Source organism: Quercus lobata, chromosome 8 (genome assembly GCF_001633185.2).
Source record: "Quercus lobata isolate SW786 chromosome 8, ValleyOak3.0 Primary Assembly, whole genome shotgun sequence".
Taxonomy (NCBI): Eukaryota; Viridiplantae; Streptophyta; class Magnoliopsida; order Fagales; family Fagaceae; genus Quercus; species Quercus lobata.
In genome coordinates this window covers 42,770,413-42,831,360 of record NC_044911.1, presented here as the reverse complement: position 1 = coordinate 42,831,360, position 60,948 = coordinate 42,770,413, and the positions used below count along the sequence as shown (strand labels likewise).

Genomic DNA, 60,948 nt, shown 5'->3' with positions numbered 1-60,948 from the left:
TGCATTATGCCCGTAATTAATAAAAATAATGTTCATTGTTTAGTGTTCTATTATCTTTTTATAATTTTTAGATGAAAGCTAAATTTTAATTCTTTTATCAGTTACAGAGTAAATTGCATCCTATCTTAAATGATGCTAAAGCCCTACTTGATGTAATTTATTTTGCTGCAAAAGAAGGCATTAAGAATCCCAGAGCCTGTAGTAGAATAATGTATAGAGACCACAATCAGTTTCTCTCTGTTGTTAAAAAAAAAAAAAAAAAAAAAAAAAAAAAAAAAAAACCCAAAAGCAAGGAAAAGTAGGAAAAAGGTTCAAATTTTTAACAGTACCTTATATATTAGTGCTTGCCTTAAAGAATTTGGTAAATGTTCCTCTGTCCTGAAAATACAATTTTTGAAAGAATATGATGCCTTAACATAACATGAACCACGACCAGGGTAAAGAAAAATTAAAAATTAGAGATGGTAAACTTGCTACGTTTACAGACAGGTAAATAGCAAATTTCCCTTAATTTTAAGGAGGTTGGACGTAATACCTTATAACATGTGATATAGCCATGGTAGCATCATCAACTGTGACGCAAAAATTGTAAACAAGTTGCCCATTGCTCCTCATAATTACAAAATCTCCAAGTGTGTCCAAGTTCCAACTAACCTTCATTTCACTATCAAACAAAGTTAACATCCTACACAACTTGATTTAACATTATGTTATTAGATACATCCACTAGATTATTTACTTAAAGTTGATGGATGGCAGGGCAAAAGCCACCTGATAATTTGAAAAGCCCCAAAGAAAATGGAAAATTAAAAAAATAAAATATGCCAAAAAAAAAAAAAAACCGAATGAACACTAAACAGTCAAACATAATTTACAGGATTTAAGATTTATAGAGAAGGGTATATGAAAGGCTTCTATTCAAAAAAAAAAAAAAAAACCCAAAAAAAATAATTAAAAATAATTGCAAATAAATTCAACAATCACTCATCCATACAACAATCAAAACACTATAACTTACATAACAAAACAACAAAACAATACACCAAAAATAGCATAAAAATACACTCTCCACAATCACAAAAATGAGCATGCAACATGAATTACCGACAGATTTTTTGCTCGAAATAATTTCCAATGTTGGAAGACAATCACCAAAATTTTTAGGCAACATCAAAATCAGGTACACAACTTTAAATTCAAATCTCATGTTCGTTACTTTCACATGAACTCGCCACTTTTTCCCTACTAATCACAATCAACCACATCCAAAATTGTGACACAAAATATTGAAATCTTATTTTTTCTCTTTTTATTAACTTTTTACTATGACATAGTGTGCAATTCTATAGTCATCGTTATATTTCTAAAACAAAAAATATTTATAGTTTCATCAATCAAATATTGCAATTAAAAAAAAAAAAAAAAACAATTTATACACTCCCTAGGGGCCGAACAGATGCAGAGTTTTTCTTTATAGCTATGGCCCTTCACATTAAAGTTTCCTGGGTTAGACAGATGGTGTATTCCAAAGTCATGACATGAATGATGTTACATAGTCAACATGATGCAGAGATATATATATATATATATATATTTTTTTTTTTTTTCTTTCTCATTACAATGTTGATCCATATATCCCAAGTTTCAATTTTATCTTTTTATTAACTTTTTACTATGAAGTAGTGCGCAATTCTATAGTTATCATTATATTTCTAAATATATATATATATATATTTATATCTTCATCAATTAAATATTGCAATTAAAAAAAAAAAATTTACACTCCCTAGGGGCTGAATAGATGCAGAGTTTTTCTTTATGGCTATGGCCCTTCACATTAAAGTTTTCTACGTTACACAAATGGTGTATTCCAAAGTCATGACATGAATGATGTTACATAATCAGCGTGATGCGGATATCTATATATATATATATATATATATATAGATATTTTCTTTCTCATTACAATGTTGATCCATATATCCCAACTTTCAATTTTCTCTTTTTATTAACTTTTTATTGTGAAGTAGTGTGCAATTCTATAGTCATTGTTATATTTCTAAAAGAAAAAAATATTTATAACTTCATCAATCAAATATTGCAATTGTGATGATAATAATGTTCATGTATAATTCTTAGTATATGATTATTGTCATGTTTTGTCACCAATTCATTTTTTCTAACGCATTAGTTTCTTAATATGTCTTTTCGTTTTTTAAAAACAGCTGCAAGCATTTCAATCGGCTAACCAAAAGGAAAAAAGTTCTTCACCACATCAGTCTAACTAGACTACTCCAAAATCCATTATTCCTTTGAAACGATGAAGAAAAATTCATTCATCAATGCTTTAGGGTTGCAAACAAACAAGCACTATTTTGGGTCGAAGCTCACAAATATTTTGTACAAGATCAAACTAAAGTGGGAAAACAAATCCTTCTTCTAGCAAACATAGAAGGAGACAAAAATGCAAAGTACGGACTGGCAATTGCGTTGTTATGCGAATCAAATGATGAAGGAATACAATTACTATTGTCAATTCTAAACCAACCAGATGGAAAACAATTGCTGCAAAACTATCGACAAATCCTTCGACATACAGTTTTTGGAACAAACACATTTCGCATCCCAAAAATCAAGCATGCAAGAAAAATGAAGTGGCTCATTGGGATCATGAATGCCCTTACCCATATGGAAATGAAGAATTACATGTAACATGCTAAATGTGCTCAATTGACTTGGAAATGTACAAATTAGCCAACTGAGTTTGGTAGAAATTATGTTTCCAAAAAGCATAATACAATAAAATTTCCTCATCCTATTTATAATACTAATCTCTATCTTTAAAGGAATAGATCTTTTTATTATTATTAATATTTATTTAAAAACACTTGCAACAACTTAATTACAGTCCTCTAAAGTTTTCGCCTAGCATGACGCTAACTTCGAATTTATAAAATCCTTTCTATCTAATTTTAAGTTAATTAAATTTTACTAACTTAGGAAGACGGACGATCAGCTCTGGACTGACTACAAGGCCAACTATAGTTGTATCCTTTCCACATCTAATTCCAAGACAATACCTTCTATCATCATGAATCCTAAAATATATTGTTTATACATATATAATGCAGCTTAAGTAGTAATACATTCAAAAATATTTCAAATAATAACACGATCATAAAAAAAAATAACCACGCGCTACTCGCAGATCCGCGACTAGTTTATTATAATTTGGGATTACTATATTTTCAAATCACAAAAAAATTTAGGAGTGTGATGAAAAAATGATTTCATCACACATAATACTCATCACACCCCTAGTTTTTTTTTTTTTTATATTTAGTTTTGTTTTTGGATAAACATGGGGTATTTTTTTTAAGGAAAAAACTAGCAGCAACATGGGTTGTTTAACTTATTTTCCTATTTAAAAAAAAAAAAAAATAAATGTATAATTACTTTGAAGAAGTGGGTTAGTGGAAGAGTGTTCGTATTTTGTAGGCAATGTTATAGTGCAAGTTAGACATGTATTTTTACCAGACTATCTTTTAGTTTTGTCTTTACTTAAACCTAGGGATGTAGGTGTATTTTGGAATATAAAAAATTTGGTCCAAATAGAAAAATCCCCTTAAATAGTAGTACAAATATTTTATAACTACCCCCAATTCCCATAGATTTTTGCCACATTTATTATTTCCATTCCCCTCTCTTTTCTGTCACTAACTGAAAAATGACACAGCCAAAAAAAAAAAAAAAAAAACAAAGCCTTTCACTGTCATCTAGGGATGGCAATTTAGATCCGACCCGCGGATACCCGGCCCGATAAAGAATAGGGTCGGGTATGGGTTTAAAAAAAAAACCCGAAGCGGGTCCAGGTTTTATCAAAAAAATCCGAAACCTGACCCGGATAAGACCCGATTATATATATATATATATAATTACTAAATTACCCTCACATATATATAGTTAAAACCCTAAACTTTTCTATTCCTCTCCTCATTTTAGGCTTTCAACTCACACCTCCGCCTCTCCCTCTTCATCTCTCAACTCTCTCACACACACGGCCACAAGCCCACAACACACACGGCCACAAGCAGACTAAGTCCTCTGCCCCTCTCATCTTCCTCACGCCGCCGCGCATAGGCTCTCTACTCTCTTAACTCCGTTTCCTCCTCGCTGTCGCCGATCTCGAACTGTTGCACAGTCCTCTGCCTCTCTCATCTTCCTCGCCCATGGCCACAAGCGTGACACAGCCTCACTCCACCTCATTCTCCATTTTTTTTTTTTTGGGTTCAGTTCGCCTCAATCATGTGAGTTTATGTTTGTGTTTATGATTTCTGAAAGGGAAAAATGAAAATCATAGATCTGAAATTTGTGTTTGGTTTGTGATTTTGAAAGGGAAAATCGTAGATCTGAAATCTGTGTTTGTGATTTCTGTGTTTATGTTTGTGATTGTGTTTGTGTTCGTGATTTTGGGCCGAAAAATCATAAATCAAAATTTTTGTTTCTGATTTTAGGCTGGGCTGGTCATGAGGGACGGGGCCCACGGGGCCCGTGGGGGCGGGTCTGAGTCCCGGAAAAAAAATCCGTTTAGTAAACGGGCCAAGTCCGGGCCACGGGTCTTGGCCCGCGGGTCGGGTCCGGTATGAAAAAACCCGGCCCGAACCCGACCCGTTGCCATTCCTACTGTCATCTCTCCAACTTACTTGTCCAATTCAAACTCTTTTAACTAATCCGACCAACTCCAAGATCAGACATGTAATCAATATTGTCATTTCCCGTTGTCTTTGGAGTAAATGTACAATGACTAACTTGTGAGTTATTATAGAATTCCAACTTGTGTTCAGACTTAATTGTCTTCTTCAAGTTAACAAATCAAATTAGATATCTAGCACTAGCTAGCTAAGAGAACCACCACTAATTTGTGGACAAGCAAAACTCGTACCCCACTAGACAATGGCACCAACCTTATTTATCAAACTAGTCTAGATATCTATTATTTTGTGCAATTGATTGACTACATTAAAAATTCAGCCAAAAAAAAAAAGTATTGACTATATGAATAAAAATTTGAAACAGCAATTTTGAAAAAATATATATTGAAAAGAATAATCTGAGCGTACTTCAACAAAATTCGGCTTTTTTACAACAAAAATCAACAATGGCACTAACAAGAATCTAGAAGCAAGAAGTGAGTAGCACAAGCAAGAAGCCATGGCTGTTTCATATTGTTCTACTTTTCTTTATGTCAGTCACCAGTGGCAATCTTTCCACTGGCTCTGATACCATCTTCCCAGGCGAGTCTCTCTCTGGGAACCAAACCATAATATCCAAAGGTGGAGTTTTTGAACTGGGTTTCCTCACACCAGGTAACTCTCACAACTATTACATAGGCATATGGTACAAAGGATTACCAATACCAAATAAAACAGTGGTTTGGGTGGCCAACAGGAATCAACCTGTCTCTGACCCATCATCTTCAACATTACAGTGGTTTCAGGATGTTAACTTAGTCCTACTCACATCAAACAAGATTAGAGTTTGGTCTACAAATTCAACCTCTAGCTTGCCTAATTCTATTGTAGGTGTGCTTCTTGACAATGGAAATTTCATCTTAAGAAAAATTTTAGATTCCTCTAGCATAATGTGGTAGAGTTTTGATCACCCAACTAATACATGGCTGCCTGGTGCCAAGTTTGGATATAATAAAGTTACTAATGATAGTCAAATTCTAACTTCGTGGAGAAGTTATGAAAATCCAGCACGTGGGCTCTTCTCTGCTGAACTAGAACCAAAAGGTACAAGTTACTCGTTAAAATGGAATAGGTCTAATTTGTACTGGACTAGTGGGGAATGGTCAGGGAAGATTTTCAGCCTTCCGCCTGAAATAGACCTGAACCGTTATGTTAAAAATCTTACCTTTGTTTCAAATGAAAATGAGAGCTATTTTATATATTCTGCTGCATCCGATTTTGCACTTACTAGATCTGTGCTGGATGTAATTGTGCAGCTCACGTTATCTGTATGGTGGAAGGAACTCTAGCAATGGAATTTGGTTTGGATAAAACCAAAGAACCAGTGTGAGGTTTATGCTACCTCTGGTGCTTTTAGTAGCTGCAATGAGCAAAAATCCACTGTTTGTGCTTGTATACAAGGATTTGAACCAAGAAAATTAGATGAATGGAATTTGAAAGATCAATCAGGTGGCTGTGTGAGGAGAGCCCCATTACAATGCGATCACGGTGGAAATGATGCATTTTTGTTAATTCCCAACATGCTGTTTCCAGTGAATTCAATGGCATTAAGAGTCAACAACATCGAAGAATGCAAATCAGCATGCTTGAGAAACTGTTCATGCACTGCTTATGCTTATGATAATGGATGTTTTATTTGGATAGGAGAACTGGTCAATCTACAACAACTTTCATCTGAAAATAAGATTGGAAGAGAAATCCATGTCCGTGTTGCAGCACTTGAACTTTTGGGAAGTAAAGTGAAGACAGATAGAAAAACTATTTGGATTGTTGTTGGAGCAATTGCAGCAATTTTTCTCCTCTTTGGTATGGTATTAACAATAATATGGAGGAGACAATCTGCTCGCACATTTGAGGCAATGGATGATTCCTTGATGCTGTTCAACTACCATGAATTAAAAAAAGCTACAGAACTCTTGAAAAAACTTGGGAAGGGTGGTTTTGGTTCTGTTTTCAAGGGGACTTTACCCAATTCAACTGCCATAGCAGTGAAAAAACTAAGAAGTGTAAAGCAAGGTAAGAAGCAGTTTTGTGCAGAAGTGAGCATAGTTGGAACAATTCAGCAAACTATTCTTATTTGCCTTTGAGGTTTTTGCACAGAAGCTTCAAAATGGTTTATAGTCTATGATTACATGCCAAAAGGTTCTCTAGAGTCACATTTGTTTCAAAAGGGTTCCCAAATTTTGGATTGGAAGATAAGATATAATATTGCATTTGGAACTGCTAGAGGATTGGCTTACCTTCATGACGAGTGCAGAGACTGTATCATACATTGTGACATCAAGCCTGAAAACATTTTGTTGGATGCTGATTATAATCCAAAAGTGGTATATTTTGGCCTTGCAAAGCTTGTTGGTCGGGACTTCAGTCAGGTTCTTATCACTCATATTTTCCCAAAATTAGAAAGTTAACAAAAGGGTGTGGGGACTTTTCTGTGTGCGTGCAAGCGTTTAGTAAATGTATTTAAGAGCAACTTCTGATCATTTCATTTATAAGGCTAGCATTTTCTCCTATCAATTATAAGCTCAATGAACTATTTTATTGATGTAAGAAACAAGTCCTTTTGATAGAGAGTGGGTGAAGAGGGAAACGGGAAATTCGAAGTTCCTTGGTGCATTAATTGGATATATTAATTTATTGTTCTCCATAAACTTTTTGAGTGATTCTGTATATTGAGATGCTGTCTCCATTGACTCCTACTTAAAAAATAAAAAAAAATAAAAACTGTTGTTTCCAAACATATGTAATTGCTAATTCTCGACTATTTACATTATGAAGCACTACTGTCATGTGGTCCTGTGAATGGCAATTAATGTTTTCCACTGGTGTTAATCTCTATTTATTGACCCACTAACCTTGGATTTGAATTGAAAACATTTCATTAAATTCATTGTTAATTTGCTTGATATTGATGAATTTCCTCCGCTGGTTTGGAAGCTGCTTTTGTGTACTATTTGTTTGACATTATTTTCTGATCTTGTGCAATTCAGGTTGTAGTCTTCTACTTCCATGATGAATTTACCTGGTTGAAAGGTGCTGGCCTTTTCACAATCATGATTGGTGTTAGTTTATTCAATTGGTACAAGTAAGTCTTCAGTTTCAAGCAAAATATCATAATATTTCAAGTTTTTTTAAATCCCTTTTCATATCGCAAAATGAAACTAATAATCTACAAAAGACTGTCAAGATTTTTATCTTGGTTCATTTTGTCATTGTTGTTCTTTATTCATTCTTGGAATTTAGGATTTTCAACATTAAATTGTTGTTAATTTGCCCAATCAATATATATATAAAAGCAGAGACCTCATGTAAGAGTGCAAGAGGTCTTGTCATGTGGCACTCTAATATTTCATTTAGCCTTTTTTACCTCTTTTCATCAAGTTTTTTTTTTACCGTTACCTAATAGATCATAGTAACTTATTTTTACTATCATATAAATTTAACATTTTTTACCTTTTTTTATTAAGTATTTTTTATTGTTACTCAATAGATCATAGTAACTTCTTTTTACTATTATATCTAATATGAGCTGTTCTTGACAATTAGACCAATTAGACCAAAAGCTATTCACTACAAAATGGATTACCTTTTAAAAGTAGACCAAACTTTATGAAAAACTCAAGCTCAATTATTACCTTATATGTTATGACCAAAGTTTGACCATTTCCATGTGCAAATCAAAGCAAAAACTCTTACCCTCTTACCCTATTACCTTATATGTTATGACCAAAGTTTGACTATTTACTCTCTACTTCTAGAAAATCTCATTCTCATGAAATTATGTCTCCATTTTTCCCCAATTTCAATTCAATTTACTTTTGTCTATCAATAATGTTCTATGCAATTTATGCAAACAAATTCTTTATTATTGACCAGTGTAACAAAAATATATATAAATCTTGAGATCTCTGATATTGTTGAAATAATTGATAAGTGCATATTTCTAAAATTTATAATAACAATAAGTCTAATAAATAGCATATACTATCTCACAAAATGCCATTAACTTAATATTTTCTTAAAAAAATTCAATGATAGGAATGGTAAAAAACATGATCCTATACAAGAAATACCAAAAATACATGCAAACAATTTTCATAAGAGGATTAATCTTTAAATAATATGAAGACAATAGTAAAGATAAAATGCTTTGAATAAGATCCTATGAAACAGATTTGTTAATTATTTCAAATTATACTCATCATTTACGTAAAAATAATAATAATACATCTTATTATTTATATTAAAAAAATAATATATATTAATTTCAAAATTCATTGCAAGATGTGAACTGTTAGAATATTGCAACAATAAGTAACACTGATACAACAATGGGTTGGTATTACATTTTGTGCGTACTTTGTGAAAGGAATGTCAAACCATAAGCAGGATCATTTTGGTGTGCAAAATGTGAAACAAAAACAAATCTTTCTATCCTAAAGTTAAAGGCATTTACATTAACTACATACTCTCCAAATATTTATAATATATTTATCTCACTGTAACTACTATATATATATACACACACATAATTGCAAATTACTTCAGATACAAGATTCAAATTGAAGTTTTTGATGCAATTGACAAAACAAATTTTGTGATATTTGATTGAGATGCAGAGAAAATTCTAAATAAATCTACAAGAAATCTTGCTGAAAATAAATTGAGGTACAACTTATTTAAATTATTGTAAAACTATTGATATTGGAGAAGGAATCCCACGTGATTTGACAACAAAAATTAGGAAAAAAATGGATTTTCCTACTTCATTTGAATGAATTCAATCTAAAACAAAAACAAAACAAAAAAAAAAAAAATTTAATGAAGCTTTTTATTACATCACATAATAAAAATCAATAATATAGAATGAATTAATATGCTTTTATCAACTTTTATTATACAATATTACTTCAAAGTTGTTTTAATTATTGCTCATTACTTGAACAAAATAATTATAATAGATATATGTGTGCAATTTATAATTGTTACTTTTTATGATGAACTTATTACTAACAAAGTTTTATAATAAATATGCTATAATATATGTATAATATTTTCTAAAATCAAATTTACATAAAACATTACAACATTATCCGTGCATCACACGGTCAATTTACTAGTTTGTTGGGTAATAGTAACAAAATCCTTTGAGTTTTTCACTCAAAAAAAAAAAAATCCTTTGAGTTTCCAATGGAGTTTTCTAGGGTTCAATCCCCCTTCTCCAACTATGGAATTATATAAAAAAAAAAAAAAAAAAAAATTCTTGGAATTTCCATTTTCTGACATGCCTAGTGGCATTGGGAAATTTAGAAATGGGATTGTGTTTTTATATGCATTTATTTCTAAAGTGTCTTGCTTGTACTTTACCATATTGCTGTGCTTAAATTTCATGTTTGCATTTCAATATGTGTGTGTGTGTGTGTGTGTGTGTGTGTGTGTGTGTGTGTGTGTGTGTGTGTGTGTGTGTGTGTGTGTGTGTGTATATATATATAGAGAGAGAGAGAGAGAGAGAGAGAGAGAGAGAGAGAGAGAGAGAGAGAGAGAGAGCGCTAAATTATAGTCACTTGAAATATTCTGGGTAGGTTGCAAGGTTTAGGACCACCTTGTCTATCTATTCAACCTCTCCCCTGACTTTGCTATATACACAACTGTAGGAACCAAGTATAAGACTTCTGGGCCTTAGATCACTTGGGCTCACAATTTATTTGTAGTGGGCTTAAGGATTTCCTACAATGGGTCGTTCTCGGCAGAGAGACTCAAAGCAACACTCAGTTGATACTCTCTCCTTGACTGTTTTCTCTCAATTTTTCTGAACCCTTTCTTCTCCCAACTTTCTTCTATTTATAGCCAAGGTTAGTGGGGAGATTATGATTACAGCCACCGTTAGTGTTACTGAAGGTCCAATATTATTTGATTAAAGTGGATGTTTAGGTGAGAGGGCGGTGCTGCATTTATGATCTTGGAACTTGGTTTCATCTTGACTGATTATGTTCGGCAACTCAGTTTCCTGTGCATATCACATTTTCCCAGGAACGGTTCATATACTTGACCGGGAACGTTTGACCGATCACCTCTTGGAACTCAATGCCCTACACTTATCTGTACATTAAGGAAGCTTCAAGAAGGGCGCAGGATAACTGGACCTTTCTGCTGGGCCTGCGCCCAAGGCCGGTATGGGACTGGGCCCAGGGCCTGTATGGGCCTGGGATCTCGGTGCCGTACAATTGGGACTGGACCCAGGGCCTGTATGGGCCTGGGATCTCGGTGCCGTACAATAGCCCCCACTTGATTCATACTCGGTCGCCGAGAAGAATCAAGGAGCTGCCTGGGCCTTTTGACCTCGGGAATCTTCTAGCCTGGGACTTATGACTGTTACTTCTTATTAATATTCATCTCAAAAGACGTGCCGTTTCGCAGCGCCAGGCGCAGTCGTCATTATTGCCTGACGGTTTGTGAACCGAAGCGGCGCGCGAATCGGTTACGCTTGGCATTCGTTGGGTCGCTCGTAAACTGTGCCCATTTATTGCTTGATTAAGCGTTTCTTCTTCCCCCATTTCTTTTTGGCTCTATAAATAGTCCCCCTCTGAACACCATTCCATTTTTCCTTCGCCTCTGATCTTTAGTGCTTACTCTCTACCGACCACATTTCTGTGCGCTTGCTTGCCCAGTGTTCTTTTCCTCCTTAGAACCCAAAGTAAGTTTTTCTTCCCCTTCCTGTTCCTTCAGCTTTATTTCTTTGAGTTCACTTTTGTAGTTTTAGGCGTTATAGATGGGTTACTCTTACCTTCTAGAATCCCCGGCTGCTTTGGCCACCTTTAGGAATAAATTTAATATTCCCGATGACGTGGATGTGGCTTACTGCCATGAGAGTGATATTGAACTCCACCGAGGGTAGGGTACAGCCTTCTTTCCTTTGATGTCCATTTTAGAAGGTGGGGCCAGGTTCCCCGTAGATCCCCCCTTGATAAACACACTCACTTACTATGGGCTGTGCCCTGACCAGCTTCCCCCCAATTTTTACCGGGTAGTTAGTTGTGTCAGTAAGTTGAACCACACCTTTAACTTACAGTTAGACCACCATGACATTAACCAAATGTATAGCCTCTGTGGGAGTAAAGCCACCAATTATTACCTAAAGACAAGAGATGCTCGGGTACGCCTGATATCATGCCTACCTGATTCGAACAGGAACTCCGCCGGGGAGTTCGTTAGGGTGCGCGGCAATTGGTTTGCCGGGGATATCCCTTGCCCCCTTACACAGCGTGAAGTGGGTTCGTACCATCCCCTTCATATAATTGCTTTCCTCCACCTCTTCTTTTCTTCTTATTAGAGTAAAAAAATTTTATTGTTAGAGACTAATGCGTCACCTGTTCTTTTGCAGACGGCAAAGTGTTTGTTCAGGAACTCAGAGCCGTCCACGCCAAGGATTTAAACTTCGTCCTCCGTTCCGAGATATACGTGCATTGGGACGGACAACTCCGGGCCTCGCACTTGATCCTCGGAGTGGAGCCGGTTTATTCTACTTGGCAGCCTTTCAAGCAGGCACTGATAGTTGACAGCCCCCTGCTATCATATATAGACGTCCGGTACGTAAACTTTTTGCCGCCGAAGCTTACAACCGGGGAAGCGAGGGAATTTGGTCGGCGGTTTACTTGCTCGGACGAGCTAGCCCCTTTGCGAGACGAATCCGCAGAACAAGCATCCCGGCGCCTCAGGGAGATAGCCCACGAAGCCATACAGCAAGAAGACCAAGCGCAAGAGCAGCCCATTCCCGAGAATCCAGCCGCCGTGCCTCAACAATAAGTGATAGAAGCGGCTGTCTTGCTAGTTGAAGCTATCCAACCTAGTGGAAGGATGGTATCAAGGAAGGTGATGACAATAGAACGGTTCGTGCCCGGTGCCCGGCAACCCAATCAGCCCCCGCCTTCCCAGGGCCGGGGTCAAGTGCCTCAGCCCCCACCCTCCTCGCAGGCCGGACGTGCCCGAAAGAAACAAAAAGTTACCGATCAACCTTCCACGGGCTCGGGAGATGCCGCTGTCCAGACTCCTCCCCGACCAACAGGTGGAATCGTTATCCGCGAGCCGCCAATCGAAGCTGGCACGGGGGGCGCGTCCTCCTCCCAAGTGGCTCCAGCGTGGAAGCCAAAGTTCCTTTTGGACGGCAAGCCATTGCCCTCAACCGCCTGTGTTCGGATGTGGGAGAAGGGCGAGGGCGGCCGTATTGCCCAAACTTTGGCTGAAGCTCTCCTACTTCCCGAGGACATGCATGCTTTTGAGGAGGGATCCGAGGAGTCTGTGGGGCGCCGGTTAGAGTGGCACGCCATTGCGGTAATTCTTTTGTCTATCTACTCCTTCATATAGATTTCCTTTTGCTTCTTTTCTAACCTTTGTGCTTGCTAGGCCGCTCAAATGGCTCACATTGTGGCTGCCCGGGCACGTGAGTTTGCCGAGGAAAACGAGCGCGAGAAGGGGGCGCGGGAGTCAGCAGTTAAAACGGCTAAGGAAAAGCTGAAAGCTGCTGAGTCTGCTGAGAAGAAGGCTGCTGCTGCGGAGAAGAACTGGGCATTGGCCGAAAGAGGTATGCGGAGCTCCTGACCAAGCAGAATGAGACGGAGGTCAAATTAGCCGAAGCCATCAGCCTTAACACTTCCAACGCCGAGGAGATAGCCGACCTCAGGGCAGGCTTGGCGGCCGCGGAGCAAAAGTGGTACGACGTAGGTTTTGCTGATGCCGAAAATTCCGCAGAGCCGGTGGTGGCTCGGGCTCGGAATATGGGTTTTGAGGCCGGGTGGTTTGCCGCTCTCCAAGCAATGGGAGTTCCTGAAGATTCACAGCTGAGAGACCCCGGCCAAATTCTATTTTCGAACCCTGTACCTGCCGTCCAGGACGCCCCGGTTGCTATTGACGAGGAGGAGACGGCCAGTATGAGGGAGCTGGTTGAGCAAATTGATGCTCACGCCGAGCCCGAGGAAATGGAGGCCACCAGCATCCCGACTGTGCAGGAGCTTCTCGGTGAGGACCCGCCTTTCCCCCTGACCGTTCAGCAGGAAATGACACCGCCGACCCAACCTCCCAGCTGATTTTACTTTTATTTACTAGCTTATTTTTAATTTGTTGGTTTTATTTGCCTATGTCACCGGGATGTGGTGACTGAACAATTGCCTTAATTGGTTGGTTTTATTTGCCTACGTCACCGGGATGTGGTGACTGAACAATTGCCTTAATTTGTTGGTTTTATTTGCCTACGTCACCGAGATGTGGTGACTGAACAATTGCCTTTATTTGTTTAATTAGTAGACCGTTTTCTTTTCCCGTTTCAATTTGTTGAATGAATTTATATCTATTTGTGTGTTTTGCTTGAATCATACCAGTGCTATGGCCGCTTAATAGAATGGTACCCCCGAAAACCTGTTGTGCGGCGCTTTGGGTAATTTGAGAGCGCTAATGGACTTAGTATTTATAAAAGGGTTAGGTTTTCATCAGGCTTTAGTTTAACCGAGAATCGTGTTTTCGTCCTTAGAGTATTCGCTTGTAAGGTTTCTACCTGTTCGGAGATTTGAGTTTAACCGAGAATCAGGTTTCTGTCCTTAGAGATTTGTTTGTAAGGTTTTCACCTGCTCGGCGATTTTGATCGAGCCAAGGGTCAGGTTTCTGTCCTTAGAGATTTATTTGTAAGGTTTCCACCTGCTCGGCGATTTTGATCGAGCCGAGGGTCAGGTTTCTGTCCTTAGAGATTTATTTGCAAGGTTTCCACCTGCTCGGCGATTTTGATCGAGCCGAGGGTCAGGTTTCTATCCTTAGAGATTTATTTGTAAGGTTTCCACCTGCTCGGCGATTTTGATCGAGCCGAGGGTCAGGTTTCTGTCCTTAGAGATTTATTTGCAAGGTTTCCACCTGCTCAGCGATTTTGATCGAGTCGAGGGTCAGGTTTCTGTCCTTAGAGATTTGTTTGTAAGGTTTCTACCTGCTCGGCGATTTTGATCGAGCCGAGGGTCAGGTTTCTGTCCTTAGAGATTTATTTGCAAGGTTTCCACCTGCTCGGCGATTTTGATCAAGCCGAGGGTCAGGTTTCTGTCCTTAGAGATTTATTTGCAATTCTCTTGGTGTGCAGTTACGGAGTCAAAAACAGCATATACAAAAAAAGTTCATCATGCTCTTAATTTCAATGGAATACAAGTTCTGGCTTACACCGATGATTATGCGTAGAATTTCTTCAAGTTGTTGGCGTTCCATGGCCGGGGAGCGGCCTCTCGTCAAGGTCTTCCAAGTAGTAGGCCCATGCACCCGCGATGGCTGTGACTCTGTATGGTCCCTTCCAACTCTGAGCAAGCTTCCCTGCAACCATGTCCCACATGTTCCCCACTACCATTCTTAACACTAGTTCCCCGGCACTGAATTCCCTCCCCTTTACATTTCGGTTGTATCTTTGGGCCAGCTTCTGCTGATACTCGGCGAGTCGTACGGTCGCGGCCTCCCTGCATTCTTTTAGCCAATCCAAATGTTCCATCATCAGGTCGGCGTTTTGGACGGGGTCAAACCCGGCGACCCGTGCACTGCATAAGCTCACCTCGGTTGGTATCACTGCTTCTGCTCCGTATGTCAGAGAAAACGGGGTTTCCCCCGTGGATCTCCTAGGGGTCGTGCGGTAAGCCCACAATACGCTGGGTAGCTCCTCTGCCCATCTTCCTTTCGCCCCATCCAACCTTCTCTTGAGCCCGTTCAGTATAGTCTTGTTTACTGCTTCAGCTTGGCCGTTGCTTTGTGGGTATGCCGGGGTTGAATACTTGTTCTTGATGCCGAGCTTGCTGCAGAAGGTCCGAAAAGCATTACTGTCGAACTGTAGCCCATTGTCTGTTACTAACGAATTCGGCACCCCAAACCTTGTAACTATGTTTTTCCATACAAACTTTTTCACGTCAGTATCCCGTATATTAGCCAAGGCTTCAGCTTCAGCCCACTTTGTGAAGTAATCTACAGCCACCAATACAAAACGGCGGTTCCCCGTTGCTCGGGGGAATGGCCCGAGGATGTCAAGCCCCCATTGTGCGAACGGCCACGGGCTGCTGACAGGATTTAGACGTCCTGCAGGCTGATGGATCATTGGGGCGTGCTTTTGACACTGTTCGCAGCTCCGAACGTATTCAGCGGCATCCTTCTGCATCTGTGGCCACCAAAAACCCTATGTCATCGCTTTGTGTGCTAAAGATCGTCCCCCTGCATGCCCGCCATACACTCCCTTATGCAGCTCGGTCAGGAGCTCTCTTACTTTTTCGGGATGTAGGCACAAGAGGTAAGGGCCTGCGAAGGACCTTCGGTACAATTTTCGGTCCGAAGACAACCAGTATCGGGGAGCCATCCCGCGAATCTTGTTGGCCTCGGCCTCATCCTCTGGAACTTTATCTTCTGCAAGGAAGTCTATGATTGGGTTCATCCAACATGGACCGGCCACTGCTACCTGCGCTACCTCTACTCCGGCTTGGTTGGGGACACTCTTCACACAAATGCTTGGCTCCCTTATAAGTTCTATCGTGATAAGCCGCGGCGCGTCCTCGGTGGTCGATGAGGCTAACGTGGCAAGGGAGTCAGCGTGCTTGTTTTGGGATCGCGCTACCTGGGATATCTTTACCGATGTAAACTGACCGATAATCTGTTTTGCCGCACTCAGATAAGCTTTCATTCGAGGGTCCCGAGCCTCGAAGTCTCTAGTGATTTGATAAACAACCAGCCGAGAGTCCGAGTGAATCTCTACATCACTTGCGCCCAGATGCAATACGGTCCTCAACCCGGCCAGTAGGGCCTCATACTCAGCTTCATTGTTCGAGGCTTTGAACCCCAATCTGAAGGAGTGTTCCAGTCGTATACCCTCAGGGGTGATTATGACAATACCAGCCCTGGCCCCCATAGCATTTGATGCGCTGTCCATAAATACCCTCCACGGGCGAACCTCTACACTACAGATTACCTTGCCTTCGTTCTTGGGTGTGAACTCTGCGATGAAATCAGCGAGAACCTGTCCCTTCACCGAGCTTCTAGGTCGGTATCTTATGTCAAACGATCCCAATCGAGTCCCCCATTTGACAATCCGACCCGTGAAGTCAGATCTCTTTAATAGTGACTGCAATGGATACTCGGTGAGGACGAACACCGTGTGTGCCTGGAAGTAATGTGGCAGCTTCCTCGTGGCGTGCACCAGGGCTAAAACTAACTTTTCAAGGGGCAGGTACCTTGCCTCGGCATCTACTAAGGTTTTGCTCATGTAATACACTGGCATTTGTACTCCCCGGTCACTCAGCAACACAGCACTTACGGCATGTTCGGTGACTGCAAGGTACATAAACAGATCCTCCCCGGGCTTCGGGGCTGTCAACCTCGGCGCCTTTGCCAAGTATTCCTTTAGCTCTCGAAAAGCCTCATCACAGCTCTCGTCCCATCGAAACCCCTTCCACTTTTTCAGAAGTTGATAAAACGGCCGGCAGCGATCAGCAAACTTGGAGATAAATCGATTCAGGGCGGCTAACATTCCAGTGAGCACTTGCACTTCTTTAGGATTGCTTGGTGGTTTGAGGCGGTTCACGGCCTCTATTTGATCGGGGTTAGCTTCTATTCCCCGAGTAGAGATCAAATATCCCAGGAACTTACCAGCCCCCACTCCGAAAGTGCACTTCTCGGCATTCAGGCGCAATTTGTGCTGACGTAGTATCTCGAATACTCCCCGGAGGTCTTCGGTGTGCTATAATTCGATTCTGCTTTTTACCACTATGTTGTTGATATAAACTTCAACCGTACATCCAATTTTTTCTCGGAACATTCTCGTCATCATTCGCTGATACGTGGCTCCGGCATTCTTCAATCCAAACGGCATGACCTCGTAGTGATAGTTTGCATTCGGGGAGATAAACGCTGTCTTTTCTCGGTCCTCGGGTGCCAAGGCAATCTGGTGGTAGCCCTGGAAGGCGTCTAGGAAGCTCATCCTCGAGTGCCCGTATGTTGCATCTACCAACTGATCAATCTTGGGCATCGGGAACGGGTCCTTGGGACATGCCTTGTTCAAGTCTGTGAAGTCCACACAAACTCTCCATTTGCCGTTCTTCTTCTTCACTACGACAGTGTTTGCCAACCACTTCGGGAAGAATATCTCCTTTATGACTCCGGCCTCCTTCAGCCGCTGGACCTCCAGGTTTACTGCATCGACGTGCTCTTTTGACGCTCTTCTCGGTTTCTGCTTCTTCGGGGGGAATAATGGATCCACGTTGAGTCTGTGGACAATGAACTCGGGATCTACGCCGGGCACTTCATACGGGTTCCATGCGAAAACATCTACGTTCTGCAACAGGAACAACAACATCTCTACCCTTTCCCAGTCATTCATGCTTGTACCTATTTGGAAATATCTGTCAGTATCTGGAAGAATTCTTACCTTCAGCACCTCCTCGGCAACGTCCGCCCCAGTTCCCCCTGGGGTTTCTGTAATTGCTATGAAGTCTCTTTCTCGGCATGCTCAGCTTGACCGAGCTGTTCCTTTTCCCATCTGACCGCAGCGACAAGGCACTGCCTCGCCACCTGTTGGCTCCCCCTTACCTCGGCAACTCCATACTCAGCAAGAAATTTTACTTTCACGTGAAGGGTGGACGGAACAGCCTCCATGGCGTGAATCCACGGCCTTCCCAGGATTACGGTGTATGGCGAGAACGATCGGACTACTATGAACGTGACCATAACTCCCTTGCCTTCCATGTCCACTGGGAGAGAAATTTGCCCCTCGGGAATTACAACTCTTACAACTCTCCCGTCAAACGAGACCAACGGCGTATCATACTTAGCCAAATCCTGGGTCTTTAACCCGAGCCCTTCAAAGAGGTCTGGGTACATGACGTCAGCCCCACTACCTTGATCAATCATCACCCTCTTCACCAGGAATCCGCCTATCCGAGCTGTTACTACCAACGCATCATCATGAGGTTGGATCGTCCCCTCCAAGTCTTCCTCGTCAAAAGAGATTGTCAGCCGTCCAACTTTCTTTTTCTTCTTGGATGATTCTTCCCCCGCGCATGCCACTGTCAATACCCTTTTTGCCGCTGCTGCTCTTCTTGGTGCGGCATGGATGACTTCGATTACCTCCAAGGGTGGTGGAAGGGGGTTCCTTTTCTGTTGGGCGCCCTGCCCGGCTTCTCGGTCAGCTGAATCTGCTACAAACTCTTTCAGGTACCCTGCCTTCACTAGCTGTCCGAGATGATCTTTTAATACCCGACACTGCTCGGTGGTGTATCCCTTGTCTCTGTGATAGGTGCAGTATAGGCTTTGGTTCCTTCGAGATGGGTCGCCCCCCATTTTGTTTGGCCACCTGAAGAATGGCTCGTTCTTGATCTGTTCCAAGATTTTGTGCATGGGCTCTTTAAACGCCACATTAACCCCTTCGATTTGTACCTCTGGTTCCTGCGTTCTGAATTCTCTTTTCGGTTTAGTCGGCAAAATGCTTTGCCGAGATTTCCCCACTAAAGGGGCTTTCCCCCTGCTCTGCAGCCGGTCATCCTCCAGGCGTTTGTACTCCTTTATGCGTCTCATCAGTTGCCTCATATCCTCGGGGGGTCTTCTCGTCAGCGACTCCCGTAATTCAGAATCTTCGGGGAGCCCCATCCTGAAGGTACTTGCTGCAATTTTCTCGTTTTCTCCACCAATCTCGTTGTAGAGTTCCCAGTATCGGCTGGCATAACTCCGAAGGGTTTTCCCGACCCTCATTTTCATGGAAAGTAGTGCGTCAACTGGCTGTTGCACTCGGCTGCAGGTCATGAACCTGCTGCCGAACTCTTGAATCAGCTCGGCGAAGCTGTGTATAGAACCTTTCCGCAACCCATTGAACCACCTCAGTGCTGTAGAGCCGAGACTAGATGGGAATACCTTACACATCAACGCGTCATTGTGCGCATGCAAAGACATCATGTGGATGTAATGGCTAACATGCTCCACGGGGTCTATCCTCCCTTCATACGAATTGAACGGCGGTCGTGTGAATCTGCTCAGCATTGGGGCCCGTTCAATTTCATCGGAGAATGGTGAGCGGGCCGCCATCCACAAGGCTTGGCTCATGGCGTCCATGGCGGCATTGTGGTGCAGTCGTTCCTCCGGCGATTCTGATCCTTGATCATCGTAACCATGCGACCGTGAACGGTTCCGCCGATGACATGGTTCCCGTGGTTGCCGGTGTGACTCTTGGGAACGCGATCGGTCTCGGGATCGTTGTGTACCAGATCGGCTCGAGCCTTCGCCCTGATTTCTCCTTTGCTGGGGGTTGCGATTCCTTTCATATCACCGACCCCTTGCTTCCAGCTCTAAATCCATTACCAGTCTGCGTAACCACTCCAGCTCTCGGTCTCTATCATCATACTGCCGATGCGCCGAGACGCCTGAAACCGTCCGGTGTGTCTGAGCCGACCCTTCTCCCAATCCGGACCTCTCCTCCCCTCTTGGGTGCTCCCTATCTTCCCGCCGTTTCTGCCTTCTCTCCCTCCACGTTGATCCCCGAGAAGATCCTATGGAGCCGCTCGGCGCACGCTCTCCTAAATGCTCCTCAGACATTCCTGTCGTTTGAGTCTCAGTCGAACCACGGTTTCGTAGGAGGGCCTCACGGTGGGCGCCAATTGTAGGAACCAAGTATAAGACTTCTGGGCCTTAGATCACTTGGGCTCACAATTTATTTGTAGTGGGCTTGAGGATTTCCTACAATGAGTCGTTCTCGACAGAGAGACTCAAAGCAACACTCAGTTGATACTCTCTCCTTGACTGTTTTCTCTCAATTTTTCTGAACCCTTTCTTCTCCCAACTTTCTTCTATTTATAGCCAAGGTTAGTGGGGAGATTATTATTACAGCCACCGTTAGTGCTACTGAAGGTCCAATATTATTTGATTAAAGTGGATGTTTAGGTGAGAGGGCGGTGCTGCATTTATGATCTTGGAACTTGGTTTCATCTTGACCGATTATGTTCGGCAACTCAGTTTCCTGTGCATATCACATTTTCCCGGGAACGGTTCATATACTTGACCGGAAACGTTTGACCGATCACCTCTTGGAACTCAATGCCCTACACTTGTCTGTACATTAAGGAAGCTTCAAGAAGGGTGTAGGATAACTGGACCTTTCTGTTGGGCCTGCGCCCAAGGCCGGTATGGGACTGGGCCCAGGGCCTATATGGGCCTGGGATCTTGATGCCATACAATTGGGACTGGGCCCAGGGCCTGTATGGGCCTGGGATCTCGGTGCCGTACAACAACACTTTCACATGAAATCCTAAGTGTTAGGTTGTTATGGGTTGTTATTGGTGTGGACAAAAAATAATTTCAGTAGTAGGTTCAAACCAATAACGAGTAACCGCTTATGATTTGTGGTGAAAGTGTTGTAAAATGTTGTGGACGTAGCATTTCTCTTTCTTAAAAAAGAGAAATCATGCCTCACCATGTGCTACATGCTTAGGCATGAATGGAGTTTGAATTTTGGGTTAAAATGACGGAATACCATATTTGGCAGAAATTACTAGTGTTTAACCACTATTTGAGTAATAAAGTGATTGTTTTGAAACTCGAGTTTGTGTAACTTGAGTTTCATACAAAATAGCCACTAAGTATGCCGTGTTACTCAAGTTTCATAAAAAATTGCTATCAAGTTACACGGCAAACTTGATGGCTATTTTGTATGGAACTCGAGTTACATGGCAAACTCGAGTTTCAAAATAGTGGTAGATCACTATTATTTCACAAACACTGATAGAACACTAATAATTTTTGCCAAAAATGGTATTTGGCCATTTTGCCCCAAAATTTTGTGCTTCATTGCTTTGCACTTGTAGCATCTGTAGTGTGTTGAGATAAGAGATTCGGAAAACTCTAGCTTGTTTGAAATGATGAGGATTGAAATGCAGGGCTTTACTATCTCATATTCTAAAAGGTGCTTGTTTGGATGACTAGATTTGCAATTGGGAATTTACATGGGTAGTTGCAAATTTGACATGCACCAAATATAAAACCTTTATGAACCAGTTCCCTCTACACAATATTTCTGCAATTATCAAATCCATCTCCAGAATCATTGAAGACCTGAGAACAAGCAAATACCTATTCATCAAATGTTGGTCTTTATAATAATTTAGGGGATTGAGCATTCTAGTCAGCACTGGCTACAGGGTCCTCTCATAAGACCTTAAGGAGCTGAATACCTTGAAACTATCATTGTCATTCTTTAGGCAGACATCAACTTGTATCTGATGCCGCAGCTGCACATTGTCAACCCTTCGATTCTTCCTTCTGGGATGACTCAATTGTCACTGAGTTGAATCGACCCATATCTCCGCGGTCAATCTTCCACATTTTTTTCATGTTATGACAGTTCTCACGCTTAGTGAAGCAGTGGCAAAAACACATTTGTCCAGAAATAGTGATCTGTTTGCTTGATCAATAGCAGCAACTGTTCAGCTTATTAAGGGGAAGATTCATGAAAAAATGATTTTCGTGTGATTTTGAATAATAGCTGAAGGTTTATGACATAAGCTTTATATTATTATTATTATTTTTTAAAAAGAAAAGGCTTACTCTAGGTAGAACTTGAAAAAAAAAAAAAAGGCCTTTGTCTTAATTGGGTGGTTTTTATTGATTTATTTATTTTTTCCCCAATATAAGGAAGTGTGTCCTAGCTTTCAGGGAGACTATTTCACTCCCTATCCATGCGATACCCTGAAAATCCATGGATTGATAGTGTGGTGGATTAAGATTGGAACTTTAGTGATTACTACACATCCTTTTAAGTCCATTGAGCCCACCACCCAAGTGTTTCTAAATGGATGCTATGTTCTTAGGTGTGCACCAGGATGTTCTACTTTGGGGAGTTGTTGCACTCTTCTAATAAAACTTACTCTATCTTTGGGATGTGATATCTTTTCAATATGAGGCTTGTCACAGTTTTTGAAACTGTTATGAATTTGCAGGGCTTTTATGAGTGCCCCTAATATTCCTTCCATTTTAGTAGTTGAAACTTTCTTCAAGAGAGCTGTATCTGAGTAGTTAGTGGTAGCATATTTCAAAGTGAAATGTTCGATTGGTATGTCATTTGGGAAATACCATGTTATTGAAAAGTCGACACAGCAAGCCTGAATCTTGAGCTCTTAACTCTTTGTGACCCCTTGGGTACATGCCTAACTTGCCATTTAATTAAAAAAAAAAAATGTTATCAGACACTGTTTTTGTTATAGGATTTAAAATATAAAATATTTTTATGCCAGTGATAGAAGAATCCAAATCCCACAGTACTCATGCACTCGTGGAGTCATCAGTGGCACTCTGATTGGAGTGATAAGTTCTGGTTTGACCAGCCAATTGTAAAATGTTGGCTCTTCACTTGTGCACTTTTGTTTCTGTATGTTTGGTCGTTATCTAAATCTAAGCATTTATAGACATAATCCCATAGGTTGTAAAATGTAGGAAGAGCTGAACTTTATCATTATTCTTTTTAAAGAAAATTAAAATGTCTAGACCATGAGAACTTATCACATGCCTTTTATTCTAGCTTATTCATCCTTGTCTGCTTCTTTGTTGATCAATTTATGTTATTTATTTATTAGATACCAAAAGCTGAAGAAGGGTAAAAACAGTGAAGATGACAGTGTGGGACCACTCACTACAAATGTTTCTGCCAAGTATGTGATTATTGAGGAGGATGAACATGATGAAGGTGCTTGAGAGCCTTAGCAATCACATTGCCTGTATTCGAAGTAAGCCGCTCACTATATCCTTGTTAAATGATTTTCATTGCAAATTTGTCCATGTATGTTTCATTTCCATTTAGCTTTTAATTGCTTGTGGGATCGAGTACGTGGCGCCAAATTCACCTAGTTGATAATGATGGTTTTAAATTTATTCTTTCACTTGTAACCTTCTCACAAAAATGGATCTGGAAACATTGTACTTTAAACTTCTAGCTGTTCCTACCTTTACTTGTTTTTGTCAAATATAATCTGAAAATCATTGTGCATTAGCTGTGGGCGAATCTAATCCTGTTCTGGAGAGGTGTACAAATGGAGGAACTTTTCTAAGGAATATTATTCTAATATATCTTGTTTATTTTTATTCAATCTTTTTGAACCTATGATACCTGTCCTATCTAGTTAAAGAGTCTTTGTTTTGATTTTGATAGTTATCTGCTTGACGGTTCAAAGTTTGATAGCCTTGTCTTGGATGATTAGGATGTACAGAAGTCATCACTGGCTGTGATGCTTAGCGTAGCTGAAATTATTGTTGAGTCTTTTAATCGTTTCATTATCTACTGTTAGTAGGATACATCAAATCATATTAAAGATTCCCATAGTTTTGGTGGTAGGGTCTGTTGGATGCGAGGTGTACCACAAACCTGGGTTCAATACCCGAGTGCATGAGTGTGGTCATCACCTATGTTTGATTTTGACGGCTGAGCATCAAAAAAGAAAATAATGTTTTTTAATGCATATTGTTGAATGTTGTGTGTGGACATGGATCATATTTCATCTTCGAGTATTGGTTTTTATTCTACCTTACAGAAAATCATGTAATGATTTCTAAGCAAAAATGACACACTGGGCTCTACTTCGTATTTTACTTGCAAGCTAACATATTGATAGGGTATTGCTATGTAGTTGATTCAACTAGACATCATAAATGTGGTAAATTTACACAGGGAAAGTTGATACTCATGCTCTCTTTCAGGTGAAGCTTGTATGAAACACCAGTTTAGTTAGTTTCAGCTTCACAGTATATATGAATTCCTATGCTCTTCGAGCTTTTGATCTTGTAGTCTGTACTTCCTCTTTTGGGTTGGCGGTAAAAATTGGATGTCTTCCTGCTCTAATAGGAGTCAAGTTAACAATTTGTCAACGTCAACTGCTTACATGCAATCAACAGATTTTGAATGGTAAGTTTCCTTGAGCTTCCAGTTAATGGCAATACATATGCTGTGTTAGAAAGTATGCATTTGGATGTGTCAAAGATTGTCGATAGTTCAGCTTTGGGCATTATGTTTCTTCTTCTCCTTAAGATAAAAGGATTTACATTGCAACAGGAAGCTATAAAGATTGAGTACCATTTTGTGTCTTTTGTTTTGTTTTGTTTTTTCCTTCCCGCCAGTCGTTCATTATGTTAGATGGCGGCTTCATTTTCTTGGATGTAAATAGTAATTGTAATGAGATATGGTTTATTCCGGAAGAAACAGTTTCTCATAAAATATTCAAGTGTTAATTTTTAACATGCTGTTCTTAATACTACTGACTGTAATATCATTAGTAATGGATACATTGTCTTTGCAGGTTGGAGCTAGAGGTTAAGTCGCTTTTGTTTGAGGCCCATGGCTTGTCCTCATGTTTTCTTTACCATCAAATTTTCATTTAGATTGATGTGTTAGTAAGAATCATGATTAATTTCCCTCCATTTTGTAACTATCGAATTATTTATATAAAAAAAAAAAAAAAAATTGTAGAAGGAAAGTTTATTACCATGAAATAAATTGGTATTACATACCTTTGAAGAAATGTATTCATTAAACAGCAAAATATTGATTTTGAAGTCATATAAACAAATAATATTACGAACAAATTGGTGCCATTGGCAAAAGAGTGCAGAAAATATTTTGAAATGCTCTTTTAAGTGATTAACACTATATAATCCCTATTTGCTATAATGAATTCATCAATTTTGCCTTATTGACTAAATATATTTTTGGTAAGCGAGGACATTGGAATGGAAGCACTCTATTTATTATCTTATTTTCCACAAACTTGTGACTTTGGTATCACTTTTTAAAATTTGAAGTCCCACACAAGTGTTTAGAGATAGGATAGGAGAAACTCTAGAAAATTTAAATATTGTAGAGATAAGATAGGAGAAGCTCTTGAACACTTTAATATGTTGGAAGCATTTAAGAGCAACTTAATCTATTTGTCTTGCCACAAGTAAGTATATTAAATTAGTATTTATAAACTAGAGTAAGTAAATCTATAACCTTCCTAATTAATTGTTATATGCATAACTCCAAACACTTATCCATGCCACCAGTTTTGTTAATTTTATACATATATATCTATATAATATATAATAATATCTAAAAGTTGAAGCGTAATATCTATTTTTGCTACTTGCTACACTTCTATTGAACTATATTGGCTATATCACCATTTTCTTTCCATCAGTTAAAAAAAAAAAAAAAAAACTCTTCTCCTCCCTTTTAGTCTGCACATATTTTTACACTTTTTCTATCCCTTCCTTTGTTTCTTTATCTTTCTAGTTTTCACTACTCTTTATTTTACTATTACACATCTTTTATCATTTTTTCTTATATTTTGACTCTTCTTTTCTTTATTTTATTTTGTATATATTGCATATCATTTCTCCCATTCAATTTATTTTTTTCCCATACAAGAACTATAATTTAGCTCTCCTCTCTCTCTCTCTCTCTCTCTCTCTCAAAGTCTTATTTCTCCTCTCTTATGGCTTAAATTGGATTTTGATTTGGGTTAATAATTAGCTTCTTTGAAAATAGGAATTTGAGTTTATATCAAAACATAATCTACATAGTTATGAATTTGAATATTCTTACCAATTGTTATGGGATTGTAATAGTACCGGATCAATTCATCTTTGTTTGGTTTGTTTTTCTTAATTTTGATCTTGGTTTTTTCATTTTGGAAGAGCAAAGATTCTAATGAAGCTGAGGAGTATGATTTAGATTATGTACTAGGAATGCCCACAAGATATTCTATTGAGGATTTGCACACCATTATGGGGAATTTCAAGAAGAAGCTCGGTGAAGGTGGATTTGGCACAGTTTTTGAAGGGATTCTAATTGACAACACTAAAGTTGCTGTCAAGTGACCAAGTCTTTGTAAATTTCACTGGAACAAATAGACAACAAAGCTAACAATAGCTGAGATGTTATTGCAGAATAACCTACTCAAACCCTTAACTAGCACTCACTCTAAATAAATTAACAAAAACATCATCCATATGAGATGCAATATCATCTTCTCTAAGCCACACAGATTTTACTGAAAAATTATTTAATGATATAAATAACTAGGGGCTCAGGAAAATTAACTCTCAAACACATTTCCACCAGTGAATGAAACAAGACTCCACATAAACGATAGCTTGTGTTGGCATGAATATTTTTGGATAGCCCGTGCGTTGAAGAATCTTAATTTCTTGAGAACCAATGTTATACAAGACCAATGTCTTATTTTCATCAACCGGAAGAATCTCCTCATTCCCAAGAAGTTGTAGTGGCCTCTGAATTCCTAACAGGTGTCCTACAACAAGTTGTTTGGTCCAAGAATCCTCGACCCCATATTCAAGCATCACCCATATATCGATGTATTCATTGATACCATAAACAATACAAGCAAGGCAATCATTGAATACATCAAGAGTTTTATTTGGAAAAAACATATCTGGAAACCTTATTATTTGAAAAACCTCATGGCTCATGTCAAAGTACATAATTATGTGATGATCATAACTATCCCCGGGTTCGCTGTTGAGGAAACCGATCCAATGATGAACTCCATTAAAGTATATTTCATTACAACAAGAATGCAGCGTTGTTATGATGAATAGGGGTGCCAAATATTTGGGTCCAGGACTCAGCCCTTAGGGAGTAAACATAAAAAGAATTGCAGTAGTGTGATTGAATTTTCCGCAGATTTCTTCTTATGTTCGACAACTCGAACCACCTTGTTAGTCATTAGAATTTTGATCAAAACCAAATGCATAATATGATCCTGTTAGAACAAAATGAGCAGGACAATCAGGAAAGTTGGGATAGGAAACAACTTTACCTTTTCTGATAGCTGGATTCCATAAGACAAAGCCATAGTGGCCTCTGAATATACCAGCAATGCAAATAATGCCGTTGATGCAAGCAAACATGTTGGTCAGTTCTCTAACTGTGATCAAGCGACCCCTGTTGTCCCCCTTGAAGTCCACAATGCGGACTCCTCCTCCTTCATCAGGATGAGATTGCAAGAGGTATTTAAGATTCTCCTTTTTATCCCTGCTCTCGACCAAAATACTTGGATTTTTTGTTTTGGTTTGATGGTGGCGGAGGTGTTTGGCAATGAAAGTTGGGTTTTGGGCAAGAATAGACCATGACTTTTGAACGCACCTGAAACGTAATAGCGATTTAACTGGAAGCCTTACCAGGATCTCTTCCAACAACTCTTCCGGTAATGATAAATTCTTATTAGAGCTTACCCTTAATCTGCAACTTCTCGACCTTCAGCCCCACCTCCACTTCGAACTCGAATTCGACATTTTCGATTGACTACTGCTAGTATTCCACTGAAAACCCTAATTTTGAAATCCCTGATACCTATTACTCCGTATATAGTAATATACTCCTTTTCTCCCTAGTCGGCTAGTCCGTTGGGTCGGCCATCGATATTTTTATTTATAGTGCGACTTACCCCTTTTATCATAGAGTTGACCGGGAGTTCAACTATTGTGTAAGTAAATGGAGGCCCAATTATGTATTCAAAAGATTTCACAAAATAATAATAATAATAAAATAATCCATATATCTCTCTCTCTATATATTAATACCATTCAGAAAGTTTGTTATTATGTTAAATGAATGGGTCTTGAACCTTGAACAATCCATTTCAAGTCTTGCATCCTTGAATTCATTACTTGTGAAACCCAAATTGACTAAATATAAATCAAATCTTAGGTTTTTATTTTTTTTCAATCCCTTTAGCCTTCGAGCTTCCAATTGTCTTCATTACACAATGCACACCTCAATTTTTAGATCGACACTGATGCCAACTCTTTATCATCAACCATCACCAACTTGCCATCTTCAACTCATCATAATGGGATGAGTCACATCACTCTCTCCATCTCAAGCTCAATCTCATTTCTCCCTCTTTCTTTGTTTCAATCACAAAACTTTGATCTATGTGTGTGTTTGTGGTCTCATCTCTTACTTGTTAAGTTAATGTGTTCTTTGGGTTTGTGAATCATTTCAATTTCTTTCCCTATTGTTTGATTTCTCTCTTTCTTTGATGTTTTCCTTCAAATCCAATGAAACGGACCCTTGCAACCAACAAGTTGATAAATCTAGTTATGACCAACCACTTTGTCAACAAGAAGTCAGAGATCCATCTACCTGAATTGATCAAGTCGACTGACAAGTTGATCTCAAACCCGATCCGAATTGTTTTGTGGTACAATTAACCCTATAAATGAATTATGGAAGAAGCACTTGATAACATAGGATTTGAAATTTATAGCATTTTGTTGATTTAGGTCTTAATTGATATTCATCTCTCAACAAAAAGTCTTAATTGATATTTTTTAAAATTTTTCAATGAACATTTCTATGTTTCAATGTTCAAATCCTCTCTCTCAATTATTAAATTATAAAAAATTAATATAAATGAAAAACGTTTTTTTTTTTTTTATCAAGGGAATATAAATGAATAAACTTAACTCATAAGAAAAGGACAAAAAATGTAAAAATCATATGGCAATTGGGTGCTTAAAACACGACCCTTCATTGTTTAATGTTTACCGAGAATCTCCATGGCTTCGGTCTTTTGGGCTGAATGTCTGAGACTCCTTTCTGGAAACTTGAACTTCGACTCTTACCTCACAAACACTTATACTTGTGGAATGACCACCGAACCAAGGGTGCATGGTGGTGATTCTTCCCTTTTATTACTTACCTTAGACTTTAGAGTTTGGACCTCAGTCACCAAATCCCATAATGTCTCGAATCCGATCACACCAAGTGGTCCCCACATTCCCTCAAAAAACAAAAAAAAAAAACTTTCAAATTTCAAAACTAGTCCATTTGATTCAATTATACTATTAAAGTAAAATCAAAATCCAAATTGAATAATTTTCACAACTTCTCCTCACATTTGTACAGTACACACCATATAGTAGACCCCACCAATCCCAACGGTACACACCGCCTGCACTATATCTTTTCTCCCCTATTCTAAACTCTTATGGCCTGTTTGGAAGTTAAAAAAAGGAGGGAGAGTAGAGTAGAAGGAGGGAGAGTAATTCAATTACCTTGTTTGGAAGTTTTTTATGGAATGAGGGAGAGGAGTTTGGAGGGGTTTGGAGGGGTTTCAACCACCTCTAACCCCTCATTTTTAATTCTCTCAAATTGGAGAGATTTGGAAGGAGAGTAGAGTAGATAAATTATTGACTAGATAAATTTTCTAATTTGCCCTTTGTAAATTAACAAATTACAAACTAATTATATAAATAATTTTTGTTTGTTTCCGGAGAAAATTTGAGGTGAATGAAAAAAAAAAATTGAATCTCATTGTTGTTTCTCATCTTCAACTCCTCCAAACCCTCCGGCGCCGGCGGCGTCATCTCTCTGGACAACAGAGGTGGAAGCGAACACATCTAGTATAGCTCTACCACAAATTCTCGTCGCCACAACACCGAGGGTCCAGAAGGTTCTACATGAGTTGTTCAAGAAGAAAGAGACTTCGATTTTGGTCCGAGTTTGGAGAGGCATGGACGAGTTCGCCGAGTTACAGGCCTATATTATGCCTAACGACTTGGTCTCTCAGAAGAAGCAGTACATACTTAGGTCCATTGCTAACCCGAATTACTCTGTCGCATTCTTGGATCGGTTGGAGTCCGATTGCCTTCAGCTCCAAGGTGAGTGAGTGTGACTCGTTGGTTTTGACTTTGCCATTAACTCAGTTATCGTTTTCATACTCTGTTCATGATAATAATAATAATAATTGTAGTTGCACGATTTTCCTGGCCCAAATTCGTTTGATCAGGCCCTGGCCCAAAGCGCAACCCACAATAAATATTTGTAGAGGATGGGTCAAAGAACTTGGTCTTAGTGAGTCTGTTCGGTCTGATACATGGAAAGCATTGTTACAAAAAAAATAAAAACACCAGAATGGATCTCTCACGTATAAGTTTGTTTCTTTAGTTCCTCATACAGAAATTTTCGTCCTTGGATGATATCTGCAAGGGCAAGACAGGATGCCTCACGTGAACGCCAAAGCCTCGATCCACATTGTATTAACAAATCATCAATAATGAGGTCCAAGTTTTCATCAATGGTTTTCTTTGAGTCTGTTACTAGTGACTTCCAGATGTGGGCCATTGCATCCTGGACATTTTTATTAGGATGCAATGGCCCACATCTGGAAGTCACTAGTAACAGACTCAAAGAAAACCATTGATGAAAACTTGGACCTCATTATTGATGATTTGTTAATACAATGTGGATCGAGGCTTTGGCGTTCACGTGAGGCATCCTGTCTTGCCCTTGCAGATATCATCCAAGGACGAAAATTTCTGTATGAGGAACTAAAGAAACAAACTTATACGTGAGAGATCCATTTTGGTGTTTTTATTTTTTTTGTAACAATGCTTTCCATGTATCAGACCGAACAGACTCACTGAGACCAAGTTCTTTGACCCATCCTCTACAAATATTTATTGTGGGTTGCGCTTTGGGCCAGGGCCTGATCAAACGAATTTGGGCCAGGAAAATCGTGCAACTACAATAATAATAATAATAATAATAATAATAATAATAATAATAATAATAATAATAACAACGATGATAATAATAATAATAATAATATTAATATTAATATATATATATATATATATATATATATATATAAATAAAGAGAGAGAGAGAGGTTTTCAGTGAATCTTGTGAATTATGGTTATTCAAATCCTGGCCCAACAATTTATAAATAAATGGTTTGAATTTTGCCACGTTGTCATTGCATTTAATTAATATTTATTATTATTATATTTAATACGTTGATTATATGAAAAAAAATCTTGCACCATTCATTTTAACCATGAATTTTCATGCACAAATATATATATATATATATATTTTTTTTTTTGTAATTAAAATTTATGGGTCTAGACAAGGATTTTTACTCTTTTTTTAGTTTTTAGGTATATACTTTTTTTTTTTTATGTTTCTCTCCAAAAAAAAAAAAAAATCACTAACATATTCTAAGATTCATTTTCAAATAGGGGTAAATTTGTCTATTTAAATCATTTTATTTCCTCTCTATCCTAATTTTTAAAACATTCAAATAAGAGGAACGACTAATTATCTCCCTTCTCCCTTACTAATTTAAAAAACATCCAAACAAGGTAGAGGGGAATGGTTCCCCTCTACTCTCCTCTCCACTACTCTCCTCCCCTCTACTCTCCTCTACTCTCCTTCCTCTCTAAACTTCCAAACAGGCCATTAGACTCTTGTCCCTTGCACTAAACTTTTTAACTAAATTCTTGTACCGTTTGGCAAATTCAAAAAAAATCTATCTCTATTATTTATATTCCTTTTTTTTTAACTTTCTGTTATTTAGCGTTACCTTCTATTTCAATTCTAAAGTCAATATATCATATTTTCTTTTGTTGCTTGCTCTTACTTTGCTTTTTCTTTTTTTTCTTAGAGCATTCACATCCTGTTTTTAAAAAATATCTCATTCTACTATCTTTAAAACTACTTTAATCTTTAAAACTACTTTATTTATTATACCATACAATTTCACAACACACCCAACTTCCCAAACTCTATTTCTTTTGTCACTTTATTTAAATATTCTTTTTATTCTTCTTTTACTATTTCTCTCTCTCTCTCTCTAGGCAACCAGGCTCCAGCAAAACCCATTAAAAAATTGCCACTCACATCCCATTTAACCCACCAAACACTGACCAACAACCACCACCACAACCACCACGCCACCACCATGCCAACTCATTAAAAAAACCACCACACCCACCAACAACAACCACCACAAGAACCACCAACAAGAAGAAAAAAAAAACATACACACAAAAAAACCGCCAAAAACTACTAGACACTGGCCACAAAAACCACACCACCACCAAGAGAAAAAATACACACACACACACACAACAACCAAACAAAATCCATAACCCATAACCCCAAGCCACCACTGTGACCCAAACCCAACACACCCCACCCTCCATGACCTAGACCTATAACCACCGCGACCCAAACCCACAACCCACAACCCACCACACCTCTGCCACTAGATCCGACTCATGGTACCCCTTAGCCAGTAGATCGATGGAGAAGCTTTGATCTCTGATTTCTACTTCGTTGGCGTGGAGGCCCAACCACTAGAGATGTGAGGGAAGAGATAGTGAGAAAGAAATGGATCTGAGACTAGAGAAAGAGAAAGATAGAGGAGAGAGAAAGAATAAAAGGTATTAAAAGAATGAAATGAGGAATAAAAAAGAATATTTTATTTTTGCAATTGAGTTATAGTACCATCATAAATCTAGGATGGTACTATAGCACAATTGTAAATTTTTTTACAATTAGAGCATTCACATCAACAATTCTAAAAAATTTAGCATTTACCATCTCAAAACCCAATTTTATAACATATAACACACCACTTTACAATACAACCTATATCAAAACTTCTATTTTTTTTACCATTTCATTTAAATATTGTTTCTTTATTATTTTTCAATAATTTTTTATTTTTCCTCTCTCCTCTGTCTCTCTCTTTCTCACAGCACCGCCGGTGCCACACTACCACATCCACATCCATATCCACCCACAACCACAACATCCACTCACTACCACCAATCACAGCAAAAAAAAATAAATAAATAAAAAATACCTCCACCATCGTCGCCACTAGTAAACCCACCACCATCGGCCCACCACAAACCATACCCATCCAAAACCAAATCACCAACCCACCACCTAGAACCAAATCACAACCCACCAAAATATGCCCAAATCAGATTCCCTATACAAACCCACAACCTGCAAATCGGAACCCAAGGCATGAGAGAGAGATAATCATAGATTTGAACCGGTAAGGGTGAAAGAAGAGAGAACGGAGAACAAAGATGAAAGAAGTAAGAGAGGAAAGAGTGAGAAATGAGAAAGAGCCGTTGGGCTGGGTGAATAAAAAACCATTTTTTATTTTACAATACAACTACAGTGTGCTCTCAAAAATGAGAGTGCACTGTAGTAAGATTGTAAATTTTATAGCATTTACCAGTTTTGATGGAGAGTGTTTTTTGGGGTTCAACTGCTAAAAAATAGGATTTATAGCATATAGGAGGCTTGATGCGAATGCTCTTACAATACCAGGTAATGCATCATTTTAGTAGTTTCATGCTAAAATTTAGCACATTCAAATTTTTACAACTCCGAATATTGATGCTCTTAGTTGGGCAAATTACAATAAGCCCACATGTGGTTTGGTCCATTTGCACCTGGCCTACCCGTGGTTTAAAACTTAATACTTTACCCACCTGAAGTTACCTTTGTTAGTCTTCTGTTATTCACCTCTATTAAAAACACTTTTTTTTAAGACTAAAACAAATTTAAAATGAATCAAAGAGTTAGGGCTTGATTTTTTTTGAAAAAAGGATGAACATTACAAATGAAATTCCAAAACAATTACAAATCAAATTATTTGAAATTAAAAGTAATACAAATCAAATGCCTACATATCACAACAAATACAAGACAAGACAACACAAGATCAGAGAGAGAGAGAGCCCACATATCACAATAAACACAAAACAAAAGTTCCACCATGGGTATGAATTTGGTTTAAAACAAAGAGAGAGAGGGAAAAGAGGGCGAAGCTTGAGGTCATGGGCTCGATGTTGATTAGAGAAAGTAGTGAGGGTTTAAGAGAGAAATCATCGCCAATAGAGATCGATGAAAGCAGAGACGACCATGGCTCCAGTGAAGCTTCGGCCATGGAGGTCGGTGGTGGATCAACCATGGGTTCTAGTCATGGTGGTCTTGGAGACCGGTGGTGGATCCATCATGGGTTCTTGTTATGGTGGTTTTCGAGATTAGTAGTTGATTGGCCGGTGAAGTCTTGGATTTGCTCTTCTCTCTCTCTCTCTCTCTCTCTCTCTCTCTCTCTCTCTCTCTTTATGAGCAGGTGCTTGTGTGTCTAAAACTGTAGGATTTTTGAAATTTAAGGTTAATCATGTATATAAGTGTAGTTTGTGAACACTTTTTGAATTTGTATTTTACTTGGATTGATTGGCTTAGGAATGTTCATACTAGAGGAAGTGTGTTCTTCAACCAAAGTTTTACAAATTTTAAAAATTTGTTTTTAGATCTTATTTCTCTTATTGTTTTATGTATTATTTTGTTTTAGGAGAAGAGAGACATAAAATATGAGAAAAATACATATTTACCCTAAGAGAGGTTGATAACAGAAGACTAACTTATATAACCTTATATGCTCGAGTGGACAAAGTGTTAAGTTTTGAACCACAGACAGTACAAACGGCCAAGCTATGGTGGTTTTACTGCAATTTGCTCTTCTTAGCTGGAACTAGTACGTTCGGGAAAAGTCTAGGGTTTCGATCGTCAAAGACTGCAATTTTCGAGCTTTCTCTTCCCTTCTGTCTTTGGATTTTAGGTGAAAAAAAAAGAGTGAACGACATGACAACAATGGAGAGCTTGATCGGATTGGTGAATTGGATTCAGAGAGCACGTATTGTGCTCGGTGACTATGGCGGTGGAGACAAAGCTTTCTCTTCTCTCTAGGAAGCTCTTCTGTCACCGTCGTCGGTGGCTAGGTCCCCTCTTCTTCTACGGCTTAGTTTATTTATTTATTTTTTGTAAAATTTACGAGATACAGAATTTTGTAGCAGAGAATTCATGAGATATTTTCTAGAGAGAGAGAGAGAGTGAAAGAGAAGTTTATTAGTTTTTTTTTTTTAAAGGAAAAGAGAAGTTTATTAGTAGAAAGTGAAAAGTTTCATGTGAGAGAGGGAGGAATTTATTAGCAAGGAAAACTGATTTTCTATAACTTTTTAGAGAGAGAGAGAGAGAGAGAGAGAGAGAGAGAGAGAGAGAGAGAGAGAATTTTGACGCAAAGAAAGATTAGGAGTCTGGAGTGATTTTCTTGAGAGAGTATGAGTTTTGCTAGAGAGAGAAGATGAGTTCATTAGAAAAAGTGAAAGTTTTCATTTGAGAGAGAGAGAGAGAGAGATATTTCAAGTTTATTAGTAAGGAAAAGTAAAAAATTTGAGCTGAATTTTTGGTCTGATTGGTTTATGGTTTGAAATGAGTGCAAAGTTGGGGAAAATCATCGGTGTTGGAGAGTATTGTAGGGCGTGACTTTCTTCCAAGAGGATCAGGTTAGTTCTTTTTTAGATTCTCACTCGTATTTCAAAAAATAAAAAGCTTTATTCATTTATACTGAATTGTTTGTTTTCCTTTTGGTTATTTTGCTAATTGTGATGAATTTGTGGTATTTGGACTTGCTTTGACTGTTGCAGGGATCGTCACAAGCAGCCTTTGGTGTTGCAGCTTCACAAGACGGATGAAGGAACGCAGGAGTATGTCGACTTCCTTCACATCCTGAGGAGGAAATTCTCTGATTTTGGTATGTGATCTGTTTCCTCTTTTAGTGAATTACGTGTTTCATAAGTGCGATGTCGATTTCAGTTTTGTAAGATAAGCCGTAGTTGCTCGAAATAAGCTACAAATGGTTCTGTTTTAACTCTTAGCTTCATGGAGGCAGTGTTACATAATGAATATTAATTGGTTTCAGTTTTCATGGGCGATAACTATGTTCCATATTATGTGAGAGATGATGTAAGAATATGGATGAGACATAGTAGATAGTTAGTATTAGCGCCTTTATGAAAAATAAGCATTTGGTCTTCATTAGTGAATTTGGAAATTTTGTTGAATTCTAGCTAGTATTAGTGAAGTTTTATGAGATTCAACTAAATTTTTTTGCCTATAACTAATAAATCTCTAGCAGCTATTTGAAACTTTGAAAGCATTATTGACATGTCCTGTTTATGGGAATTTAGGGTTACCCTGCCTACTATCAACTGGGTTAAAACTTAAAAGCCTCTATTTGAAGCTCAACTTTTTATTAGCGACTTAGATAGAATGAACATGTTTTATTTTTCAATGGGTTTACTCTGACCTGTTTGTTGTGAAAGGAACTGTAGTCTAAGCTGGACTTTCTTGCTTTAGAAATTATTGTCCAGCTGTTATGCTTGCCTCTATTAATATGGGGGTACTTCATGCTGAAGCTGTCAAGTGACTCTCGAATCAAGGAATGTGATTTTCTTTAAAAAGAAAGAGAAAAAAATAGTGGTTCAACACAGGTTGCCAAGGGTATTTTTATAGAGGAAATTTATCTTTTGAATAAGGTTTTGTGGGATTCAGCTCCAATTTTGGGTAATATGTTTACTGAAACTGGTTTGGTATTTCACTTATACCTAGTCAATGGTTGTGTTGCATGCTAAATATTGAAGCACTGCTTTCCATGTGTTCAGTGGTAGACTAAGGGTGCGTTTGAATCGACTTCAAACCAATTCCGGAAATCAATTTCCGGAAAATTCTGTGTTTGGCTGTCACGGAAAATATTATTTTCCGGAAATTGATTTCCTGTTGACCGAAATTTTCAGCCTTGACCACGGAAAATGATTTCTGTCTTCATTTTCACTTCAATTGACTTCCGGAAAAAGAGAGAGAGAGAGAGAGAGAGAGAGAGAGAGAGAAGAGAGAGCCCAGATCAGAGAGAGAGAGGGACGATCGCGCCGACGAGCGCACCGCGCCGACGAGCGGCGCGGTGCACAATCGCGATCGTCGATCGAGCGACGCAATCGACGATCGCGATCGACGAGCACAGACGAGCGCGCTCGTCTCTCGTCGATCGATGAGCGCGCTCGTCCATCGCGATCGTCGATCGACGAGCGCCGCTCGTCGGACGAGCGTTTCGCCGGATTTGATGTATTTTCTGGTAAACTAATTAAACGAACCAAACACCAAAATTAATTTTCCGTAAAATGAATTTTGTGACAGCCAAACACATGAAAACGTTTTCCTTTCCGGAAAATAACATTTCTGGAAATAGCATATTTTCCGGAAATGATTTTACGCGAACCAAAAACAGCCTAAGTACTTTGTTTTAAGATTTTAGAAAGATGCTGTCGGTCAAAATTTGCTAACCTTTCATAAGCCATGTTGGAGGCAAAGGGTAATCTAGTCTATTCCAGCAGTTATAATTTATATCTGGTTGTCTTTTACTCCTTGAGATTGAAAAGTCTTTAGAAAATGGGATGGATAAGTAATTCATCAAAAAAAAAAAAAAAAAAAGAAGAAGAGAAAAGGATGGAGAAATTATCACAATGTTGGGCTTTAATCATAGCTTCTTCCTTAAGGACCTTGTATATATTTGGTCCCATAATTTGTGACCAGACTAGATAACCTTTTTTGTTTTTTTTTTTTATATTTATTTTCAGGCTTTGTCAAATGCTTAATTTAATATTTTAAAATATGCCAATGTGCTCTAGCTTAAACCGTATTTCCATCTCCCATAAAAATGGGTGGTGGATAGTGGCAGTTTCATAAATTTTGTTCAAGGTGTTCATTAAGAAATTTAATAAAAATAAAACTTGAATACACTGACATAAAAAACCAGTCGCAAATACATAAAGTTTTAAAATTTCCTTTTGCAAGTTTTTCATATTTTGAAATTGTTGTATGATAGCTTCATTATTAATACTATCAGCTACATCTTTTTCAATATACACAACAAAGTAATCATTAAACTACTATTCTTCCTTTCAATTACCAACATCTTACCTAAATAAGTAACCATATAAACAAAATGCATCATCTTTTTTTATGATATGATCCAACCAATATTTTGTATTCTTTAAACTAATCAGGTTTAAATCAACGCAATATACCACTAATTTCTTTTTTAGGGAAATCATGGCTAAGAGGTTGACAAGAACATCTTTGTAAATATGTTCTTTTTATTTTCTTTCGATCATTAGGATAAAAAGATGAGACATTTTCTCAAAACTGAGGATCTAAAAGAAGATTATTCAAGTGAATAACGAATGTGCTTAGAAGATAAATTTTGCAATAAAAGTGATTTCCTTATAAGAATTTTGTCCATAATGCTAACAGAAAAATAAAGGGTAAGCTACAAATTCATTCAACATTTTCAACTTAGGCATTAAACCGTTACATTAATCATGTTCAATAAAATATTGAGGTATTATTTTAGTGCATATGTGTATATACAAGATATATCACATAAATCTAATAAACTCAACCTAAAGACTAAAGCAAGCACTAACTGACTAGCTATTGGAAAATATGCATTTTTTATATTAAAAAATAGCAATTTTAAAATATGTCTTTTGAAAACACAATTTAAAATATCATAATTAAACATTTGATTTGGACTTTTAGGCTAATTTGTTTATTTGGACTTTTTTGATAAAAATTACGTTCACAATACTTTCACAACAAATTCTAATTGGCAATTGTTATTAGTTCTAATTTACATATCATTAAAATTGTTTTTTTGTCCACCGATAACAATCTACCACTTAGGATTTGTTATAAAAATGTTGAGGACATGTTGTGAATATAGCATTTTTCACAATTTTTTGGTTAATCTTCAATGAACCAAAATTTTGGAGAAGTCAAATTTTATTTTTAATGGGAAAATTTTATTTAGGATTTTTTTAGGGTGGTCAAGTTTTTTTTTCTAAGTGGTCAACAACCCATATTAATTTGGTTTTTCATTTTTTTTAAAGCATAATTTTTTTTTTTTTTTCCAAGTTGAGGGTGGTCTTGTGACCACCCTCAATTATACATGGTGCTGCCAGTGGTGAAGGATGAGGTCATGGGTTCAAAACCCACTAGGTGCTTGTAAATTACCAATAAAAAAAACTTTAATAGCTTAAAGCACATTATTTTGTAAGGATTTCCGGAATTATTTTCAATTTGATTGCCTATTCAAATTTACTTTTGCCTTCTGTGGGAATTGGCATGAGTTTAGACTTCTCCTCCTTGACTTGCTAGTATCAACATTCTTCACTGTATAAAGAATTCTTTGACATTGTTTATTACCTTCTATATCTAAGAGGAAAATGATGTTGGAGCTGATATTTTGCCTTCTGAGTTTTCTGTACAGCCCTTGTTTGCAAGGAGATTCAGGATGAGACTGATAGAATAACCGGGAGACAAAACAGATTTCTCCTGTTCCTATCCATCTCAATATCTATGCTCCAAATTTCAAAATAGATTTCTCCTGTTCCTAGACAAAAAGATTTCTCCTTATTACTTTTGTTTCAAATTTATTAGACATGTTATTTTGGGTTACTTTCTTTTTAAAATGTCCTTGGGAGTTTTAGTTGCAATTATTGCTCCGTTCAGACTACATATATGATTTTCATTTGTCATTTGTGGCAAGTTATGCTATGTTGTATTAATCTGATGAGGACAAGGAAGGGCTTAAGGAAAAAGAAGATTAAATATACAAAGATTCAAGAATTGTGGTCTAGTTTTGATGTTGGACCTTCTTAGCACCTATGATAAATTATTTTAGTTATTAATGTTGTGTCTTTTAGGTTGAGAAGCTGCTAGATCAGTGTTAATTAAGTTCTATTAGAATAAGAGTAATTTGGTAATTTCTAGAAATCTGGAATGGGCTGTCCTTGGCCATACCAAAGGCCCATAAGTGTTATTTTATGTTTACTTATTATTAAGTCTTTTATTTAATTATTATTAGTATTCCTATTCATTCTAGGAATTGGTTATTTAGAGTTGAAGTTCTACTAGGAAAAGGATAACTATAACCTTTTTATAGTCATGCTATTTCAGAATATAATGATTGATTAACAAAATTCAGCAGCTTATTTCAAGCTTTGTTTGTGTGATGCAAACTTCTCCGATGTGTGATGCCAAGGAACCTAGGTGTGATGCTTAGGAAGACCTAGGCGTGATTCCTAGTGTTTTATTTATGTTAATTGTTTTGTTTATGCCCTGTTTCAGCCCCCAAACAACTGTTAACATGCATTCTTTTCTAACCTAAACTCTTAAACATCAATCCTTATTCAAGAATTTATCAAGAACCTAGTATAGTATTGAATTTTTAATGGTCCTGCATCATAATCACCAGTGCTAGATATACTTCCACAGAATATGTTTTGCTTCATCTGGAAAAGCCACGCTTTTTGCAATATAATCTTAATTTGTTTGTATGCATGACATTTTTATGATGCTTGTGTGATACCAATTCTTTGCAATTTTAAGCACAGCCAATATTTTTTTCCTTCAATATTAGTTTATTGCCTTGACATAATTTTAAACTAAAAGAAGTTATAGTTTGACTGAAAAATTAGATGTTTACTTCTCCCTAACAATCCAAAAAGCTGATGCAAAATGCACTAATGTGTATAAATATTATCTTATGCATGAAAAACAACTAGTCTCTGCAATAGTTGCTTAAGAAGAAAACATTGTATATATGTATTTGTCACTTGAGTAAGGCTGTTTAGCAGTAGTTTGAATTGTGAAATCTCACTATTTAGCTTCTCTTTGCATATTAGATATCATTTAACAAAATCATTTAATGGTTTCTTCGTCATTGGCTCCCATGTGCATGGTGTATTTTGCATTTATTAAAGGAAAGGAAGAAAAAAAAATTAGAAGGTAAAGAAAGATAGACAAAAATTGGTTTCTGTGGGTTTTGAGGAGTGTGTGTGATTTCTAAAGATTTGCATTGGTGCAATCCTGAGTATTGTGTGATCTCTAAAGAATAACTATTGGTTATAATACCCGGGACATTATTTTCACTTATTTGATGTGTTCCTTGCTTGCACTTAAATTTCATTTGCTCCTAATGTCTTATATCGGGTAATGTTGCAAAGCATGAAGTTTGAATAAATAGTTGTTATAATTCTATTCCCCATGTTTTAATATATTTTTTAACACTTATTCTTGTTTTCCTTCATTTGGTAGTTGTCAACTTAACCCTGATTGATCTACCGGGTTTAACAAAAGTTGTTGTTGGTATGTTATGTACTTGATTAAACTTCTAGATTATATGATGATTATTTTCCATTCATTAACTAAGATAGTTGTTCCTTTTTTTCCTCTTTCCAGAGGGACAACCTGAAAGTATTGTTGAAGATATTGCAAATATGGTTCGAACTATTATTGAGAAGGTAATGGGACTTTTCCCCCTCAAAAAGGGTACATCAGTGTGTAATGACTAATGAGTGGAAGGCCCTTTCATTTTGGTGATCTTTTCACTACTACAATTTACTCTACTCTTTTAATTCTTTTAAGAACCCTAGCTGGTAACAATTCCCCCCTTTTCCCTCCAATTTAACAAAGTCAATTTTATTAAATATGAGAATATGGTGCTTCATATATTGAGGTCTAATTTTTCCGTGACATCATCAACAATGGAACTTCATGGGAATCAGTGAAAGTAGTTATTAAGATATTAATGAATCCCATAGGACACTTAGCATATTTTGCTGATTTCTTAGGCACAACTTAAGGAACACTTAGTGCCATATTGATAGGCTCATTTGAAAACATGATTGTTACAGGCAAAACTACAAATTACACACTTTAAATTTGACCCTTTTTTTTAATTCAATCCTCTATATTTCAACGAGCACCTCCTCCCATATAGGTGCTAGTCCTATTGTCCAGTTCCAATCTCTTGTTGGTTTAAGTTTATTTATTTATTTATTTAAACTTTCCAAAATGATGTTGTTTTGGTAGACTTAGGATGCATTTGAGAACAACTTATTCAACTAACTTTTTATTGAAAGTACTGTAGATAAAGATAAAAACTAGCTAGCTGAAATAGTTCAATAGGATTAGGGTTGGCCCAAGGCCTAGGTAATTTAGGCCTACGCCTAAGGCCCCACCAAATAAAAATTCCCCTTAGGGAAAAAGGCCCAACTTCCCATGGTTAAATGCCAAATTTTATAAAATTATATATATATTTTAAAGGTTGTGATTTTTTTTTTTTTTTTTTTATATTAATGGTGTTAAGGATACTACAAATTTTACTATTGACTTACGACTTACAAATTGCTATGTTATTAATTACAAAAAAAATGATTCAAACATTCATTAGTTAAATTGATGAAGTTCATCATCGAGAGTCAATGTCATATTATATTTTGAACATTTTATATTACTTTTAGTGCATTTTTCCTTTTCATTTCTATTAAGACTCTAAAAGTACGAGACCGATTGAACCCTAAGCCAATTAAACCCTAAAATGTTTCAAAAAAAAATTGCAAATGTGTTAAATTATCAATTATAGATTAATCTCCCCTAATAATTTGAGAGTTGAGACTTTAATTTTTGTAAAATGATATCCTACAAAGCCACACCCCAAATAATATCTACATCTCTCTCTCTCTCAAAAACAAGATATAAAATTAAAAATTAGATTACAACTTTACTTAACTATGCATCGTTATATATCCAAAATAAAGTATCTTTTTTAATCGTAATATATTTCTATTTTTTTATTTTATTAATATTTATGGTTCAACTATGATATTCAATTCTCTATATGAAATTAACATTAGTTTAGTTGGTATCATTCATCAAATTATGTATTTAACGTACCAAATTAACCTTGATTTGATTAAAATTAAATAATTTTGTTTAATTAATATTTACATATTAAAGGTTCCGCATAAGTTTTTCACCTTAGGCCCTAAATTATGTTGGGCCGCCCCTGAGTGGGACTCATAAATAGTACCAAAATGTGCAGTGGAACTCATGAATAATAGCAAAATAAGTAGAATAATAGTAAAATAAGCTGACTTTAAACTCTAATCCCAAACGTAACCTTAGTGTCCGTTTGAAAACAGCTTATTTAACTAAAACTAAAAACTTTTTGCTAAAAGTACTGTAGATAAAGCTAAACACTAGCTGAAATAATACACTGGAACTTATGAATACTATCAAAAAGTGCAATGAAACTCATAAATAGTAGCAAAAAATAAGCTAAATAATAATAAAAAAAATGGCGTTTTTCAGCCAATGCCAAACAGTGAAGATTCACCGTAAGTGGATGGAGGGTTGAAAAAAAAAAAAAAAAAAAAAAAAAAAAAAAAAACGACTAAATTGAAACTAGGTCAATGGGTGTAATTTGTAAGTTAGTCTTAATTATATTTATGATTATCACATGTTCTGGATCGTTGTTTTGTTCATGTAGGATTTGATTTATCAGAATGAGCAGTTCTTGATCTGTTAACATTGTTTATATATCATGTAGCTATCGCACTCTAGATTTGTGATCTTATTCTATGAGCTTTTTACATTTTTATGCTTAAAAGAACTGTATAGGTATGGGTGAGGGGATAATAATGAATAACAAAGTCTTGGATTGTCGCAACTATAATTGTTGCATGATGTACAATAAAACTAATTGTTTCTTCTTTGGATCCTTGTTCTGCAATTTGTTTTTATCTGCTGAATTTTTTAATAGTTTTCCCTTCTTTCTCATTCTCTCTCTCCCCTTCTAGGCAAGCCATTTTGTCCTCAATTAGAGTCTAAAGCCTTCTGTAATTGTCTCGAGTTAATTTTCTATCCTTTGGTTTTTGTAGCCTAATTGTATCATACTCGCAATATCTTCAGCCAATCAAGATATTGCAACATCAGATGCTATCAAACTTTCTAGGGAAGTGGATGCTAATCAAGGGAGTCAATACCGTACCGGAGGCTATACTGGTTTGGCCAACGGTATGGTATATTTCGGATACCGGTCAATACCGATGTACCGTTTCGGGTTTACCACAAAATAATATAAATATATATATATATATAAATATATATATATTCATAACATTTAAAATAAATAAATTTAGTATACTTTTAATAATGTTTTTACTAGTATATTTTTTTTGTAATTACTAATATACTAATTAAGCTTATAAGTTATAAGTACTAGATAAGAAAAAAAAAATACAAGATGAAGTTATGGTGATGTCACTGACGCGTTTGGGTAGGGAAGTTGTTAGTTGTCAAAGGTGAAAAAAATTAAATAATATAAAAACTATGGCTTCAAATGAAAGAATCAAGAAACAATAAATGTTTTCTTATCTTTTCACTCATAGATACTGCTGCATTTTTTACTTTTTACCTCTCCACACGTTTCACTCTCTCTCAGTCACTGGCATTCACATCTTTCAATAAGGAAACTATTGCTGAGTCTTTTGACATCTTTCAATAAGAAAACAATAAATACATGTCTCTCTCTATCTCAGTCACACTTTTCTCCACACGTTCCTCTCATCTTTTCACTCTTTTCTTCTCCACTTTCAAATTTCAAACGATTTTAGCTCTCTCTTCATAGCTTTGTCTTTTGAGCTGTCAGTTTTGTCTTGTTCCTCTCGTTCATATTGTTGCTTGTGTTACCGTCCATCACCACTCAAGATTCAGTGAGAGGCCGTTGGCTTCAATGAAAAAAGAGACGGTGAGTGCATGAGGTGATTATAACTTCATTTTGCAAAGCTACTGTGCATTTTTCTCTTTCTTTATGCTGGATTTTCTTAGCTTACTCAGTTTTTCACCATCCTGCCCTTGAAAAATGTCAAAATTAACCAAAAAAAAAGCTTTTCACATTTCGTCCCAATATCCATTTACCGGTCGGAACGGCCGGTACAGCCAGTATTTTTTCCCATACGAAACATAGAGGTATTCTGTACCGGATTGCTGACTGGTACGGTATATACTGGCCGTACGGTACAGAATTGACTTTCTTGATGCTAATGGTATGTTTATGCTCTTTTTGCAGAACTCTTGACTTGTCGCTTGGTTTAGCTTTCCCTTATGAATCCTATTTGTAAATTGCACAGGAGAGAGGACATTTGGTGTGTTGACAAAGTTGGATTTGATGGACAAAGGAACTAATGCATTGGATGTAAGATCTCTCTCTATCTCCCTTAGTCTCTTTGTTTGTGTGAATAACCCCCCACCTTTATAAATGGATTTTGTTGATCAGGTATAGCTTAGCTTTTAATTATTATCTAATTTATTTGCATTTAACTCTCAAAGTGATTGGGATCAACATTTCATTGGGTTGAATTGTATTCAGAATAGAACCGTTTTTTAGCGTATACATTTGTCCCCTTTTTTGAGAAATGTTCCTTGAAACTTTGCTATAACATTTTAATTTTGCAGCATTTCCTGTGCATTTTCTTGGTTCAAAATTGCTTTGAAAAATATAAATGTCTTGGTGATTGTTTGGATCCGGATGAAAAAGATAGCGCGTCTGTGTTTGGCGTTTTTCTCTTTATTTTTTGGGATGCACGTATTTCAATGGGTAGGAGACAAAGTTCATTTTTCACGCACTGTTCACACACGGTTCACGGGACCCACAATCATTTTATTCAGAAAAAAAATTTTAAAAATGAGTCTCACGATACTATTCACACATTTAAAAATTATTTTGTTATAGTGTTTTCAGTTTTCAGCAAAATAAGTTATATCCAAACAGACCCTTAATATGTTTATTTTCTTTGCCTCTTACATAATTTATTTGCTCTCTGGTTATTGAAGGAAGATCGTTTCATTTAATCATCCTTGGGTTGGAATTGTTAACCGTTCCCAGGCTGACATCAACAAAATTGTTGACATATTAGTTGCGAGGTGCAAGGAGTGGGAGTACTTTGCAACCAGTCCTGACTCTGGACACTTAGCCAGTAAAATGGGTTCAGAGTGTCTTGCAAAACTTCTCTCAATGGTTTTTTCTTGTGCATCTTTCTTGCAAATTAAGATGATGTTTGTATAGGATATTAAACTGATGTTGTGATCTTGATTCTAGCACTTGGAGTCTGTAATTAGGGCTCAGATTTCAAGTATAACATCTCTAATTAATAAAAGCATTGAGGAACTTGAGTCGGAGATGGATCATCATGATAGACCTATTGCCGTTAATGCTGGGGTGAGTAGCTTGAAGCTGTTGTAAATTATTATTATTATTATTATTTATTTTTTTTTTGGCGTGTAAAGAAGATGCTATTTGTGCTCTCCTTAACTGACGTATGATGTTTTAGGATCATTTGAACACTATCTTGGAACTTTGCCATGCATTCGACCGGATTTTCAAGGAGCATTTGGAGGGAGTGTAAAACATCTTTCAGCTGCTCTTCCAACCATAATCTTTCATGGTTTTTCTAGCTTCAGCTTGATTTGCCACTATGTTTTAATTGTGATTGCAACTATGTTTTAATTGTGATTGCAATGCCTATAATGATACTGCGTGTCTTTGGAAATTTTTCTTCCTTTTTAAAATTGGGTGGCCTGGAGGTGATCAAATTTATGGAGTCTTTGACAACCACTGCTTTAAGGAAGCTTCCATTTGATGGGCATCTTTCAAGGGCCTGACCATCACCACCAGCTATTTGAGGGACCCCTGAGCAAGGTTACTGGTGCCTAATTGAGGGATCACTCAACTATTTTAGAGGTCCCGCTGAAGCTTCTGTGGATGCTACAAGTTGTCATGTTTTTCGTGCTTTCTGTTTGTCAAGTTTCTTCTGGAATGCATTTCCAAGACTGCAGTAAGTAGTCAGAATCAAATTGGTAAAACTGATCTTGCTCTTGTATTGTAGGTTCACTTTGTTTTAAAAGAACTCATGAGGAAATCAATAGCGGAAACTCAGGTGAATTTTCATTGAAAATTAGTGATTAGTTTTTCCTTTAATTAAGTACTGATGTTTATTCAATGAGAAATAGGATTTATATTGATGTTTGTGACCATATAGGAGTTGAAGCGCTTTCTAACTCTGCAAGCTGAAATAGCTGCTGCTGGTGGTGAGGCCCTTGAAAGGTTCCGTGAAGAAAGTAAGAAGACAGCTGTTCAATTGTTGGACATGGAATCTTCATATTTGACTGGATTTCTTTAGAAGACTTCCCCAAGAGGTAGAGAAAGAAGGAAACCCTGCTGGGCCAGCCGGCACACCTATAGACCAGTACACAGAGGGGCACTTTAGGAGGATAGGCTCAAATGTGTCCTCTTTTATGTGGGCACGGTGTCCGAGACACTTAAGACCACAATTCCCAAGGCTGTAATCATTGCTAGATATTAGATGTATTGATTAAACTCCATGATACAAATAACATGCCTTTATTTCAGGCTAGGCAGCCCGCGGAATTTTTGGATGAATTATACAAGCCTGCGAAAGGGCTCGAGTCAGCCAGAGATGAGATCGATTCTGTATCATGGGCACGTTGAGGTTGATTGGTGTTTGGCATTGCATTGTATTTGTATTATATAGTAATTGATGTAGAGATCAGATTCTTGCTAAATTGTCCTAGATTCTTGGATAGCTCTCTCTCTCTCTCTCTCTCAATCTTTATTCTTTTAATAATTTGTTCTGCAATTTTTAATAGTACTGTGTACCGTTTGTATTGCAAACTTGATTCTCCTTTTGTTTTAACACTAATATATTTATGTTTTGTAAATCCGTAGAACTTGCTTCCCCTATTGAAGTTATGTTTTAGGGAGACGTATAGATAATTGGCAAAAATTTCACTATGAGCATTGTTAATCTTTTTTACTTTTAGATTTTAGAAATCTAGATATCGGTGCCTAATCATGATTATTATTATTAATATTTTTAATGTGAAAGCAAGGGGTGGTGGCATGAAACAGTCATGAAGATGCATCGAATTAACAAAAGGATCCTCATACGATGCAAAACATATACATAATTACCACTTGTACAATCACTTCCATTCCTATAAAATAATATATAAAAATTCCATTACAAATCTGCTACAACGCCAAAAACTATTGTTTCCACTAAAACCCTCTGATCGGATGATCCCCTCCCTCAATTAGGGATGGTTACGGGTAGGGTGTGGATTGAGTATACCCATGCCCTACTTGAAATATATACCCATGGATACCCGAATAGCAATACCCATTAGTATCCATTCCCGACATCTATCCGGATTTATTATCTATGGATATCCATTCCCGACCTGATACCCATTTAATTTTTTATTTTAAATCCAAAACATTTTAACTAAAAAATAGCCAATAAATTTATCTTTAACAAATTGAAAATATATATCACTCAGCTCAAAACAAACCTCACACATAATATTTCAATTTACCAATGAAATATAATCCAAAATAAAATTCATCAGCATTACCAAGTATTAAGTATCAAGTATGATAGCTTCTCAAAAAAAAAAAAGTATCAGGTATGACCAAGAAATTGGTGGGGATTTTGGTCACCAAAAAATGTAGCATATCAAAACACATGCCAACACTCAACCAGTAACCATGGTATATAAAACTATTTGAGAAGCAACAAATATTGAAAACATGTTCTCAACTAACATGAAGGTCTATGGATAGTAATAAAAGTCTTCTAAACTCCATTATGGAGTATGTCATATGAAGTTTAGAAGACTTTTATTAACAAAAGTCATCTAAATTTGGGAAGATGTTGGTTAATGCTGATGCAAGAATTCTGAATTTGGAGTTATGCAACCCGTGCCAATTTTTAGAGGTGTATGATTGCTTAGGGGAACAGTGTGAGTTTAATAAGCATTTTGGTACTGAAGCTGGTTTGGCAAAGCTTGAGGTGATTGTTAATTTGAAGTAATAAAGGTCTTCTAAAAGTCATATGATTTTGAATGATGTGACCAAAAAAAAAAAAAAAAAACCCAAGCATTTGGGTGTCCTCTCTAGTTGATATAAAATATTATAATTGTCAATAACTGGCAAAATATTTTTTTAGTTGGCCAAATGTTGCCATCCAAGTACAACCTTGCTGAATTTGTTTTTGTTTTTTTATAGGCAGTATGGTGTGCTACGTGCGCTCCTATAAAAGGCTCAATTGCATTGATGGTTGTCTATTTGCAAGATTCTTCCATGAAGATAATATATCAACTTATGAGAAAATTAGCAAGTTTCAACCTCCACGAGTTATGAAAGAAACGTTGAAGTCGTGCAGCATTGAGGAATGTCAAAATATTATTGGGAAGATGTTGATTAATGCTGAGCCAAGAATTCTGAATTTAGAGTTATGCAATCCGTGCTAGTTTTTGGAGGTGTATAATTGCCTAGGGGAACAGTGTGAGTTTAATAAGCATTTTGGTACTGAAACTGGTTTGGCAAAGCTCGAGGCGATTGTTAATTTGAAGTAATAAAAGTCTTCTAAAAGTCATATGGAGTTTTGTACTATTAAGCATTACTAAGAAAAAATTCCTTAGTCTTCATATGACTTTTAGAAGATTTTTATTACTTCAAATGAACAATCGCCTCAAGCTTTGCCAAACCAGCTTCAGTACCAAAATGTTTATTAAACTCACATTGTTCCCCTAGACAATCATACACCTCTAAAAACTAGCATGGATTACACAACTCCAAATTCAGAATTCTTGCCTCAACATTAACCAACATCTCCCCAATAATATTTTGACCTTCCTCAATGCTGCACGACTTCAACTTTTCTTTCATAACTCGTGGAGGCTGAAACCTACTAATTTTCTCATAAGTTGATATATTATCTGCATGGAAGAATCTTGCAAATGGACAGCCCTCAATGTAATTAAGCCTTCTATAGGAGTGCACGTAGCACACCATACTGCTTATAAAAAAAAAAAAAACAAATTCAGCAAGGTTGTGCTTGGATGGCAACATTTGGCCAACCAAAAAAATATCTTCCCAGCTATTGACAACTATAATATTTTATATCAACTAGAGAAGACACCCAAATGCTTGGGTTTTTTTTTTTTTTTTTTTTTTTTTCAAAATATTTATCACGTAAACGAGAATATTCTACCATTTTTTGAGTTTTGATCACTTTTATTATTTGGTTTTTGAACTTTTATGTGGGTAATTAGTGTTTGATTTTGTTCAGAGTAGTATGTAAGTAGACTTGACAAAATTATTTTTATAAAAACAATCTTGTAAGTGCACGTACACAATACTCCACACAAAGATAAAACCCTCCTTAATCACATAGAATTCCAAAAATCAAGTAGTAAAAGAGATCAAAACTCAAATATTAAAACATTGTCGTGCATCTGACAAATATTTTGTTAACATTATTTATTATTTGAGTTCAGTACTCAATTAATGAAGAATGTTAACAATACTCAATTACAGAATCACAGCATGCAACTTTGGAAGTTTGTCAAATGAGTGGGTATTTGTTTGAGTGGGTCTTTGTTTGAATGTGAGTGGGCTGGCGTGGAAGTGGTTATTGGGCCAAATAGATTCGGATTGGGCTGTTGTTGGGTTCAAATTCAGTTTGCTGGCTTTAATTTGCACACACACGGGTTGGGCTTTGTGGAATTATGTGAGCTGATGGGCTTGAGTGTAAAAGGAATCTTGAGTTGGAGCTGGGTTTAAAGGTTAGGCGGCTGCAGTTTTTTTTTAATGCGTGGGTTTGGGCATTTTTAGTGGAGTGGGCTTACGTGGTTTTTAGTTTTAAATGGCAGCGGACCCAAATAAGTCCAATCCGGCCTAAACACAAAACCCCAACAACCCATCTTATCTTATCCTTATATTTCTTTTTATTTCATGAACCCAAATAACAATCAGATGATTCAGATTATGGAGTCTTTTGGGTTAATATTGTAAAATTTAAAGTTTATTTGCGTTATACGAACTGTTCAAAGATAATTGGGAATTTGAGGAGAGAGAATGAAGAAAGAAGAGAGAGAAAATCTTTGAATTTCGGCAATGGCATTGCCGAAATTCCACTGCCCAATTTTTCCAGTCCTGTGCGTCCGAGTGTGGAGTGCTCTTAAAATAAATAAATAAAAAAGCAATGATGGCAATGTCATTGCCGAAATAGGGGAATAATTTTTTTTTTTTAGCAATTGTGGTAATGGCATTGCCAAAAATGGAAAAAAAAAAAGTGGTTTCGAAATCTCTAGAAGAGTAAAAAACAGATTTCATATCCACAATATTTTTACAATAAATTACATATAATTAGTTATTATTAGTTAAAAAAATTGGTGACAATTAATTGTGGCAATGCCATTACCGAAATAGGAAAAAAAAAATTGTGATAATATCATTGCCGAAATAGTGAAAAAAATAAAAATGACAAACTACTTGAAACAATTACATTGCTGAAATAGGGAGAAAAAAATCGGAAATACCATTGCCCAAAAAATATTTTCCCCTATTTTGGCAACAATGCCGTAAATGAAAAAAAAAAAAAAAAAAAAAAAATAGAAAACAGCAATGGGATTGCCGAAATAGGGGGAAAAAATTTTCCCCCTATTTCGGCAATCCCATTGCTGTTTTCCTTTTTCTTTTTTTTTTTCTTTTTTTCACAATTACGGCAATGGTATTGCCGAAATAGGGGGAACAATTTTTTCCCCCTATTTCGGCAATCCCATTGCCGTTTTCTTTCTTTTTTTTTTTTCATTTACGGTAATGTTGCCGAAATAGGGGAAAATATTTTTTGGGCAATGATATTTCCAATTTTTTTCTCCCTATTTTGGCAATGTAATTGTTTCAAGTAGTTTGTCATTTTTATTTTTTTCACTATTTCGGCAATGATATTGCCACAATTTTTTTTTTCCTATTTCGGCAATGCCATTGCCACAATTAGTTGTCACCAATTTTTTTAACTAATAATAACTAATTATATGTGATTTATTGTAAAAATATTGTGGACATGAAATCTGTTTTTACTCTTCTAGAGATTTCGAAACCACTTTTTTTTTCCATTTTCGACAATGCCATTACCACAATTGCTAAAAAAAAAAAAATTATTCCCCTATTTCAGCAATGACATTGCCATTTTTTATTTTAAGAGCACTCCACACTCGGGCACACTCGGACGCACAGGACTGGAAAAATTGGGCAGTGGAATTTCGGCAATGCCATTGCCGAAATTCCAAGATTTTCTCTCTCCTCTTTCTTCATTCTCTCTCCTACTTTTTGGCTGAATTTCGGCAATGCCATTGCCGAAATTCAGTCTCTCTCCTCAGATTCCCAATTATCTTTGAACAGTTCGTATAACGCAAATAAACTTTGAATTTTACAATATTAACCCAAAAGACTCCAAATTATGCCTAATCCCTCCAACCCGTTCCTTTTCTTCAGTCTCTCTGTCTCTAAACCAAACCCATGGCTGGAGCTTCAAAGCTCACCACAATTATTACGCGCCACCGTGAGCCACCATACGAACTCCACCCTCTCACTCTCTCCCTTGGTCCTCTCAGCCCAGCCATGGCCAGCCTATACGGCCAGCTCCAAGAGCTCGCCGCCACTCATTACCACCACCTTCACGGTGGAGGTCTCTATTTCTTTTTGCTCTTTCCTCTAACCATGGCTAGAAAGTTCTTACCTTTATGCTGTATTTTGATTGATTTTTGTGATTGGGTTTAGAGTTTCGAAAGATGGGGTTTTTGGGTATGGTTATTTGCAAATTCAAGGTTTGGTTGTAGTTGTTGATTTGAAAATGGGTATTGTCATGGGTGTGAGTCTGTGGGTATTTGATTTGGGTTTGGGGTTTGTTTTGAGTGGGTATCTTCAGGTTGGGTTTTGAGGACATGTCAAAATGCGTTTACTGGACTGTGGGCGGCCGTGTGTGTATGTCCTGTGTTCATGTATGAATGTGAATCTGAGCATGTGTAAACAAAATGTGTTCAAACACAGGCGTGCTTTAAACATTAAAACACCCCAAATATTCTCCAAAAAAAAAAAAAAAACAATTTCACTCTCTTTCTGTCAACTATCCCATTCAAATCACAGACTCAAAAAAGAAGAACAGAATGCACATACAAATTTGGTAGAAAGCTCAGTAGGATTTGAACATTAAAACTTTCTCTAAAAACTTTGAGATAGCTAGGCCTTGGAGAATGAAGACTTCAAGGGCGGATCAGGTGGAGGAGGACACGGACGCGGAGGAAGAGGCGGAGGAGGAGAGGGAGAGGAGAGACAGGTTTTCAGTTTCGCACGAGACTTGAGAGAGGAGAGGGGGAGAGGCGGAGAGAAAGAGAGCGACTGTTCTAAATGAGAATTGAAAATTTTAACCTAAACCTAATGAGTTAAAACAATGTCGTTTGACTATTTTATATAAAATAAATCTAATAGTAAAAACGACGTAGTTTTGGAGTTAATATTAATATCCGTTCACTTTGTTATCCATTCCCTCACCCAAAAAGGAAAATGCTCATTTTGAGAGAACTGACTCTAATTTTCACAAGTGTATAAACAATTGGTCCGTTGCTTAAATGCAAAATTAACAGCAACGCAAATAAACTACACAACAAATCAAAATCGGTTTCTTAAATGCAAAATTAACAGAAAATCAAATAAACTTCTTATAACATAACAAATCAAAATTAACAGCTTTGTGTTGCCCTATCACCAATCTTTTCCTTCGTTTTTTCTTTTGATAAATTTGATCAGGCACGGAGTTAAAGCATAAAGAACAAGAAGAAACAATCGCAAGTATGCAACTATTTGTGAATTCAAAATGAAAGAAAAGTTAAGAAACGGACCTGCCCGTGCGTCGCCGATCCTGTGAAGAGCACTCCCTTCTCGGATTACCCAAAAAACCAAATACCCAAAACCGAACCTAACCCAAACCTTAACCAAATAAATCCATGGACCCAACGAAAGAGGTTTCGGTCTGGACGTAGTGGAGAGAAGACACGGCGCTGGGTGAAGGGAGAAGCTCGGCGAAGGGCGAGGGGCCTAGGCGGAGGGAAGGCTGGGCGAAGGGGAGAGAGGGCTGGGCGAAGGGCGAATGGCTGGGCGATGGTGGCACGGCGCTTGTCGAAGGGCGAGGGGGTCTATGCGGAGGGAAGGCTGGGCGAAGGGCAGAGAGGGTGTGTGCTTCTGCGTGAGAGAGGCTGAGCGTGATTTGGAGGCTTAGCGTGAGAGAGGAGGCTGTTTCTGCGTGATGAAGATTGAAGTGATTCAAGTGAATGAGAAGAGAGATAGGGTTTAGAAGTGAGAAGCGTGTGGGAGGGCTGAGCGTGTGAGATTAAAATATTAATTGATGTAAATACCTCTTCACAAACTAAAAAATTACTCTAAAGTTTTCTATTTGGTATTTGAACCTTGATATCAAATCTGTCAACCTCCTAAAAACCTTATATCAGGAAAATTTGAACAAGCACTTCTATTTTGTACTATTTAGTTCTTGCTAATATTAGCAAATAATAGAGAGATACTGATCTATTTGAGAGACTTACTAGCTTCAAGGTTAGAACAGAGTCGAGACTTCAAGAGTGAGCGACTGAGGGAGTAGAAAGGCAATGCAAAATTGGGTTCTTACTCCAGCTGGACAAATCGACGGTCAGAAATCATCCAATCCAAGTGTCAAAATTCTTCACCGTTTTTTTTTTCTTCTCCGTATCCAATTGGAGACTCGGACGTATCCCGAACGTATTCGACCAGTATCAGTCACGGCCACAGGTTAAAATAGTTAAGGACTAAGGCCAGGCTAAGGCCCATAATTTAAAAATAAAAATTCTCTTAAATAGATCGGAATAAAAAATAAATAAAAATAAAAATAAAAATTTCATACTTTGTTAAGGCCTAGGGCCCGTAAATTGTTAGGCCCTAGGGCCTACGGCCCATATATATATATTTTTAAATATTCTATTGACTAAATCTGAATAAAAAAATAGTAATATTAATACTTGTTAAGGCCTAAGGCCCGGAAATTACTAGGCCTTTGGGCCTTCAGGCCCATAGTTAAATATATACATAGTTATATATATATATATATATATATATATATAAACTAGATCTGAATAAATAAAAATACTAATACATAAATTAAATGTCATTTCAAAAAATTAATAAATTAATAGCTGAACATTTCAATACCAAAAAATAAAAACCTAATGACTTGAATACATAAATACTTCAATAAAGAACAAAAAAATAGATAAGAATAAATCAAATAAAAAAAATTTAAAAATGGATTTTTAATTTCTTACAAAATAATAATAAAAAAAGCTTTTAATTTTATAAAAATAAAAAGATAATGATTTGAAGTTAAATTTAAATCAACCATTATATAGATCTATAAAACAACCATTAAATTACAATCAACAATTATATAGATCTCCGATAAAAAAAAAAAAAAAAAAAAAAAAAAAAAAAAAAACCATTATATAGATGTATAAAACAACCATTAGATTACAATCAACAATTATATAGATCTATAAAACAATAATTAAATTTCAATCAAACATTATATGAATAAACAATTATATACATCTGCTAAAAAAAAAAACAATTATATAGATCTATTTCTATATTTTATCTCAAAAGAAAACAAATATATAGATCTATAAAACAGTAATTAGATTACAATCAACCAGATCTATAAAAACAATAATTAGATCAACCCATATTATAGATATGCAATAGACATGGATAGATCAAAGAAAAGTAAAAGAAAAAAAAAAAGGTGAAATAGCTAATGATTTAGATCAGTTATAATTAAAATAAATAAATAAATAAATATATATATATATATATATATATATATATAATATTGCATACAAAAACAAAAAATCTAGAATTAGATATCAATTTCAAAAAAAGAAAAAAGGAAAAAAAAAATCCAAAAGAAGGCCCTGCAGAACTAAAAGAGAAAGAAGAAATAGATCTAAAAGAAGGAACTGCCGAGTTAAAGTACAACGCCCAGCCCATAGCATCATCGATAATATGATGTCAGATTGAGTAGTGCGTCAACTACTAACCTCAATCTTAGCCATTCCCCTTCTCACATATGTAAAAGTACAACTAAACTCAAACAAACCCTAGAAACTGAGGCCTGTTTGGTAACCCTACTCACATTTCAAACACACTTACATATATTTCAACACACTTTTTCACCCACACGTATATCAAAAACACCTAAAATACCTTACTCAAACTTAGTTACCAAACGGGCCCTAAAACTGCAATGGGTAAGGCCGCCCATTATATTTATATAGAAAGGAAAAAATGTTCACACGTGTTAACGAGTCTCTCATGCATCTCTTTTTTTTTTTTTTCTCGCGCGCGTGTTAGGTGCCTATTTCATCATCTAAGTCTCTGACGCGTGACTTTTATAATTAATAATTTAATACGCTCTAAAATACTACCTGGTCACAGTGTCACACCACCATGTTCTCTTCTTACTTTTTATTTACCCTTAGGTTTTTACAGACTTTTATAAGCAATTATTTTATTCTTTTTTTTTTTGGAAGAAAAAAAAAGTATATTACAGTAACTTGTAAAAAACAAAAATCAAAGTCTTTGAATTTAATAATAATAATAATATTGTTGTTTCTCCCCCCAAAAAATTATTATTATCTATATTATATACTATATAATAAAAGTTGAGTTTAGAAATAGTAGTTGCATCAAGTGACTTCACCAAATTGCAAACAAAATTTTAACTTTTTTTTTTAAAAAAAATAGATATTGTAAGGACGCGATTTGTAACGAACCGTAACAGTGTTGAGTTCGACCGTAAAAAGGCCCAAACAATATCATTTGTAGAGCATGGGTTTGAAAGGCTAGGCCTTAGTCACTAGACGGCGGGTCTTTCGTGGTGTTCATACATGAGTAAGTCATTTTCGCCCTAGGAGTCTTTCTCCTGGAGGCGAGCTGGGAGGCTCTGATTTTTGGCCATTTTTCCTAGCCCTCTCTCTGGTTTGCTTACTTTCCCTTTTATGCTAGCCTGTGTTCCTTATCTTTCGTCCACGTGTAGGATCGGTATTCCAAGACTGATACTTGTCCCATCAGCCCATACCCAGAGTGGTTGGGGGTGGTTGTAAAAGCTGGAAAGTATGGCTCTGTCAGGTGTAGAGTATTGAATGGCAGTAAGGGCAGCTTTCCTTGGTCATTACACTTTCCAGCGTACCCTTTTCTACTGACACAAATATTTTAGATTTTTTTCCCAAGCTGTTTCTATACCATCTTTGCCCTTCCTTCCTGTGAGACCTCGGACATGCCGAGGACTGAATCGTCCTCGGCTGCGTCCCTAGACTGTTTTATACTTGTATTACAGAACCTAGGCCATAACTTTCCTCGGCCTGGGCCTTTGGGCCCCAACGAGTAAATGGGCCTGGCCCATAAATTATTGGGCCCCACAATAGCCCTTCAAAATCCTGCTGTCCGACCTCTTGGTTGGAGAGGAGGGTTTTGATAATGCTAAGCCTTTATTAGGGCTCGTTTAATTCTGTCCTTCATTAATGTTGGTATCTCTTCATCTACCCAGGAAACATTCCGGGCTACGAGACATTTCTCTGATTTCATTCATGACGCGTTCTTGCCGTTTGATTATCCAAAACGCGCCTTTAATGATTTCCCTTTACGAGACCATTCAAATTCAACGGTATTTGACGGTGTGGGGAAGCGGAACGGGTATGGTCTAGTTTACAGATTTTCTTGGAAATCTGGACGGATTAAATACCTCTCGTTTTGCCCTTCATATAAGAAGAAAGGCATGAGGTTATTTCTTTCACATAGAGACGCTTTCAATCCTTCTGAAACCAGAAACCCTTAGCCACCTCCACAGTTTTCTTTATCTGCTAGTTACATCTTAAAGTGTGATACGTTCGAGATAGGAGTGAGTAATGATGGAACCATACCCTTTTCAGAAGTACCATGTTCTTATGAAACTAGAAATGGCTCGGTCAAGGCAGGGATGGCAGAGACTCAAGATCTTTCTTACCCTCCTTTCAGCCAAAATCCGAAGCAGGGGCTCGTCGCGTCAAACTTTTGGCGCGACTGAGCTGGGATCACCCATTATTAGTACCAGCCGCTCTCTTACGAGCATAGCTAACATGACACCAGCGTGTTAGGAGTCAGGACTGACGCAGGGACAAAGTGTCCTTACTTCTTCCTCTCTTCCTTCACTGGTGCCTCCTTTTGCCTCTCTTTCTTCTTCTTTCCATCGCCAGATCTATCCTGGCGCTTTTCCTTTTTCCTCTTCTTCTCCTCCTTCTTTCTCTTCATCTCCTCCTTCTTCTTCTGAAGAAGGTCCTCCTCTCAATATGGGCGCTACTGGGGCAGAGTTTGGAAGGACTTCGGAGACGAGTTTAAAAAGACATCTGACTGTTTATTTGTCATATTGTTGTTTTTTTTTTTTTTTTTATTATTATTATTGTTGTAATCCACCTTCTGTATAGGCTTGTTTAAGCCCTTCTTTGTACGTTGTAATGCCTCTTTATATTAATAAAAGTCGTTATTGCTTTATTTCACATACTCTATCTCTTTATTTCTGAAATGGTTACGCCGTGAATAGGCATACTATCTTGTGAATTCTTTTCATTTTCACACTTTGACCGATGTCTAGGACCGACATCCTAGTTAGTAAAAAGATCTTACTCTGTGTTTATAGAAACTACCCGACTTAATAATACTGAATCGAACAAATGATACTTAGGGATGAAACTCATATTAAAAAGAAAAAGAAAATATATTATGATGAGCTTATTGGGGCAGTCTAGCACAATACCGCCGACCCTAGAGCACAATACATAGGGCCGAAATCCCTTATCAAGGAAAAAGGCGCTATTATGAGCTTACGAGTGCTGTTCGGCAAAATAATACCGACTTGAACAAATGACACTTAGGGTTAAAACTCTTGCTAAGGGAAAGATATTATCATGGATTTAATAGAATTGTTTGGCACAATAATGCCAACCTGAGAAAACAACACTTACTCCAAAATAGCCAAGATGACAACTTAATGCTCGGTGCGGTGTAGGAGGTAATCATCCAAAGATATATGACCCAAAAATGAACAGCCCCTCCACGTTTCTGAGTAATAGGGTGTTCCACCATCTTCCTAACAATTTTCATCGTTTTAACCTTTTTCTGGTATTTGAGCCGAGGATTGAGCAACTTAGAACTTTTATTAAGTAGCCGACTTTTCCATAGGTTTGAGTCCGAGGACAATGCAATACCTTGGTTCTGCCCAAAACTTGATAGATATTAATAAGTAGTTGGTTTCCCCATAGGTTTGAGTCCGAGGACCATGCAATACCTTGGTTCTGTCCAAAACTTGATAGATATTAATAAGTAGTTGGTTTCCCCATAGGTTTGAGTCCGAGGACCATGCAATACCTTGGTTCTGTCCAAAACTTGATAGATATTAATAAGTAGTTGGTTTCCCCATAGGTTTGAGTCCGAGGACCATGCAATACCTTGATTCTGTCCAAAACTTGATAGATATTAATAAGTAGTTGGTTTCCCCATAGGTTTGAGTCCGAGGACCATGCAATACCTTGGTTCTGTCCAAAACTTGGTTTTGATAAGTAATTGGGGGGAATTAACCCCTCGGCTATGGCATGAGACTTTGGTTTTGAGGGAATTAACTCCTCAGCCGAGCCCCTAGTAAAGAAACATAGCCCCTAGTGGAACCTTACGCTAGAACATAACAACCGGCTGTTAGAAATGACAAGGGGACTGTCTAGACCTACTGCCTATGCCAACACACAAGCCTTTCCCACAGACGGTGCCAATTGTAAGGACGCGATTTGTAATGAACTGTAACAGTGTTGGGTTTACACGTAAAAAGGCCCAAACAATATCATTTGTAGAGTGTGAGTTTGAAAGGCTAGGCCTTAGTCACTAGACGACAGGTCTTTCATGGTGTTCATACATGAGTAAGTCATTTTCGCCCTAGGAGTCTTTCTCCTGGAGGCGGGCTGGGAGGCTCTGGTTTTTGGCCATTTTTCCCAGCCCCCTCTCTGGTTTGCTTACTTTCCCTTTTATGCTAGCCTGTGTTCCTTATCCTTCGTCCACGTGTAGGATCGGTATTCCAAGACTGATACTTGTCCCATCAGCCCATACCTAGAGTGGTTGGGGGTGGTTGTAAAAACTGGAAAGTATGGCTCTGTCAGGTGTAGAGTATTGAATGACAGTAAGGGCAGCTTTCCCTGGTCGTTACACTTTCTAGTGTACCCTTTTCTACTGACACATATATTTTAGAATTTTTCCCAAGCTGTTTCTATACCATCTTTGCCCTTCCTTCCTGTGAGATCTCGGACATGCCGAGGACTGAATCGTCCTCGGCTGCGTCCCTAGACTGTTTTATACTTGTATTATAGAACCTGGGCCATAACTTTCCTCGGCCTGGGCCTTTGGGCCCCAACAAGTAAATGGGCCTGGCCCACGAATTATTGGGCCCCACAGATATATATATATATATATATTTTTTTTTTGTGTTTATCTTCTTCTCTTATAATTTTTAAGTTGATAAAAATCTTAATTTGATTACAAATATATTATTCTTATCAATTTTTCATCCACCAATCTATGGATAGACACAAAAAATTAAGGTTATGTTTGGTAACAGTTTTTGTTTTATATTTTCAAAAACTTGTTTTTAG

General features: G+C 37.2%; 2 long non-coding RNA genes and 2 pseudogenes across 2 annotated transcripts; 3 read left to right on the top strand and 1 right to left on the bottom strand.

Moving 5' to 3' along the window:
- Window positions 1-461: 461 nt before the first annotated feature.
- LOC115956905 lies at window positions 462-7,410 on the top strand (annotated as a pseudogene).
- A 339-nt stretch (window positions 7,411-7,749) lies between these two features.
- LOC115955309 lies at window positions 7,750-25,174 on the top strand. Its single transcript, XR_004084091.1, has 4 exons — window positions 7,750-7,836; window positions 23,354-23,503; window positions 24,471-24,675; window positions 25,067-25,174. It is a non-coding gene; the product is annotated as an uncharacterized LOC115955309 (long non-coding RNA).
- A 1,763-nt stretch (window positions 25,175-26,937) lies between these two features.
- Window positions 26,938-28,144, bottom strand: LOC115955310. Its single transcript, XR_004084092.1, has 2 exons — window positions 27,590-28,144; window positions 26,938-27,484 (listed from the first exon to the last, which is right to left on the bottom strand). It is a non-coding gene; the product is annotated as an uncharacterized LOC115955310 (long non-coding RNA).
- Window positions 28,145-35,244: 7,100 nt separating this feature from the next.
- Window positions 35,245-51,181, top strand: LOC115955308 (annotated as a pseudogene).
- Window positions 51,182-60,948: the final 9,767 nt, after the last annotated feature.